The following is a 72,089-nucleotide window of genomic DNA, read 5'->3' as shown; positions in this document are numbered from 1 at the left end:
GATCAACAACGGTCAACTCTGGTAGTCAACGGCAATCAAATTGGTTAAATGGGTCAACATTCGACTAAATCATTCAATATCCGCCCAAATCGTGGCTAGATCTAATGTTTTCCGACCAAAATGAGTGACCATAGTTGTTCAAGAAGATAAAAGAAGAGATGGAAAATATAAAATGGGGGAAGAAGACACAGAGTATTGACCATAGTCTAATTATTTGAAGTTTTTGGTTGAAAAGTTTGTATTTTTTGAATGATATTTGGTTTTATAAATGACATTTGATTTTTCTTTTACTATTAGTTTTCACTATATATAAATATTTTATAATTATTTACTTAGTGCGCTTTTTTTTTCCCGGGCGTGCGCTTTTTTGACATCGCCTTCGCTTTTGACAACTATGCAACTAATATAGAAAATGGACAAATAAAGTGTTAGTGGGTCAACCCAATCTGGATCATATCAACCCACCGCCCATTACCCAACCCGCCTAACTCCTCCATATGGCCATATTTCCACCTCTGATCAGTTAAGATCACGTGTCTTACTGATTGTTTATTGATGAAGAACAGAATAAGAAAAAGAAACTTTGTTTACATTTTACATTAATTATGAAAACATAACATAGATCAAAGACAACTCCAGCTTACTTATGCCATGGGAGTGTCCTAGAGGCCATTTAATATGAGAAAGAGCAAATAAGAAAGAAAAAAAAAAGTACTTACATCATTGACTCACGTTGACATCCACTTGAACCAGAAGTACCCAAAGTAAAATCGTTATAAGAAACATCCCTGTATAGGTATAAATATGCATAAAAACAACCCATTACTAAAATAAGATACACAGTTTGGTTCACTTTTTGATCATTTAGGATGTTATGTAGAGAAAATGAAAGTTACAGGTGAAGGATTTCTACTGATGAATGGCTTGATAAGGTTGTGGTTTATCTCAGGGTAAGTCAGATAAAAAGTATTGGATAAAAGGGGAATGGAAACACCTCCAAGGTGGCCTGGTGATTAACATCCTAAACCTCTTTTGAAGAGATCTCAGGTTTAAATCCCACTAGATACAATTTTGGAGGTGGGGGGAAGGTTCGGCAACAATCCCGGGATACCCTAGTTAGATCAAGTACATCTGGGTCAAAAAATAGACCCGTCTTCCCCGGGTAACCTGATTAGGGAAAACCTCATCTGTTTAGATATAAGGAGAACGGATCAAAGGGTTGCAAGTCAAACAAACTTTATTTTTTATGCTTAGAAGTTAAAACGTCCAGAAAGATTAAGATTTTTATTATGATAATACTGTTTTTTCAAATTATATCTAATGCCATAAATGCTTAAATTTGATGTAAATCATGTAGTGAATGATATATCTAGGGAAAACTATTCTTACACTGTCTTGGTGCTAGAGAGGACCCATCCAGGCACAGGTCCAGTAAGATTATTCTCTGTCAAATAACTAAAAAAAAGTGGTCACCCTTAGATAATTAATCATAGTTATTTATTACTTACCATGTACCTTTGAATCCAATAAATATTAAAAAAAAAAAAAAAGAGTATTATCAAAGATAGTTCACCTACATGTAATCCGTTTTTCCTAGTTGGGAAAAAGATGATGGTATCTCACCAGTCAAGTTGTTGAAGCTGAGGTCTCTACATCAACAAGGGATATCAAGAGTAAGTTCCGAGACAAGGCAATGTTAAAATAACAGTTATAGCATATTTGATCTAACTCATCAGATAATAAGCAGAAGCATAATTTGTTCATCTATACATTAGATACTACTGATAATTGCTACTTCAAGTCACGATAATCAGATACTCAGATTCAAACCGCAAATCTAAATGCCACCTAAAGTTATCAAATTCTATATATACAGAAACTAACCCTAGGGGATAGCCTAGAAGAGAAAACATGGAACATATATGGTATTACTTACAGAGTTTTCAGATTTCGCATATTCCCCACATATCCAGGAATTTTCCCATGAATCATACAATTCCTTAGTAACCTGCATATTTCCGTATTGTAATTAAAATCATCGCTTGAGTACTAATAGGTAGGAATCACCATACACACATTATTTACTCACAATTTATTCAACTCTTCCATCTTCTGCAGTGGCGGAAAACTAGAACCAGTACCTTTCAAGTCACTGATTCTCCTGTAACACAAAAATAGTTTCTCATATTATGTACTATACTGTAGAAAGGTTCTTCGAGGTCCATTAGTAAAGAAAAACTGAGTAGAATTTTAATATTAAAAAGGAATTAACCACTTCTTATACTCAGCTACATATATGGAACTTACAGAAAAAAAATAATGATAATAAGAGGAAAAGGCATAAGGAATTGCATACAGATCATTTAGTTTTGTTAACACAGAGATGTTAGAGGGGATCGGTCCTTCAAGAGAACAACCTTGTATATGCCTGCATCATATAAACGAAACAGTGACATAATTTGCATTAGTTTGAGGTGGCTACGGGGGTAATGAGTCAAAAAGGGTTATATGTACATGTCAAATGAGCCAGGGTTGGGCTGACATGTCATATGGGTGCTTACACACACATAAGATATTGTATGCGTTAAATATAGACTTTGGGAGATTAACCCATTGACCCTTTTGGGATAAAACACAAGCCAAATCAACTCATTTATGAGTAAATGGGTCACAGATGCCACCAAGTGGCACTGGCAGAAATTTCCGACTACATGCATAAAAGACTCTTACAATTTCCCTATCTGTGTCCATTGGCTAATGAAGTTTGGTATCTTTCCAGTGAAATTATTGTCGCTTATCCTCCTAGAAATGTAACAAAATCAGAAAGTTATTATAAAAGAATGTTATCAACCTTTATGTATTACAATCCTAGTTAGAAAGATTTATAGATATACTCACAAATCAGTCAAGTTAGTAAGTTTTGCAAGTGCAACAGGAAGCGGTCCAGTAAAGGTATTTGAAGCTATAACACTGGAAAAAAACAAAGTTGTACATGAATACATATAGCTTTTCATCAAGTCCAAGTATATAGGGTGAAAAGATGAACATTTAGTACAGCTTCTGTAAACTTTTCATGTTTCCGATGTCTTGGGGTATCAATCCTGAAAAACGGTTTCCTTCTATGCTCCTACAACACATTTAAGCAACAATCAACATGAAGTAAGGGTATGTCATGTTTTTGTTATAACTTATTTTTCATTATTTCTTTGTTGGCTCGTGTAAAGTAACAAAAAACAATACTAAGTTTACTATAAATTTCTCTCTTCTTTACTCCCTCTCTCTAGATTAGTTAAGTCCATGATTTTGTAAAATTGACATTTCAATCACTTTTGATATAAAGAGAGGGTAATTAAGCTTACAAATCTATGAGGGTGGTCATTCTGGTGAGAGCTCTTGGAAACTGACCAGATAATCTGTTTCCCATGAGAGAGCTGCATACATACATATTTAAGAAGTTAAAAAATGGAGACATAAGTTATCAGAACAAAATTTCATAACAAATTATCATGGTTTAATAATCATCTTGCAGGCAAAAAAATTGGCAATTAGAGTGATATATGGTTGAATAGATACAGGTTCGTCAAACGCATAGTGGCCCATTGGGAAGGTACAGTTCCATCGAGGTAGTTACGACTGAGATCCCTGCATGAATAAAATAAATTATAATGTTCCATAAACATTTAACTTGTATTGATCAATGTCTTATTTTGCAGAGATATTTTGCTTACAAAACTTTTAGGTATCGAAGCTTGGAGAACTCTGATGGAAGATCAGACGAGATGTTCTGCGATTTGATGTATCTGCATATCAAAAATTCATACTGTATTTAAAATACTTAAGTCTGTAGTTCATTTAGCATAGAAATTAACTCTTAGTTAGAGTTAAATTATGTTTCTGATGGTTCATTGATAGACTTCTAGTTAGCATAGAAATTAACTCCTAGATGTGATCTGCTGCATAATACTCTAAGCAGAAAAGAAACATCAAAGGCAGTCAGCGTTCATAAACTACTCTTCTACCCTAAATGTTCATTATAATGTTCGATTGATTAACTGGTAACATTTTCAAGTTATTTTGTTAAAACTGGAGAAATTGTGAGTTGCAAAACCAAAGACGATGGAACAACTTTGGAAGTAAGGAAATTGTAACACTATAGTTTAATTTAAAATTTTAAATCCTCTGGTATAAACATTTCATCACCATTTGTTGTGGGTTAACTTTTGTGGATTTAGTCACTATGGAACAAGATGATAGACGGAAAAAATAATACACTACCATATGGTTATTAATATGAGAAATAATAGTATTTATAAGTGATAATTACCAACAGGCTTCTAACCTGGTAGTAGAGTATTAGTTAGAGTTTGAAATGTGAGGTTGGGAGTTCAAATCCCGTTGTAGTCATAATATTTAGTTTTCTTGGTTCAACTTGCACCGAAAATTTACAAAAAAAAAAAAATATATATATATATAGTACTTCGGCAACCAAAACATTCAATGTTGGCAATATGATTTTTCTCAAGTATTAAGTGGTCTTTAACAGATTGGTATCAAGATATCAGCTGCTCCACATAACCTATTAATCATGGGTTCACGTCGCAGACTCTAGTTCAGTAGTTTATGGTTAAACATTTGGATCGTTTAAAAGAAAAGTATAATAATATTAATTAACATTCTCTCTTTTGACTTGGGATAGACTTTATTAAAAGTAGTTGACTAACTATCAACCAAGTAACTATAAAACAAAATGTTTCCTTCGTTTATGTTTTATTTCGAACCCTTGTACCCTAGCTTCTTGCTAGTTTCCAATTAATTTTGAATGTTCAAAAAAAAAAAAAAACTATAAAAGAAAAATGTAAAAACTTGCAAACTACATTCAATGTTATTAATTAATCATAATAACTCTTGGCAGGTAAAGAAAAGTGTTTTAAAGGTAAAAGAAAAAAAAATGTATTAAAAGGTTGTATTCTTAAAATAATTAGAAGTATTTGCAAAATATAAATAGTTTAAAAGTATGCAAAAGTGATGCAATATTCTAGTAGAAAAACAAAAAGGGGGGCCAAGTGAGCGGTGATACAGCTTGATTCCAGATTGGCAGTCAACATGCAGCCGTTGACTACATTCCAAGTCAATGTTAGTGTCTTTACTATGTATAAATAATTCACTTGCAAAGTTGCAATCAATCACAATAATTTTTTCTTTTCTTTTTCTAATAATACAAAAAAATCATCCAGGACTTCTATGGATGCATATTCATTAAAATGTTAAAATATTGAAAAAATATACGTGACAAATAATCATCCAAAATACTCAGATTTCGTAACTTTCGCAAAACATTAACAAGCGGCGACACTTACTAGTCCACACCCATCACGTTCTCACCCGTCACCCCAACTAACTAAATTATGTGAAAAACAATGTTTAAACAAACTCAGCGTCTCAGTAAAGAAACGTGACCATATTAACAAAGTCCTTTCCCACGTAACCAAATGAGACACGTGTCACCCCAAAGTAAGGATTGAACCTGGGTCTTCACCGCAAATTCTCATTGCCCCCCACCGCTAGACTATGCCCTTGGGTTCACAACAGTGATTATATGTACACTTAACATCAAATGAGAAACTAAACATATTGATTCACAAATTATATTGTGAAACAGTTTTCTATATAACGTAAATACTAATTAGTAAATCAACTTTCTAGTAGACTAAAATAGTGTTCGGCCTAGCTTATTTTCTAACAAACTTCATAAACTTAATAAAGAATCAAAAAGCCAATAAGCTCAATTTCACAAGCTTATGAGCTTATCAACCCGAGCTTGTGAGCTTAAATACGCTAAAAGCTCAACTTTATCGGCCTTCTGAAAGTTCAGTAGGCCGATAAGCCCCAAAAGCTAACCAACACCAACACATTTTCGCATTTAATCCTCCTTCTATACATATGTATATATATATGAATAAATGAATGTATATATGAGCGCAAGTAGAACGAATAAACGTACATATGAACGACACGACAAGTGGCATTTCCTTGAAAACTGCAATCGCAATCGATGGAAACATTATATCCTTTTTTATACTCACCACGGCCCCATAATCCTTCACCTGTACACGGATTCTTTTCCAAATCCCATTCTTTCTTCCCTGCTAACCCTAATTTTTCCCCTATTTCCTTCAATATCTTTACTGTATCAAATCAATCAATCAATCAACATTCTATACTATAAATTATCACTACAATACTCATTATAATATATATAATAATAATAGTTAATACAAGATGAAAACTGACCTTCTGCCTTGTCTAGCTCTGCTGATTGTGTGAATGTTATGTAATAAGTTAGTGAAGTTAGGAGGAAAATGAAGAATAGTTTTTTCATGGTGAAATTTTAGCTATGCAAGCTCAATTAGAGCAAATACATGTAATGTTTATCATATATAGAGATGTATATGTATATATGTATGTAGATATATATATAGAGAGAGAGAGAGTAAGGAGTTGTAGTGATAGAGAAAGGTGTAGTAGTAGTAGTAGCAGTCAAAGAGGTGAAAATGAAAGACAGAGAGAGAATAAATTAGGAGGGGATATAGAAGATGAGAGTTTGGGTTGGCTTCATTAAAAACTAAATTAATTACTCTTAACAACTTTAATCATTACTTATCCAAACAAAGCTTTTCAAGTAAACGTTTGTAATTTGTTTTGTCACATGTTAATCTTTATATATAGAAATATGAATGAAAAACTAGGATAACAAGCTGTCCGTATATAACTTTTTTCTAATAAAGGTTGTTGAAAAGCCACATTACTTGCATAACTTTGGGTTTATAGAAAAGTAATATTTGCTCAAACCATAATTTTTTTTACTTTTCAAGAATATTGAGTCAATATTGTTGAGGTGGTTACTAGTATTACTATCGCATGTTGATCATTTGTGTGCGTGTTAAGTATCACACATTCCCACTTATAAATGTGACCTTACCAAAAAATTAGGTTAATGTTCTTTTTTACATCATCCCTTGTTTATGAACTCATGTTACTCACTTTTAGTTATACGCACAACACGAGTTATATATGGTAACGACAAAGCATGTAAAAGAATTCATATTATTTAAAGAGTTAATGAAGATAATTTAGTAAATAAAAGATATATGTTATAAATATTTTAAGAGATTTCAAAAATAGAATACCTATACCTAATTTGTATTATAAGGGAATATACATTTGATCATGTCGACAACTAAAGCTCAACACGGGTAGTGAGATGATCATCACTAGAGTATCATTGACGAACCACTAGAGTATCATCGTGTCAACAGGGTATCATCCATCATATATTTTGTATGTAATATTCATTTTTTTGAAACAGTATCCTTTTAGAGCATATGATCATCATTTAGGGTGTTAATTTACCTATTAACATAGATTAACATATCACCTGCTTCCATCTATAGTCCAAAATCATAATTTCATTTTTGTCTGAAGTAATTGGACACTTGCTTGGCCATCATACAACCTTCACTTTCATATCCGTTTGTATTAAGTATTTGAACTAAAAGTTTTTTTAATATCTTTTAATATTATGACTAAAACTTTTTTTTTTCTTTGTTAAAAAGATTATGAATATTAGGAAAAGCAAGTAGAATAAAAAAGCCTTTTAAGAAGAAAATTTCAACAAAGACTAACATAGTACATTATTTTTAGACAATCAATATAGCAAACCAATAATAATACTCACTTTGTTAAATTTTGACCCGTAATAAATACACGGGCTTACATATTATCAATTATAAGATTAAGTATAAGTAATACATAAAATCTTGTAAATTTCAATGTAATAATATTTTTAAAAGACAAACTGCTCGATTCAAATATAAATAATCTTTAAAAAATATAGATGAACTAAATGATAATAAAATCAGTATGAATGTCTATAGTGTAAAATAATTAAAATTGTGTTTATTGTATGTAATCATCTTTAAATTAAGTGTATTGTATTTAAGAAGGCATACGTGGCAACTAACCAACCATATATAGTTGTCACTTATTAGTTATTAATTGGTCGGATACATTTTCTTACATATAATACACATAATTTAAAGATAATTATGTACAATGAACACAACTTTAGTTATTTCACACTATAGATATTTATCCAAAGTTTATTACATTTCAGGATACTAATTCATATAAAAAATATATACTATATAATCTTGAGCTAGTTGATTTTCAAGATGAAAAAACAAAAATGTTCGTTTTTTCATAAACGATTCATAACTTGATAGTTTTTCGTTTTACTTTAAAGAATTTTAATAATCTCATGTAAATAAAGTCATTCACATGTAAAACATAATAAATAAATAAATAATTTGTATATCGCTAATAAAGTGTTTCATTATTTGATATCCGTATCTATTTATGTGTTTCATCACCAAATGGATAAATATAGATGAAAGACTTAGGCTTTAACGTATTGAACATAAATCTTGGTGTAATTTGGGTATTTTGCTGGCAAGGAGTTTCATTTTTTTGATATACATATTTATTTATTCATTTTATCCAATAGATATGAACATAGATAAAGTTATTAACTCAGTAAGCTTAAACGGACATGACATGAACATAAATATGGCTCCACCCGGTTAATAGCCGTTGCAATCCATTGTCATGTATAGGTATAGATATAATCTTATAAAGAAATTCGAATATGGCTTATACATGATTTACCGTAGTTATATATATATTGTGTCATAAAGAAATTTGAATATGTCTCATACATGATTTGTGAATATGAAAGAAATTGTATTTAAAGTAAACGGATGATCGAAACTAAGTTATAATATTTAGTAATGATAAATATAATATATGTTTATTGTTTAGTTAAAGTTTTGGATTTACCTTAAATTTTTAAAATCATATCAAAATCGAAACTTGTAAGCATAGAGGATGACGAAAAATAGCCTTGTGATTTCGGATCATAAACTCAAGACAATTTTATTAATGAGAAAACGATTAATCAAATAAGATTAAAATGTGTTTTGTGTTTATAAGCTAAGAGTTAGAGTTTAATTATAAGTCCAATAAGAAAATTGAATTTATATACAATTAAAATAGCTAATTTATTAGAATAAATAAATTAAAAGGACACGTATCAATCAAGGATTACGTCACGTGTCGTTTCAAAAATATCTCAAATCTGTTTTAGTTTGTGATTTCAGATCATGAACTCAAGACAATTTTATTATTGAGAAAACGATTAATCAAATAAGATTATAATGTGGTTTGTGTTTATAAATTAAGAGTTAGAGTTTAATTCTAAATCTAATAAAAAAATTGAATTTATCTACAATTAAAATAGTTAATTTAATAGAATCTTAATCTTAATCTTAATCTTAATATATACTATAAGACAGTTGAACTAATTACTTATTAACCAATCAAATCGCTCAATTTCATCAAATTGACTATCGCTTATGTCATCATTTAGATTAGCTATAAATTAAAAACTCTGATAATCATTATCCAAATATATTATTATATTAGTATTTATATTAATTTGTATAAAAAATCTCATTAATCTACACTTTTTTGTTTTCCATCAATAATTTACACTTGTTAGCCCTCAATACTTAATTTATATTTATTTTTAGCATCAACTCGAGGAGATTTTTTAAAAACGTTACAAAGTATATATTTAATTTTTTAAAGTTTCAATTGTCACTCAAATCAATAATCCTAATTGTTATCAAAGAGTATGAAAACAATCCTAATCGTTATCTAATTATCATAGGACATGTGAGTGAAAGTAAACCTATTCATGTTATAACACCGCATCATGATCAAATACATATATTTGAATGTCAAATACAGGATCACAAATATGTTTATATTTTAATTCCTAATTATGTTTAATAATAATATCAAATTATGAGTATGTGCCTTGTGGAATGATTACGACAAACAATTCCATCAATATGTCTCAGCTAATAATAACAGTGACGAACATGTGATTATTGTACTACAACTTGCAAAGTATAACACTTCGAAGTGTATACGTTCAAAATTATAAGCTTTTATGAATTAAATGTATGAATATCTAATATTGATAATATCGTAAACCCTGTGTCCAGTGTTGGACATGGGTTTAAAATCTAGTATATACTATAATACAGTTGAACTAATAACTTATTAACCAATCAAATCGTTCGATTTTATCAAATTGACTCTCGCTTATGTCATCATTTAGATAAACTATAAATTAAAAATCCTAACAATCATTATCCAAATATATTAATTTGTAGAAAAAGTCTCATTAATTTACACTTTTTTGTTTTCCATAAATAATTTACACTTTTTAACCTTAAATACTTAATTTATATTTATTTTTAGCCATCAACTTGATAGGGTTTTTCTTAATTTTTTTAAAAATGTTACAAAAAGTATTGTAACACCCATCGTTTAAAAATAAGGATTTCCAAAAACTTTTGCCTAACGGCGTTAAAAGAAGCGAAATTAAACTTTAAAAGTCCAAACCAGCAAAATCTGTTTGGTTTATTCATTAAATGGTGTTACTAGCCATATCATCAAAATAAGTCTAAATGGAAATCCATCGGTTGCCCAACATTAAACAACCGAACACATTATCAATACAAGTCATTATTATCTAAACATAAAGCAAATGTCTAGAGCGAGCAGCCACTATGGGTAAACTATAACCAGCTTCAAGATCATCTACCCATGCCTCACATCTTTTCACATCTACCTGCTCACTATTGTTGGACCTGAGGGCACAACACATTTTAAAAGAGCAAGTGTTAGCTAACGAATTAGCTAAGTAAGATAACACATAAGTTATGAAACATTTGTCCATTTAAAACATTATATAAAAGTCATATTAAGTCGTTAAGGCACAAATCCTCAAACATATCATCACACTTACATATCATATCATCAACATCATTTATATTAGGATGGGTCATCCTAAATGTGCCTAGTCATCTTTTGCATCATCACATATCACATTTGAACATCTTTATAATCGTGACAAAAGTCACACGTCTCATATAACATATGCATCTCGTTAAGTGTGACATAAGTTGCACCCGACTAGATGAACCACCATTCAGTAGTGCATCAATGTCGTTAAGGAATGGCAAGCCAATCCAGGAGTAATCCGTATGTTCAATGACAATGGGGCTGGTAAGACCTCCCGTATTACTCTTCACGTTGTACCATGTTGCAAGGAGCCACCCAAGCAACCACATCAACGCACTTAACCGGGATAGGGCAAGTACGGGTTAAGCTTAACACTTTCACATCAAATTTACGAGCTCAATGTCACATCACATATAGTTTAGGTGTTTACACAACCTAAACAATCATCACATATACATCATTACGTTTGGGCTCTTAAACGTGCACGTGTCATGGCAACTTAATAAGTCTAGTGAACTAGATGGACAAGCCATGTAATCATGCACATTTCACATATCATCATCATACATCACATTTCATAGCGTTTCATTTCATATCATCACATCGCATACATTGTTACATCACGTACATCGTCACATATCAATGCATATCGTATATCATTACAACATTGCATAACATTTATCATCTTAGATCGTACATCATTTCATATCATATCATCTATTAAGCATACATAACATCTCATAGCAATACGTATCATTGGGGTAGCATTTCAGGCTTTTATATGCATCTACATAGCCCATATTACCTCCCGTATAATCCCGAATACCCATAAGCAAACAAGATACCATTTGGGATGTTATTATATGAAAACCATCTTTTGTTGAACCCTCATTATGTCAAAGTAGTGTATCTTACCTCAATGGAGTGCACAAGAAATGATAACGTAAGTTACCGAGCTTTGCAAGTATTCCGACTACCTATAATCATTAAACGACATAATGAGCTAATAAATACCCACTCACTTATGGTCATGACTCATGTCTAAATACCTATAAACATGACTCATGACAATGCTTGATGCATCGGACATTCGATTAATACTTTAAAGCTTACATAACTCGACGAAACTCGGGATACACTCACTAAATTAACCTTTCCGGAAACTTGACATTACAATCATCTTTCAAAAACATTTCCATTAGAAAGTAGACTCTCTCACGATTCCGTGGATATCTTATTTGTCAAAAACGGAGTTACAGTTCAAAAGTTATGGCCATTTGAAAATTCTGTCGCTATTGCGTCGCAACTACCAAGTTGCGTCGCAACTAAAGGTCACTGTTTTCTAGTTGCGCCGCAGCTTAGTGGCTGCGCCGCAGCTAGTCCCGGTTCTGCACAAAACTCATTGTTTAACCTCCAAAACTTAACCAAACATACCCCAAACGACCCCAAACCTCATGAACGACTTTTGTACCTCAAAATTCACCATTTTAAGACGATAATGATGCAATGAAATCATTGATTAATCCTTACTTGATTTGCATCACATAATAAAACGTTTTAGGTCAATGAATCAACGTTTAAGACATCAATTGATCATCTAATGACCTAAATCAGTTATGGATCTGATTATATGATTGAAATAATATAAAATCAATGTTACTATACCTGGGATACCTGGAGATTACAAAGAGAATTCAAAAACTTGATCAAAATATTCTCGAATCAACCAAACAAAGATGAAATCGAACAAGGAATTGATTATGGCAATGGGGAATGGTTAGGGCTCAAAGAGAAAAGGATATTAGAAGCTAAAGACCTGCTCTTTGACCCTAATCCCATTTTTGACTTTCACCCTATGTCAAAACTCGTCCCTAAGCTTCCAAACGTCACATTATTAGCCCTAAACACCTATATGAACTATATACAACTCAATAAACACTTTGAACACCTCTAAAGGCATATAACTACATCTTGAACACATTACTACGTCAATCAATAAGACATTCAAGTCTCACACGCATAACACAATAACTACATATAAGCTCTAAATTTAACATGGACGTAACGGACACGTTACGTTGACTTAACGACTCAAGTCAATCGTTAAATAAAAAGTTTGGGATGTTACAAGTATTTATATTTAATTTTTTAAAGTTATAATTGTCACTCAAATCAAAAGTCCTAATTGTTATCAAACAATATGAAAACAATCCTAATTATTATCTAATTATCATAGGACAGTGATTGAAAATAAACATATTCATGTTATGGGTTGTATCATGATCAAACACATATACTTGAATGTCAAGTACAAGATCACAAGTATGTTTATATTTTAATTTTTAATAATCCTTCATAATAATATCACATTATGAGTACATTTGGTTTAAAAAATTATATAATAAATAAATTATTGTAGCATGTGCCTTGTGAAATGACTACGACAAACAATCTCATCAATATATATCAACTAATAATGACAGTGATGAACATGTGGTTATTGTACTACAACTTGCAAAGTATAACACTTATAAACCGTATATCTTCAAAATTATAAGTTTTATGAATCAAATGTATGAAGATCTAATATTAATAATATCGTAAACTCCGTGTCCAGTGTCGGACACGGGTCTAAAATCTAGTAAATAAATTAAAATGACACGTATTGATTAAGGATTACGCCACATATCGTTTCAAGAATATCTCAGTCCTTTTTTTAATTTATGGGTAGATTGAAGTACATGTGTTCACACTTCACACTATGATGTCGTTGACATTAATAAGTCATTAGACCATCCACACTCCCAACTTACATCAACCCAACCTTTAATTAAAAAATTAACTTCTCTCTCTTCTACAGTTTCACCTAAACAACTCAATCTAACTCAACCTTTTACCCACATTCACAACTCAACTTATATTATTTTTTAACTAAATTAATATGATTTATGGTATAAAATATGGATTTAAGAATTTATAGATTAGAAGTGAGATGGTGATATAAATATAAATTATGTCTATACACTATTTATAGACTAAAATTGACTCTTTTTAAAAAAAAACAAACTAGATAACATCAAACTTTTTTTAAAATAAGATTTTTTATCCAAGAATATTTTGAACCAATGTAACAATAACAAGTGTCATAAAGTTATACTTTAATATAAGGTTTCGTATCCGAAAATATATATATTTTCAAGATTCCTCTGTTTTTAACAAAGTTTATGTCAAAATATTCGTAAAGAAAAAATAGAAAATACCATGTTTTTATATTGTTATAAAGTACTATAAAATGAAAGATATAAAAGAAAAACCAACAAGGTTTATAAATAAATCTTAACTAATCGTAGAGTGACAAGTAGCAAAAAGTAAGGTGACTTTTTAAGTCATGCCACCACCTAGGTTGCTATTTTAAATGACTTTTTCATTTTTTTAAAAAAGATTTAAGTGATTCACCTCCTGAAAAGGTTGGGGATGTGGGTGGTCTAAAAATGTTAATGCATTGTATAACTGCATAGTTTTATTAAATATTATCGAATTAGAATAGAATGTAATTGAACTAGTCAAAGAAAAGGCAGACACGTTTTTCAAGTATAATTGGAATGGCTACAAAAAAGAAATGGACCGTACGCGCTTTCTGCATGCCACGTCGGATCCAACCCTACCTATATATTGTCCCATAGTTAGTTGATGGTTCTATGTGGTGAATTGAAATATAGAACCTAGACTAGATGATAATAACACATGAACATTCCTTACTACGCACCTCAAACAGGTTCATCCACCATAAAAATATCAACTAAAACATTCCATATATTGAGTAGATGATTGATATATAACTAGACGCATGCTTGCGATGTGATAGTGATGACGTTGGTGTCAATGGGTTGCGACAGGTGGCTGTGCAAGTCAGTAACGGATCCAGGATATTCTATTATAAGGGGACATGTACCAAGGGGGTTGGATTAGAGGCGGATCCAGAAAACGAACTTATCGGGGGCCAAAAAAATTCCGTTAATTACAGATTTGACGTATTACGCAAAAAACTAATAACGATAATACGATATTACATATTTGAGTAAAACATCATAACAAAAACAACTTTTGGTGAACCCAAACTTAATTCATGAGACCATATGATTTAGTTTTTGAAATACTAGCAATTTTAGATCATTTTAGTAGTTTTTAACTTTTCAAAAAGATGTTAATAGCTAAGCAAACGTGGTACATGCATCAGAATATCACATGACTCCTTAAAGTGTTATATTAAAATGTTTTTACAGTGTAAAGAGTTATCAAATTAGGCTCAAAAGTCAAAACATAGGACATTTCAAAATCTAGAATGGGGCATGTAACAATAAACTATCCAAAGCTCATGTTTATCTGATATAAAAAAACACTTTTTTTCATAATAAATTTGAGAATATAGGGGGCATTACCCCCGGTACTTTAAAGCTACATCCGCCCCTGAGTTGGATAGTGGGTTGAACAGACCTACTTTTAATATGTCAAAAATATTCCTAGTTTCTTTATAAAATTTAATTTGTTGGTTATATACTTAGATCTCAATCGAAGCTTGATTATGTTTTGTGCTATAGGCTTCACATATTATTCAAGGCTTCACATATGGACCTTAACTATTAAGTGCTCTATAAATGCTTTTTGTTAAATTAAAATATAATAAAACAGATTGACTCTTTGGCAACCACGATATCGTCTACTACAATCCTTCAATTTGGTTTGCTTAAGTTAAAGTTATAAACTTTGATATCAAATCTGCCTAAAAAGTAATACATGAAACATAGCTGAAAACCAAATTAATCGTAAGGTAATATGTAGACATAACCAAAAACCAAATCGTAAGTTTGACTGTTGAAAACTATAGTGTGTGTGGAGTTGCATCACTCTATATATTTATCTTCTCAGTTAATTTTTGCATGTGTCTTGTTTTTATTGTTCTAAACAATTTTTAAGTAAAAATGTAATTCTTGAATTATCTAAAAAGACAAAGAGCTTGTGGTTGATCGTATCGGATCTTTCATTCGTTTAGAGCAATAGATGATAACTAAGCCATATCACACCTTAAACCGCATTGAAAGAAGAAATTTGAAACCTAAATATTCCGATCAAGGTTATAGAGCATTTTAAAGCAGATAACATGAACATGAATTGAGTATCATTTGATCTTAGAGACGTTTAAGAGGTCATTCTAATTAAGCTTTTACACAATCGGTAGTATGGAATTAGTTCGTAAGTGAACTATTTTTGCCATTTCATTAGTTTCATTGACCACCTCCTAAGCCCCATTGAATGCTTCTTGTTGAGAAGATCAACATATTAAAGTGTACAATGAAAGTTCTTTCCCGAAAATGTTTTCAATTTAGTAAAAAAATAATATATGTACTTTAATTACATGATAACTATGACTACAAGTCTACAACGAATATGAACCTCTAAATCACAAGAAGTTGTTGATACCGTAGGACCCAAAAAGTTGATATGTCACTTTATGGTGATTTGTTTTAAAAATCTACAATATTTCTATATTAATTTATGATCTCTGTCTATGAAAAAACTTAATATTAAGTACTTTAAGTGTCTGATTTTAATCTCTTTCACATCGTTGCAACAACAAGAACTGTTACTTGTATAAGGCTATAAGCAGTCCTAGAGATGTTGTACCGAAGATGAGTATCTTTGGTTATGGTGGTGTAAATAGAGGGCGTCGACGCCCTGGAATGAGTAACGTTAATAAAACATCGACAAGTGGTATTATGTTTTCAATGTCAACTGTTCTTTTATTTCTTTCTGCATTTAATTTTGTCAAATGTCATCTGAACTATACTCTTGCATAGAACGTCTCGATTTGCATTATTAAAAAACTGTTGGAACATTAAAGTTAGTTTTGCAATGTTTTCTGGTGGGCCTGACCCATTTTGACTTTCTAACATGTTATTCCATAGGCCATATCATATTATTAGTATATTGCGACTGCAGTCAAGTCCGTAGCATAAGAACAACACCACACCGCACCACGGATTCTAAAAATATGGACTCTGCACCGGTTGATGCAGATTCTGAAAATTAACATATTTATGTGATTTGTACACGGTCGCTATACATGTGAATAACACAAGATATAACTTCAGATTTATACTACAATATACAAGTGTGTATATATCTATAAATAAATTACCCATGAAGGGGCATCACCAGGCTGGGACTCGAAGTTTAGTAATGGTAATGCGTAAAAGTCCATCCCTGCATAAGTAACATTCTATCAAAATCAAGTATAAAGATATACAGTAGATAGTCTTGCCCCAGAAAGCTAACTAACAAAAAGTTGTCAATTTCACCCTTTTTACACATTTCTCGCATTCCCTATTGGTGAAGGGTTGTACCGAAAAAATCATTGCATTTAAAATTGCCTAACAATCCCAGGGTGAAACCGTCCCTTTGGGGATGGTGTAATATTGCATATCTAATATAATCAAATGATTAGTTGGAGGGTAACTCTCAACTCATTAGGGTATTAGACCCCATTTCCTTCTAGGTTGTTGTTTTAGAAAAATTATATTATAGATATTTTGTTTTACTTGTTAGAAATAAAACATAAACCTGCTCGAGCATATTTTAAATGGTTTGAACTTGACCTCTACTTTGAGTATAAAATGAAATAACCAACAATACGAGTAGAAGAAAGACAAACAAATACCGACACACATGATGAACTGAAGGTGTTGACTTACAAGAATTCAGCTGAAACAGAATCTGGGTTCACGTTAAAGGGTAGGGGCCAACTGATCTCAAAGGGTCCTTCTCGAATCTCCCTTTTGTAATATGAAGAGCTCGTTTGATCACCTAATGAGCTGGCTGTAGTCCTCCCCTTGGTTGTTCCAACAGTCAAACTATTAACAAATTTGCCACCGATGATTAGATATTTATGAGATGTAATACATACATAGGAGTAAAGTTGTAGCAACGACCATATTCGGTTGTGGTATATTCCTGCCATAGCAATTATATGGGCTAGAGGAGGCCAGACGGGTGGGTCAAGCAGGTTAGGTGCTGGGTGAAAACATATTCGGCCATTTTTTAGCATGGGTCAAAATATGTCAGGTTTGGTTGACAAAGAGATTTAGAAGGTTGCATCAGTAGACTACTTAATTGAAGGTCAAAACATGTCAGGTGTTTTCTACTTATTTGACCCGTATAATCCATTTGAGGTTTTGGCAATTTGGTCAGTGCCCTTTAAATTTTCTGATTTTACCCATTGAGATAAACACTACCCAAATCAACTCACTTATACACAAACGGGTCAAATGTTACACCTCTACTAAATGCTTATATAGTGACATGATTTATAGATATCATCTTACGTGGTATTATCAACTTCAACTCTTATGTCATTGATACTAAATCCTGGCAGCTCTATCAGTAGAATATACTTTCCTGCGGATTCTGCAACATCCATCCTCGGGGTTAGCTTTTTCTCCATCCCTGTATCATAAAAAGGGTCAGTATAAACATTAAAAAGGGCGCTAAGTAAACCACTGAAATACTGATGTGTCAAAGCTTTCAAGTCATCTGACACGTTTATACCGCGATGTTTAGTAGCATATGTGCAGTTCTTGGGGATGAACTTCATTGGCGCATCTTTGTCTACAGTTGTTCTGGAATACTTAGGTGGAAGTGCAGTAGGTAACTTGCACTCATCAACGGCATAGTGAACATTTCGAATTTTTGGAAAATTGGAGTTAACGCTGGCTGGTTGAGAAAACAAGGGTGACATAAGTTCAGAAGACTCCTGTTTACCAGAACCGGTGGATTTGAAAGGCACACTTGACTGGTCACAATCCTGACAAATAAAGTTTACGATATGAATAACCAGATCAAATCTCTTGATCTTTCTAGTTAGAAATTGATATGGATTTCATTTCTAGATGTCGATTTTCAACAAAAGCGTAGGGGTAATAAAGCAGGACAAATTAACAACCTGTTGTGTTGAAGCCTGTCTCATGAAACTACCTTGGGACCTCAAATCTTGTCTGGCAAAATGCATACTATTGTCACATCTCTTCTTGATAGAGGATAAACCACCACCACTGCAGTTCTGAGTATATAATATAAGATATTCAGCATAAGAAGGATCAGGAAGTGGGTAATCTAATCCACAGTTTCACTGAAAGATATGGGCTAGGAGGTATGCACGAATTGCGCACATAAGTAAAGGGTGTTAAACCCATGTTTTCCAAAATTTCCAAATTAGACATAACTTCTAAATTTTCCGGTGGTTAATATATATACAAACACGAATTTATCAACCATCACCATGGTGACTAAGTGATCAAGTGTCCTAGTGTTCTCTTAAAAAGGTCTCAGGTTCGAACCTAACTGGGGATACATCTAAAGCAAACACTTGCCTTCCTCGCGTAACCTAAACAGGGGAAACCTAATCCATTTATCCATTACAAACATGAATTCATTACTATCTTACAATCAAGTTCTCGAATTCATCGCTACATTAAAAGAAAAACAACACCACTTCATATTATCCCAACACAAATAATAGCAACATACATCTTAATTAGTATTCATCTTAATTAGTAAACAACTGCCCTTGCCTTTGGAGGCAGAAGTCAAGGGTTCGATCCTTATGCCCAGCAAGGCTGGAGGTCTTTTTCTACCTTCTTGGGAGTTACTTTACTTTTTCTTTTTTTACTACTCATAGCTTAACTACCATTTTAATAATCTTGATAGGTTTTACTACTCATAGTACTACTATATACATAAATATATAAAATCCATGAAAGGCAGATATGCATAGTAGTATATATATATATACAATGAATAGTTAGTAGAGAGTTACTAGAGGGAAGATATGAGTTGCAAGTGGTGATATATTATCTGCTGCTGCTGAAGACAAGTGACAACTGATCATCTCAAATCTCCTTCTCACTGTTTCACTCTCCATATTCTTTAGTTCGTTTTAGCTAGCTTTACTGACTGATCCTGCTTGTTTCACTGAAAGATATTTGATGGTTATTTTTTAAAAGAAGTTTCTTTATGATAACAAATAGAATACTCCACAAATAATTTGGTTGTTGATATTTTTATTTTTATGGGTGATATACAAGAACGTGTCCTTCATTGCACTCTCAACTTTACCAGATATATATATATATATAAAAATAAAATGAGGTGAAAAGAGCCAATGTTTTGTCGCCTGGTACTGTACATGTTTGTTTTGTATTCGTTTTAGATTTTATATAAAAAAAATGTTGTATATAACTGTTAAGTAAATACGAGTAGTTGTTTGATAACTTTATGTCGACATATATATCATTCAAATAAAGTATAAACTTCATTTGGTAGATATATGATTTAAATTAGTTATGATTAATAATATAACTTTCAACGTTTTGGGGTCACAAACAAAACAAATCTCACATATGGAGCAAAGTATATATAGTAGATAGTTCAATGATGCTTTTCTTACAAACCTTGAAATTTGTGGGAGTATATATATAGTTGATAGTATATGTGTGAAAATTAATGTTAACAACATATAACATTTTTTCATAGTGGATTGATATTTTAGAGAAACCAAAAATGCTAGATTCACATAAGATAAAGATTTTCTAAAGTTGAAAGTAACTTTATAGGTGAAGTTGATAATCTTGACTCTTGGATTAAGATTAAGGGTTAAGATTTAAACTTAACTTTACCTATAAAGTTACTTTCAACTTTAAAGGATCTCAATTCATCTGCATTCACTTCGTGAACCTCTTGGTCCTTTTTACTCTTAAAGCACCTAGTCCTTCTCAAAGCCTAATTCGTTCGCCTATTAATAGTCGAAAAAGTCTAATACTTTCGCCCCTCATCTAAGAATAATTGATGTTACACAAATCTCAACCTCTTGCACTAAAGAATGTGGCATACTAAAGTCACATTTCGAAAAGCAAGTTACCCCATCTAATCTAATATTCCATCAAAAAATAACATCATGCCTTAGAAAAGCATGTCAAAAACTTGACTTTGTGACTATCATGACAATCATAACCATTAACTTTATGCTTCATCAATATCACTCAGTAGTGGTTCAAGGGTAAAACAAATGAAGCAGGGGCTTTAAGCCCCGAATACCCGAAGACCTTATATTTTTCTAGTTATGCATACGATTATGTAAAAACGAGAATTAGATAACTTAAATTTTATCAACTGGGTGACAGTTGTTTTAACAGATACAAGTTTTTCAAAGCTTAAGTTATGCGAAAATATTTATATGGTTAAACATCACATAAAAGATTAAATGAAATAACAAATTTATCAATTAGGAATGGTTTATCATTTCAAACTAGTGCTTAAAATTTGTTAAAATCTTTGCATTTAATCAAATTGAAAAAAAATAACTTTATTTAGAATATCAATATATAGTTTACTTACTCGAAAATGCCCGTTAATAAGACCTTGCTTTAAGCTTCCAATTTGATTGAGCCGCCACTGATATCACTTGGTAATAAAGTTACACGCCAACCAATCTACTTGTAATCAAACTTGCCAACCAATCTACTTGTAATCAAACCTGTTGTATTTTGAAATAGATACATCAAGTTCCATACCTGTTAAACACAACCGAAAATTATAGATGAATTACTTGAAGTAGATGACTTGTCGATCCAAATAAATACAAATTAACTAAAATATCTATTTGGATATAAGCTAATTAACTCGGATATCAATTTAGGTTATAATTGTGAAAGTCAAATACCTCCTTATCCTAAATTGTACAATTACTAAAATTACAAGACAGTTATTAGGTAATGATGAGTCAACTGAGTTTTACTTTAGAAGTTAGTAGTTTAAGTTTAACCCTTTGACACGTGAAAATAGAGTCGCATTTTAGTTCTATGTGCTTTGGAACCTTTATAGAATTTTTCTTGAAGTCCTACTTGGGAAAGTAAGTTCCGAATTTCGATTTGGACATTTATTTATTTTGTTTTAAGTGGAAAATGATTCGAGCTATTGAAAAAACTTAAATTGAGAAAAAAAAAAGTAAATAACAAATCACATAATTCCTTCACATTGACTAAACTAAACCACCAATCATTTTTCAAAAATTAAAGAGACTTCAAAGATTAGTGAAATCAATCCTTAAGTCTAAATGATATATTGTAGATACAACAAAGAGTCATCAGTAGTTCTTACATATTGTTGTTGATGAACAGATTACCAAAGACTTTGAAGAATGTAAGGAAACGTCATTCTTCTAAGAATCCTGCTGACTAAAGGCAAAGTGTTTTTATCTTTAGGATAAGACAAAAAGAAAACGAAGGTATGAGACGCAGTTGTCAGAACAAATCAGACTTTGACAAGTAATCTCCACCTATCCCGAAGTGAATCTTTGTCTATAAAAGAAACAACCAACGATTAAAGAAAGATGTTTGTCTAGTTGTTCCACGCAGAATAATAATTTTGTAACTTTGTGTATTGTTCCTAGGAACTCTGACTTTCATAAGTTCTTTATGTTTGATAAATTTGGTATTTATCAAACATAATTTGTATACAGCGAAGAGTAACTTATGATTAAAGTTACTCTTTTGATCCTTTAATTCTGCATTACTCTTTTTAATTATTTGATTATATATATATATATATATATATTATAAAACAAATTTACTTTTCCACTTAACTTTTCAACATTAAACATTCAACAATGTACACAATATCAATGTAATCTACACTATGCTCGCCGCCACCATCACCACCACCACCAAACGCCGTTACCACCAATCACCACCGTCATCGCTGCCACCCGTCACCACCGCCGTTGTCATTACACCGCTACCTGTCACCACCACCACCTCCACTACCCATCAACACCGCCACCTTCGCCATCACCCGTCGCTACTAAATCACTGCATCACGCGAGTACTTTGCCTCGTTTATTTATAAAGAGTTTCTTTGAAAATTAACTTTGTTGATGAAGTGTTATAATTGTCCACTAAATGATCCAAACCAACAATATATATGACTCAATCCGGTTCAATTTTTCATATGATACCGAACCAAAATCGATCCGTTCGCTTTTATGGAAGAAAAAAAACAGTCGATTTGATTCGATTTTTTGTTTTGGCGGTTGAGTATACTCAAATTTTTTTGATTTTACGGTTTGATTTTTGCTATTTTTATTAGTTTAGTTATGATAGATGTATTGATTTTTGTTTCACTCAGCAATTTAGTATCACTAGTAATTAATTAATAATTATTTATACAGACACATGGCGGCGGTGGCGGCTTCTTAAAAAGTCCACCCTGTATATCCTCCCTCCCTCCCTCCCACCTTTCCTGACTTTTTGTTTTCTAATCAAATCCCATCTCCATTTTTGACAACCCCTTTTTCTTCATCTTCTTGAAAATCAATATTTCTTTTCAGATCAAATTCCAACTTTGTAAAAGTCAACGCCTTTATCTTCTTCTTTTTTTCAAACCCCGATTCTAGTCAAAGGTAAATTCTTTTATATAATTTTTGTAATTAGTTTTATGTGATCTATACTTTACAGCTCCTTTATCTTACATTTTTGTAATTAATAAGTAATTTTGATTCCCAGTTGCTATTTTCTTTATATCTAAATCCCCGTGTTTGAAAAAAAAATGTTGAAATTCATGAAAAAGATTTGAAATTTGTGTTTGATTACATGGTTTTTGGATTATTACATTAAAAAGTTTTGTAATTTATGATTATTTTGTGTTTATTGATTTGGGTCATTTTTTCATATGAGAAATTAGAAGATAGTTTCTTGAGACAATTCACAATTGGCATAAATAGTAGGCAGTTTATGAGTGTAAGTCTTTGCCTTTCAAGTTATTAAAGATAGTTTATTGAGACAATTGACATAAATAATAGATGGTTTGTGAGTGAAGTCTTTGCCTTTTAAGTATATAGAAGATAGTTTCTTGAGAAAATTGGGGTAAATAATAGGAGGTGTACGAGTGCAGCTCTTTTCCTTTTAAGTTATTGAAGATAGTTTCTTGAGACAATTGGTGTAGATAAGAGACGTCTACAATAGCAAGTCTTTGCCTTTTAAGATATAGAAGATGGTTTCTTGAGACAATTGGGAAATCCAACTGGGTTGGATCAATGTTTGGAGCCCTTGCTTCTGGAGACAGAGGTCAAGGGTTCGATCCTCATGCCCAACAAGACTGGAGGTCATTTTCTACCTTTGGTAGAACCTGGGAGCAGCCTCTCTACCTTTGGTAGGGGTAAGGCTGTCTACATTTCAACCTCCCCTACACCGTCGAAAACGGTATTTGGGACCCAAAACCCATGACGGCATTGGGAGTTACTACTACTACTACTTTCTTGAGACAATTAATGTAAATAATAGGTGGTTTATGAGTGCAATTCCTTTCTTTTTGAAAGATATAGTACCAATATTTTGTGTTTTTATTGTAACTTATGGTAATAATGTTGAATTTCATGAGAACTTGTAGAAATTTGTTGTTGGGGGATTAAAAATCTCTGGTGAAGACCATTTTAAATCTCTATAAGTCGCAATATGGTCATGTTTCCCAGTATGGGTATACACTATCCTTAGTGGGTTGTCTAGTCAGTCTGGAGCATAAGCTCGTCACTGCCTTCCACTTATTGGCCTTGGTAGGGGGTGTGGATCAGTTAGCCTTTTCAGTTATCATCGCCAGTTATCAATGCTATATGAGTTATATAATAAATTTAATTGTTAATAACTTTGAATACTTTTGTAATTTATGATAATTTGCTATAATTTGTCTGTATTTTATAACTTGTTTGCATTTTCCAGGTTGTATTCTTCCTGATGTTTTTAGTGTGTGTGAATTTGAGATATAAAAGGGTGAAAGTGGTTGTTTGAAGTTTTTTGATATTGTGATGATGGATGGTTCTCAAGGAGGTTCAAGTTCATCACCGCCTTTTCTTACCAAAACATATGAAATGGTAGATGACCCTTTGACCGATCACATTGTTTCTTGGAGTCATACGGGAAATAGTTTTGTTGTCTGGAATCCACCGGAATTCGCTAGTGAATTGCTTCCAAAGTACTTCAAGCACAACAATTTCTCCAGTTTTGTTCGACAGCTCAATACATATGTAAGCATTCTCTTGAAAAATTTGTGTATGTATCATATAGTGTTTTCTACTTGGTGGTGTTCGATGCATGTTTTCAAGTTATTATTATAAATAATAGTGTTTTCATGTAATAGTTAGTTTTCCTACTACAACTCCTTGAACGTTTGCAACATAGGGTCACAATAATAAGTTTAAACACATATCCAAAACACCCACTAAATCGTTCCATGCCTTGTTTACATTAGTTTTGTATATCGGATAATATTCTATGCCAAATGGAACGCGGATAGACATTAGAACAAGTCATGAATTGGCTAGTTATAGAGAAGCCCTGGATAAAGAATGTTTGATGTACACAAAGATGACTTCTTTATGCAAATATCTATCCAAACTTTGTTTACCTTACTTTTTTTTTCCTGATATAATTGTTCGCTACCAAAATTGGACAGAAACGAATGGCTAAGTTTCCTATACTAGTTTGCTACCCGTAATTTAAATTAGTATTACTATAATTTTAGTAAAAAGCATAGTTGTCAAAAGCGAAGGCGACCTCAAAGCGCAAAGACCCCAAATAGAGCGAAGGCGAGAGGCGCAAAAAAAGCGCACGCCCGGAAAAACAAAATCGCACTAGGTAAATAAATATGAAATATTTATATATAGTGAAAAGTAATAGTAAAAAAAATCAGATGTCAGTTATAAAATCAAATATCATTCAAAAAATATATACTTTTCAACCAAAAACTTCAAATTATTAGACAATTATAAACATATATAAAAAAAACATAATTTTTCCTTCCCCTCATTTTATATTTTCACTATCTTCTTTTATCTTCTTAAAAGACTATGGTCACTCATTTTGGCCGGAAAACATTAGATCTAGCCCGATTTGGCCAGATCTTGAATGATTTGGTCGAATCTTGACCCATTTGACCATTTTGGCCATCGTTGACCACCACAGTTTACCGTCGTTGACCCCCTTTTTCATAGTCGACTTGGGCCTAGGGTTTCATGCGCTGGAGGTGCGCCTCGCCCACCTTTTACGCCTAGGCGCAAGAGGCGCTCGCCTTTAACAACACTGGTAAAAAGTAAGTTGCATTAGTTATACTTTTATTAGTTTGTGTCTTTGGCTAGTGGACAATAATTTTAGACACAGCGAAAATATGTTAGGGGGTTATCTTTTTTTACATGTGTATAGGAGTGAGATAGCTGAACTTGTTTGCAATTTATGTGACATTAATTGATAAAGGATACAGTTAGCACAACAGGCATGCAGCTATACTGTAACATATGTGGTACCAAACTCTTATTCTGGTCTGCCTGAATAGAGGTGTAAAAGGTTTTTAAATGGATCGACCGCACATACTACGTACCCATCTCTGGATAACACGTTGGATGTCTACATATGTATCTCGATTTATAGGATCTTCTGAATGTGACATTGTGGCAGCACATGTAGCCATATATGAGGATCTAAATGCATTTGGATATTTTCGTTATTTTATTTTGGCCAAAGATTCTGCTGAATTAACTTGTTTTTGGCGTAGCACATATCCAGTTGCGTAATTATTAATTCCAATTGATAGAGTTAGACCTGGTTAATCCTGGTACCCTGTTTGTTACACTTACTAAACAATCAACTGGTAAAAAAGTTATTACGTAGCCACTTAGGCTAAAATAAGCTGGGATGTATAAAGTTCTCTGAGGACTTGATATCATGGAACATACATTCTTTTATGTGTAGTTGATGAAATGTAAGAAAAGATAGTTATCACATAATCCAGTATTCCAGTGAATAGGTTTGAGTTAATGAGTCCAATGCTAAAAGCTTAAAAATAACTTGACCTTCATGTCATTCACAATGTGAAAATACGTGGGTGCTCTATTACTGATGAACAGAATATGGTAATACACTTAAATTGGTCAAATATGTCAGTTGGGGGTTATGCAAGTCAGTAAGTGTGTTTCTCTTTGCTATTTGGCCAAATTAATTCATTAGACATTTCCTAAAGAAGTAAAATGGTCATTACAAGTTTATAACAGTCATTTATAAAGATTAAGGCTTATGACATGCAAAGAGCACTTCCAAGTCTTGACTCTTGACTGTATAGTGTATATTACCCTTTTTTCGTATTTACTAAAAACTCGACCTTTTTATTTCGTTGGATTAGTCTAAAAATATTAGATGCAAGTATAATGGTCAGTACACGAAGAAAAAAAGGTTCTACAATAAGGGAAGTGTGCATTCCACTATAAGAAAAATAATTCCAGTGGTTCACATGTGCACCCTGGATTTCAACATTTGATTTCTGTGTGTTAATTTTATTAATTGCTTCTTAAAGCTTGATGTTTCTTTGATCTCTATCTATAATGTGTGTTGGATGCTTGGATTCAGTTAGTGGCTTCTTTTTATTGAATTGGTCAAAATAAACACACCCGGATAACTGCAAGTCCCGACCACATGACCACTTTCGTAAGATGGTTCATGTCTGTTTTGTTTATTTTATCCTCTTTACTTTTATTTCACTTTGGTGCTATATACTGAAAATGATTTATACAGGGTTTTAGAAAGATAGACCCCGACCAATGGGAGTTTGCAAACGATGAATTTATAAAAGGACAAAGACACCTTCTAAAGAATATTCACAGGCGGAAACCGATCCATAGCCATTCAATGCCGCCTCAAGGAAGCTCTTCAACTCCACTATCTGCTTCAGAAAAACAGGAATATGAAGATGAAATCAATAAATTAAAACGTGAAACAGGTTCTCTTCGTCTTCAACTTCAGACCCACAAACTGGAAAATCAAGTAAACGAACAAAATTTAAACGAACGCCTAAAGAACATACAATCAAAACAGAGGAAAATGGTGTTATTCCTTGCTGAAATATTAGAAAAATCCAGCATTTCATCATCGAGGCTGCAACACTTGGAATCGAACAGCAGAAAGAGAAGGTTGTTTATATCCACTTACTTGCACGATGAAGCAAATGCAGATGAAAACGAGAATCTAGACACCCATGCCTTGATAACCAAATTGGATTCATCTTTGAAATTCTGGGTGGATTTCATGAACGATGTTAAAACTTCAGGCGAAGAAACATATGATTCTGGTTCAAGATTGGATCATCCATCCCCAGATTTGAATCACGCAGACAGCCCTACCATATCGTTGGTTTACATGAATCAAGATTCTCGGGTAAAATCATCAGGAATCGATGTGAATGCAGAACCTGTTACAGCCACTGATGGTGATAGCACACCACCGGCGCCACCAGTGCAAACAGGAGCAAACGATGTTTTCTGGGAACAGTTTTTGACAGAAACACCAGGAGGTGGTGATAACACACAGGAAGTTCAGTCTGAGAGACGAGATGTAATTAGGCCTTTGTGGAATACTAATACCAGTATAAATAAAATCACGGAACAGATGGGGAATCTGAGTCCTACTGGTAAGCTGGATGTTCGATGACTTTAACATTTCAAGGAGGATTTCTGGTTTAAACGCAAGATTATGGTGCAGCTTGCTTATGCTACACGACATCTCTTGTGATATTCGTCAAACGTTGGTTAGTTAGTAGTTTGTATTATATTTACGGGGGGATTTGGTTTACAGTTTTGTCTTGTTTACGAATTACAATAGTGTTAACAGTTAATTTCATTATCTGATAGAAGTGTTTTAGCATTACAATATTACTTCAAATGAACATGGAATTCTGTAAAGGTGCCTTTTGACATATTGGTTGGTCTTTGTAACTTTTTGGTTATGTTTTTTATGTCGATCTCTTTGTAAAATTGTTTGAGAAGTGTGGTTCATTCATACATACGTCAAAGATTGTTTGTCTCAAAGGGTACAAATTACATAGCCATGGAAATGTATAGTGTTTCTTATGGGCACAAAAAAATAAATATACTGTATATATTTGGTATGGAAAAATATAGATAAGAAGCATGGTAGAAGTCTAGCTGAGTAGCTGGAAGGGTGACATGTTATTGAATATGAAAAATTACAATGCCAAGGTGTCACAGCATAAATGTGTTTATGACTTTATGTAAATAAATCCCATGTATTTCGGACTTGAGAGGCTTATTTATAGAATTCATTAAGGTGCGAAATGAACATAACACTCTCACCCTCATTTCCAGGAACAGATGTTAAAGGTTCGATCCTCAATTTATACAAAGACGGAGGTCCTAGACTCTTATTTAGGTAAAACCTGAAAGAAACCTCTTTAACTAGACAGAGGTACAACGGCAGATCCAGAGTACTATAACGTAGATCCTACCTTAGAATTAAATTTTGTATATGGAATCAGATTTACTAGGAACTACCTTGGACATCCTTGGATGACCGTCAGAACGTATGAGACGTTTCACTGATATAGGAAGAAGATAAGAAAGATTAATTTCTTTAATGGTGGATTGATGGGTTTTACTTTTGTGGTCAGTTTGTCACTAAGAGCACCCCCAATGGTCTTACCCAATACTAACCAGTACAGTGCCACATCAGCGCCACATCAGCAAAATCTCTTTCCAATACATTTTTATTCAATTCACACCTAATACCCAATACATCCAATACTAACCAATACACTCCAACATATTTATTTTCAAACTTTTAATAAATAAAACAACAAATATAATTTAGAAAATAAACACAAATATTATATTTTACACTTTTAGTCCCCCAACGTTCGAATTCAAAAAATTTACACTTTTAGTCCCTCAAACGACTAAATAATTCAAAACATTTACACTTTTAGTCCCTATGTCACTCTATATTAATACCATTTTATTAATAAAAACGAGTACAATACATAAAATAAAAAGCATTACAAACTTATCATGTCTTAGAGCAATTTAACAACGGAAATTATTCATTGATTTCGCCCATATGATCATATGGTTCAAGGTTATGATCGCAGAAGCAAGTTGTTCCATAGCAATTTTAATCTTATCGATCTTCTGCTGCAAATAAGTAAAGTACTGACACTCAAGTTCAGTACAATGCTCGGTTTGTATATAGGTTATTTGTTGTTGACACCATTCCTTCTTCGCTTTTAGTTTGAGACCAACTTCAAGCAGTTCCTCTTTGAACCTTTGGTGGTCGATGATATCAGCCATGATACGCTCATGCACTTGATCGACGATCATTGATGGTTTTCGGTTAGGGGCATTTGATGAGGAAGCCATATTAAGAGTTTGTGTGTTGATCAGAATTGTTTGATCAATGCCAGTATATATAGAAACAAAAAGACGCTCCTCTAACGTTCAAAATTCAAAATTCAAAATATTTACGCTTATAGTCCCTTAAACGGCCAAATAATTCAAAAACATTTATACTTTTAGTCCCTGAATGGCTAGCCTGGATTGTCACTCTATAAATACCAACCCATAGTACAATTCAGTTTCATTACCATTCCAACTTTCATTCTTCTACAAATACAATTCACTCTTTTTAACCAAATGGCGTCTTCATCATCATCATCTAAAAAGAATGTTCACCGACCTCGTCTGACTGAAGATGAGATGAAAAAAAGAATCATGAATGATGTCAAAGAGGACACACTACTTCAAACTGAAATCTCTAGGGTCATGGGTTCCTTGCGGGAGAAAAGACGACGATGCGATCAAATGATTGAGGCAATACAAGCACCAGGCCGCAAGGTCTCGAACAACGAAGAACATTATTCTTCGTTTCTGCAACAAGAGATCAAGCAGGTCAAGAGCGTGGTTGATGATATTTTTAAGGCCAGTCACACGTTGACCGACCAATGCACCTGGGCCGAATCGTAACACGACAATTGCGGAGAAGACAAAACGACGTGGGAAGTCAGGTGCCCACAACATGACAAATGGTGGGCAAATGAAACCGCTTATCGTGGTTTAGGAAAAATGTCAATTAAAGATGATGACGAGTAATCGTATCGTAATGTATTTCGTGTTTTAATTGTGTTTTTTTTAATATGTATTGTGTTTGTTTTAATAAAGTAATGTGTTTGTTTAAGGTTATTTGAAATAAAAAAATATTAAATTCAAACAAATTTTTTTTTTTTACCAAACTAGCCGTTGATGAATAAAAAAAAAACAAATTCCTTCAGCCGCTCCGTATTTACCACCACAGAAGGCTCAATACGAGCTCGAATACGAACCCAATACGGCTCACACCTAATGGTGTTCACCGTATTGGGAAGTCAATACGGAACCAATACTAAAACATTGGGGTGCTCTAAGAAGAATATAAACAGTATCTTTAGCTTATATTTTTTAATTGTTATTTCAGTTTTTCATAAAATCCCCTGTAAAATTTAAATGTTTTCAAAGCAGCCTCCAGCTATTTGACTATGGACATATTTCGATATATGTTACTTTAGGAAGTCAGCCGTATCATTGCTAAAACTTCAATATAGTAATATTACATAATTAATTAAGGAAACTATACAAGAATACCTGGTATTATTTTTAGAACTTGTTTTATTGTAACTTGAAAATTAAATATTATAAAATTTTAATTATGATTTACTTAATTGAATATAAATTTTTATTTTAAATTTTGAACATAACATTATACTCCAAAAAAATGATTTTATATTATTCAGTTAAATTATGTCTGGTTCCTTCGTAGCAAGTATGATTTAATGTTAGTGTTGGCCCGACCCGACCTGACCAACTAACACACTCACTTTTTTTATTTTAATAAGCTAAGAAGGACCTACCTTGAGTGAAATTCTAGATTCGCCACTGTAGAGGTATGGTCTACCTACATTTTAATTTTTTTTATATACCGTCAATATATTTGGGAGATAGCCTAAAATCAGTGGACAATTTTTTCTTTTTATCTATTGAAACATTCAAATATAGTTCATGCATTACAATGTAACTTAAGTAAAGTAATTAAACATTTGTGATGTTTGTAAAAATAACAAGTTATTCATGTAACTAATCTAAATTGTAATTACGACACACATATTTTATGTCTACGTGTAAAATATATGGATCTAAAGAGTAAAGACTAATAGAGTAATAGTAATAATAATCAGAGCCTCTTTGCCACCTTGTTTAGATTATACACATTAGGCAATGATAAATCTACAACACTTTTTAACCACTTACAACAATTGTACGTATTATACTGTACAGAATATAACTATATAAAACATATATTGTTGTAGATGGTTAAATCTTGGTGTAGATTTATCATTTTCCATATACATTAGTGGGATGGGATGGGATGGGATTTTCCTTTGATCATTTTCAAGCATTAACGAGATTAATTTCAATTTTATTTTTTAATGATAGATAAGTCTCATTTATTCATATTAAAGACTTGGGAATTGGGATGTGATGAGTAACTTTAATGGTGACTTTTTAAACGACGAGATGCTTATTGTCATAGTACAAAAATTTCATGGCCAATGTAGATAATATGATTTAAAAAAACTTCTTTTATTGCAAATTGATTTTTAAAAAATGACATTTAACATTATGGGAGATGACATTTATACAATTTGTTTTTATTAATCTACCAAAGTTATCCATGAATTACTTCTACTGTATGTTATAAAGTTTGTACAGTTTGGTAAATTTATCAAAATGTTTGGTACGGATATCAATTCCCTAACATCATGTTGTATTGCAAAATGAATCAGAATAGTTCTCATGAATTTGATTCACAGTTGCATTTAAAATACATGTTATTGTCAACGAGCATAATACCCGCACGTTGCGGCGGAATTTTGTTTTAAGGAGTGACAATTTGTTATAAGGGTAGATACGGTAATTCAGTGTTGTAGTGTACGGATGACCATTTTGAGAACCATATATATAGTGAAAGAGATTTTTTAGAAGAAAAAAAAGTATGCTTAATTTTTTAAGACATACCATAAATAAACTTCGAAATGTTTTATAAGAGAGTATAGATAGATTTGTCATGCACATAGTTAAGACAATGTGTGTTAGCCATCGTGATATTCACGAGTAATTCACACTTTTAAATAAATAAATAAATAAATTGTATCATATGGTAATTTAATCAGGTTTAAACAACAAAAAACGTTTATTAAGTTTGCCTTCATCGGAGGTACATGAAAACAAAAGGTATAGCTAGTTGATAAAGAAAAAGAAAGTAAACAACATATAATTATTTTCTATTAATAGAGCTCGTTAAACAAAAGGTATAACTCTTTTTCAAGATATCTTTATCTTCAAAAAAGGTCGTATATTAATACAATATACGACACTTATACAATATTTGTTTTACAAGTTTCACAGGACGATTAAGGTTGTTTTATCACTCGAATCGAATCATGTTTATTCCAACAACGTTACTTAAAACTTATTGATAAAGGTTAAGAATAAACAAAAATATGATGAATAAAACTTTTAAGTCGATAATTATTTTACATGAATTAGAAAAGACAAAAAAGAAGTTAATGAAGGATTATAGCATAATTTTGTTGTAATAAAGACGAATAAAAAATTTAAAGTATGTAATCTATTTGGGTAAGTCTTTTCATTTTGTGGGGAGATTATTGGGTGTTTTTAAAAGTTATTAGTTTCATCTCAAAAATTCTTGTAATAATAGGACACTAAAATGTTTTTAAATAAGAAAATATTTGATAGTTTAGATTTTGTAGAAAGACATATCCAAATACTTTAGAAAATATAACAAACAATCTAAAATTTTTAGTTGGGGAATAAAATTTAATGTTAAAAGGTAAATTTTACTTATATATCTATAACTCTTATAAAAAAGTAGTTAACCAAGCTTTTGCCCTCTTGCAATCTAAAACTATATTGAAAAAATGCTACATAGGATTTTATCCTATGTGTCAACTCCATATTTTTTCAAAAATAAACTATATATTTAGAAAAACATGAACTTATATATATTAATTAATTAATAAATAAATATATTTTAGAAATCTAAGATCTTGTCCTTATATAAAATGATATCTTCTCTTTAACTAAAAAATCACGTCTATACCAAATGATATTTCATTATCTTTTTTATTTAACATTACATAAAGTTCTTTTCTTTTTTTTCTTATGATGATTATATGGAAGTTTTCAAAACTATATGAATATACAAAAATAAAACAAATAAATAAAACAAAGTAAGTGTAAAAAATAGATTTAATTAGTTAAAAGATAACATCGAAACTCATAAATCTTAACATTATATTAACTACACCTTGAATATATGTTCCAAATTTAAACTTTTTGTTTTAATAAACAATATCCTCTTTTAAGTATAAAAACTAACTTGGTGTATACTTTCTTCTTTGCCAATAGCCGGTAAGTACAAATAAGATGGGTTTTATGGTAAACGTAAAACTAATTAATACACTTTAACAAAAACCCTTAGGGTTTCGTTAAGCAAAACCAAAAAAAAATAAAATTGAGTCATATAAATTCAAGTAATTATAAATCACCCGGAGTTCGAGACCTACCCCACCCTTAAACCAAATTTTACATCCTAATTTTCTTTTTCTTTCTTTTTTGGAACGACACATTCTACCTCTTCTGGATTAGTCAATTAAATTAAACAAAAATTAAAACCACCATAGTGTTGATAATCCATTTCTAAAAATCGCAACAACACCTTCAAATGAATATAACTGTTTTACTTTTTGGATGTTAAGAAGAACATTCAACACACAAGGCATAGTCAAATTATCCTCTTTGAATTATATATCCAGCCAATTGTAATTTTTCATGTGACTTTTAACTTTTTTGGAGAGAAATGTAGTGGAATTGTCACTCTACATTAAGGATGAAATTGTATGTCTTTGAGTTCTGTTGTAACAAGACGACTACATGATACATGTTCTAGATGTAGATTATTTAGTGACAACAAAAGGCAAATTATTAGAATTACTAGAAGAAAAACATATTACTAAATTCTTAATGATAATTTAAAATATAGCTTAATAGCTTAAGTCCTTCTATCTCTTTAAGTTCATATTTTGTCAAGCTTTTGGTTGAATCTATTTCTGTTCAACCATATGTTTATATGTTACTAAACTATTTATATAGTTCACATCACGTAATTCTAATGAAATATGTTCGCTATCGTTTCTTCATATATAAAGTGTATTATATAGTTTTTTATATAGCCCGCGCATCGCGCGGGTCAAAAACCTAGTATATATATATATATTTATCAATTTATAAACTTGCGCTCTTTTATATGTTAAAACATATATTACATTTTCTTTTTCAAAAAGTATTTGTGTAAAAATGGTAAATTTCGTTTTTAGTTGAGACAAACCTAACTAATTAAATATTTACTCTATATCTAATCTCATACCTAAGATTAATTTATATTTATTTTAACATAATTGATTAACATACTATTAACCGCTTCTAAGAGAATCAATTAGATGATTTCATCCTTTGCGCTTCTCTTTACACTTTATAACACGTCGTTCAACGGGTTGAAAGAATAAATCATTTAACTTATCTTTACCCTTTTTTATACACTTGGTCCATTATATAACTTTAACTCATTTAGTTTTTGTTTTAAATTTGTTGTATCTCGTAATAAATCTGTTATATATCACGTATATAAATGAGTATAAGTTGTAAATGGTTGTATGATCAATGTATCATTGTTTAAATATGTTATGTCAAACCAATTAATATATGGACTCAATGCATACTTGCATAGTGCATTTTTATGAAACGAAGTGAGTCTAACTTATAGAATACCCCGTAATAAAAAAATACAAATAAAAAAATGATTGTTCGGTTGAAGGTAAATGAGTTGAGACATTTTAAGCCGTTACATCATATAATAAGTAGGTAGCATCACATTTTAATGACCAAGGGGTAGTTGTGGCATTGATATGGAATGATGATATATCTAGTATATATACCAATGTTGTTGTTTCCTTTTTTTTACCCGTCTTCCACCATCCTCTTCTTCTCCTTTCCACTACTATTAAAACTTTTTTCTAACCTAGCTAATATTGCTCGCTCTGTCTTTCTCATTATGTTTCGTAGTCTTTGTAGATTTCAGTTAATTGGTTTTTTAATCTCCCTTTTATTTTCTTATAATAATAGGTTTTGTTTCTATCGTATTGAATTTATGATTATTATGATATAAAACTAAATTTAAAGATTCATTTAATTTCTATATTAACATTTAGGTCTATCATTAATCAATTTTTTTAGTATAAAGTATTATCCATGTTTTTTATTAAGTTGCACATTCAATTTACTTCATATTAGCGCATGCATAGCTTTTAAAAAAAAACTCATTTGAATGAACTTTTCATTATTGATACATTTCACTTTATGAATAGATGACTTCCAGTATATGAAAGATAAGTATTATCCATGTTTTTTATTAAGTTGTACATTCAATGCGACTCATATTAAAATTTCATTTAAAATTTGAATGAACTTTTCATTGATACATTTCACCTTATCAATAGATGACAATCTGGCCCAAAATGTGGAAGCCTTCTATGAATAAAGTGAATGTGTCCATGAAAAGTTTATTTAAACACCCAAAACGTATTCGAGAAAAATGTTAATGATAAAAACGGATTGAACTTCTACCATTCAATGCATGGTTTTATTGTTGGAGACAAAATTTTGGAATTAACAACAATTAACATGCCGAATATGGCACGAATTTACGAACTAACGACATTGTACTCTCTGGGTTTTTTCTTCTCACCCGAAAGAAAAATATAAATACCTCTCATCAAGGGGTGGACTGGAATTTCAACAACGGTGTTCAACTCATCAAGAAGGGGAATGAGTCCAACCCCATACAGATTAAAAGAGGTGGCAGGAACCTTCCTCAAGGTCGTACAATGGATACGTATTCGATGAATCTTTTTTTAAGTAAAATCACACATACGTTATATACGGTTGGATACATGTCACTTATAGCATATTCTTTACGATTTATCGGTACCTACTTAATAGATGTAATTAGCTTCCTTTAGAATATTTAATGTGCAAATGATGTGTTAATGTTAATGCCGAATTAATGGATGGCTGAATGATGCATCCTCTTCTTTGTTCTCTACAGATAGAAATCGAAAAAAACAAATGATATATGCTCAGTATACTTGCATGATGTGTTAATGTTAATGCCGAATTAATGGATGGATGAATGATGCATCCTCTTTTTATCTTCTCTACATATACAAATCGAAAAAAAAGAGATGATATATGCTCAGTATATTTGCATTGCATGATGTGTTAATGATCTATCAACTCTTCCGTTGTTCATATCAAAGGTTGCTTAATTGGCTAATCTGTTTGTTAATTAATTAATGTAGTATATATTTGCTTGATGTGTTAATGTTAATGCCGAATTAATGGATGAATGAATGATGCATCCTCTTTTTTCTTCTCTACAGATAGAAATCAAAAAAAAAAAATTATATGTACTGAGTATATTTGCATGGGATGAACTTAATGATGTATCAACTCTTTCGTTGTTCATATCAAAGGTTGCTTAATTGGCTAATCTGATTGTTAATTAATTAATTAATAATTAATGTACAATTCATCCTTTAATGAGATAATTGGTTAACCTTCTTTTGTAACCGTTGCAATCCACTTCTCAAGAATCGGGCTAATTACAAAAGTACTATATAAATATACCATTTGGGCTGCGTTGGTGTGTGCTCTGCATAAAAGGTTTTCTTGAGTTGTTGTTAAGTGGTTCTTGCTTATAAATTTTCGTTTCATCTTTGTTGTTGGCTTCACATGGCAAGTCTTAAGCTTCGAGTCGAACTTACTGGGCAATCTGGTGTGCTTCTCAGCGAGCTTCGGAAAGGGTCTGAAGGGCCTGTGACGGTCATCGTATGTCGAAAATGGGATGTCATAAATAATAATCGAGCGTACATGAGTACCGATTTTATCGTCGCTGATGAACATGTATGTTAATGGTGTGTTTACTGTGTGATCGCTGTTATATTTGCTCAGATTTGTCTTTTTTGTGTATCTTATTGTGCAGGCAAATTTGATGCAATGTACCGCAAAGCATAATAGGTCGTTCAAATTTGTTGAGCGGATAGAGGAGGGCTGTCTATACACACTGGCTGGGTTTAACGTTGTGCTTAACAGGAACGACTTTCGCATCTTGGAAGATGGTGTATACATGATTGATTTGGATGGGAATACGACTGTCAGAAAGACGACTACTGGTGACGTGACAAGATTCGTGCCGTATGCGTTTCAGTTGTGCCCGTTTGAAAAGCTTGTGCCAACAAATAACATATATTTGGTTGGTATGGTTCTTATCTTTGACTATTTTATTATGGTAATGATTTTGGTGATTGATTTATTTAAGTTTTGTGCATGTATAGCGGCTCTTAATAAGGTAATTTCGACTTTCGCGGTGTGCGTGCTCCTGATAGTATATATCATATGTATGCCCAAAAGGACTTTGAATATGAACTTGTTGTATCTATTGAAATCGTTGATGGTTTCTGCCTTTGATTTCCCTGTTCTTAAGAGGCAACTGTTTATGCCTATTTCCATCGGTTGTACATATAAAAAGAAGTTTGTGGCTGTGTTTGATGTTACCGTAATTTATGTGTTTGCGATTGTGACCCCCGCATGTCGTGCTAACCGTTCTGTTGTACATCAATATGCAGATGTCATGGGTTATGTCCTGTACGCTGGTGGGCCTATAACAAAGTCTACGGGTGCGCAAACTGTCGAGTTTCTTCTGACCAACGAAGAGTATGTCAACTTACCATTTTTGCCCGTTTATCTCCATTTTGACTTCTGTCCCGTTCTGGCCCGCTCAGCTCTATGTTGAATTTGCTCAGCATGTACAAGAGACTGATGTTCGTGTATGCCTATTTGCAGTGGCCTTCAAGTGCCTATCACGTTATGGGGTCTGACCGGAGAGACTTTTCTCAAAAAGAAAGGAACAAAACCGGGCGCGTATGTATGCATGCTCACTGTCATGAATCCAAAAAAATATGGTGGTGAGTTTCTAACATGTGTTATAGGTGCTTACATATTCGTTGTTTGTTGGTCTAACGATGGCGGTCCAATCTGCAGACGAGCTGGGGTTATCAAGCACCTCATCGACTCAAATTCTTGATGATGAAAAGTTGCCACCTTTACAAATGTTCACGGCCGCCCTTAGGTTGTGCTTATGATCCTTTAATACATATTTTCGTATAAATTGTTTGTTTCCAGCATGACAAATTTCACTTTTGGCTTGCAGTTCCGAGGATCTCAACGCAAAGCGTACGACCCCTGTTGAAAGTGTCCCAAGTGTTGCCACTCTTGCTTCACTTTTGAAATGGGGTCGTGATAATATGGGTGGGAAGGAAAAGGGAACTGGGGTAATGAGATGTGAACACTTATTGTTGCTCTTTATTAGTGAAAACTCATACATATTACGGATTGGCTCACTTTTGTCTTTATATACGCAGAGTGTGGTCTTCAAAAATGTACTGGAAATTGTGAATGTCCGCACTAGGACAGGCTGGTATATGATAACTTGCTCAAGCGGCCATTGTAGAAAAGGACTTACCAGGACTTTGGAGGGATTCTGGTGTACCGGATGTAAATTCAGTGTGTTATATCCTCATATCAGGTATGTATTATTTCCACATGAGTTTCAAAAAACAGATTATGTTGCTTACTGTGGTCATTGTTTGACAGGTACAGACTTCATCTAGAGGTAAGGGATGAAACATCGTCAGTTGTTGTGACCCTGTTTGATGAACCGACAAAGCAACTGGTCCAAAGGACTGCAAAGTCGTTGATGGAAGAAGAGCGACAGGTTGCGTGCTGTGTTTTTGATGCAAGTTATATTGTGATTATATATTTCTATCTCCCAATTTGAGTGTTCTTCTTTTCAGAATGAGTCAATTGACGATGTGCTCCTACCTGTTTTACGTAACCTTCTTGGCACGAAGCATGTTTTTGAGATCAAGGGGCACACATGTTTCCATGTGGGTGAATATGAAGGCTTTAATTATACCGCGTTTACATTGGCTTCTGTCAATAACCCTCCTGTAGTTGGTGTTGGTAATCAGCATACTGGTGGTAACCCAGGAAAGGGGGCATCATCCAGTGTGGTTACCTCACCTGTCCCGATACAGACTCCATCTAAGAAGAAGGAGCCACTGAGGCGTAGATTACGTAAACTGTTAGTAACTTCATCTCTATTTGTACACATACAATTTGGTGTTGCATAATTCTTCTGGTTCATACCTTATAGGTGTTTTGTTAAGGGTCCTTCCAAGTGATGCGCTTGCTACTGATGACGAGGATTGTTCAGATCCCACCGCATATCCCGAACCTGTTAGGGGAAAAGGAAAGTATGTGAGGCCTGCTCCTTTGTCTGGTTTTCGTTTTCTTTTACGTATTGATTTGTTGTGAACTTCACTACTTGTTGGTTATTCATTTCCATTTTCAAACGCACACGCAGAATGGCTGTTGATCCTTTGGCAAGTTTGGTCACTGATCATGGTAAGAATGAACATAAGGGTTTGGTTGTTGACGGTTTCCACCCTGATAAACAGGATGACCACATATCAAAAAAAAAATCAAGGTATACCACCCATCACATTATTGGATTTTGATATCGAGTTATGCCCATTTCTTCTTGTTCTAATAAATTATGATAGATTATGATAATCCTACTGTAACATAGTAATCTAACTCCTTGAGTACAAGTAGTCATAAATGTTGTTTAAGAACATAAGAACCGGTTTTTTGGGATTTTCTAATTCTAATCATTCTTATATGTGTGGTTTAGAGTCATTTAATTAAATGATCTAAGACAAATGAGTTTAAACTAGCATTTTACTCGCGTAATGTGGCGGTGGCAGTGGTAACGGCGATGTGGTGGTGTTGTGACGGGTGGTGGCGGTGTGGTTATTATTGTAAATATAATTATTGTAAAAGGGTTAGTGTAGTTATTTTAAGAGTTGGTGAGTCTATGTTGTAAATTATTTCATTAGTAGTATTATAGGTATTTTAATTAAGGGTAGATGTATAAATGAATGAATAAAAGAGAGGATTAATTAATTCATTAAGGATAAAATGTTCATTCGCATGAGGATATTTTTATGATAGAGGATATCGAAAAATGTTAAGAGATAAAGAGCGTGATATAGTTTTTATAAAGCAGTAGAGATTATGTAGTCATGAGTTCTTGCCTATATTCTAAGTTGTCGCTAGTGGATATTTTACATGCCATGTGCATAATGGTACATATTGACTTTTAGTAGTCGTATGCCAGTTAGTGGTGGAACCAGAATCAAACGTCATCCGTAGCACAAATTTTTTTGTTAGCCTCGTATCGTCACAAAGTAACAATAACGTTCAGACTGTTACAAATTTTAGTACTTTATGAAGGATTTTTGTCCTTTTTGGTGGGTTTTAAGAGTTTTTGGTACTTTTGGAGTATGTGTCAAGTTTATTAGCATAAATACATCTTTATAAGTTACTAGCGAATTTATCCGGGTTCAACCCGGACATTTTAATTAAATTTATAAAACTATAAAATATGCATGTAATTTTTGTTATTAATTATAAATCGATATGAAGATGATGAATTGAAAAACATAATAATTATAAAAAAATTTAATAACATAATAATTATAAGAGTTAATTACAAAAATCGTCCCTGTCGTGGACCTCCACTTGCAGCTTTCGTCCCTAAGTTTAATCAATTACAGTTTTAGTCCAAAAAACTTTGTCCCGTCAACACTTTTGGTCCTAGGTAGTAACGTCAGTCTAATATGTCATCACATGCCAATCACATGATGGGTATTTTTGTCTTTTAATGTAACAAGGACCAAAAGTGTGGTCTTTGTTTTACAACAGGACTAAAAGTGTAACTAAGTATAAACTTTTTTATTTTATTAATTTATATCCATTATCAAAAATCCTTATCCCATCTATCTATTAAAAATACAAATTGAATAGTCATCATCATCTATATCTATATCTTCAGATCTATGAACAGATGAAATAGGATAACAAAAACAAGAAATGAAAAAGAAAAAAAATGCATACATTGATTCTTCATACAGCGCACACACACACCTATTACATACACACGCACACACACACTGCAATACTCACACATATACATCAATTCACACACATGGGCAATAGTATAAAACAAAAAAGGAGATATATAAAAAAAATCATAGAAGAAAGGAAAAACATTTGGGTCAACCAAAGTCATCTGGGTCACAAACTTGTTTGTTCTCACGAATAAGAATAAGAAGACTCGGTTGTTGATCGACGTTGACTTACAGATCTGAACAGAGAAGGCGAGATCTGAGGTGAAACGAGAATGAGAACATGATATCGAGATTCATACTCAAGATTCCTCCATTGATCATGGTTGATTCATGTCTAATTTATATTAATCTGATTTTGTGACCCAGATGACTTTGGTTGACCTAGATGACCAAGAATTCTTAAGAAGAAAAATGAAAAAAAAAAAGAATTGAATGTTACTATCAGGTAATGGTAGTGGATGATGGTGGTGGATGGTTGTTGTTGATGATGAATTTGGAGGGAAAAAAAAAGGTAAATAAGCTTTTTTTTGGACTAAAAGTGTAATAACTGGAAGAAGGGAAATGACGAAAATGCCCTTCATGTGGCTGACACGTGATAGGGTTTTTAAACAGATGTTACCACCCAGGACCAAAAGTGTTGATGGGGCAAAGTTTTTTGGACTAAAATGTAATTTATTAAACTTAAGGACGGAAGCTGCAAATGGAGGTCCACGACAGGGACGATTTATGTAATTAACTCTAATTATAAAAAAAAATTTCTTTGTTTATAATAAAAGATTAGGAACTTTAAATAAGTATTTAGTGAGCTATTTTTAATTAAAAATATTGTAAATTATTTATGACATCATAATTAAAATAAAGACCTTTTAAAAAAAATGTAGACCTGCCACATCACAATTTTTCTAAAAATACTTTTAAAAGACAATTGTCTTTTATTTAGTATAGAGATATTGATAGAAAAATCTTTTGAAAGTTTAAAATTAGTTACATTAATCGGTATCCCATATTTATTTGACTCATAGCACCATTAAAAAATACATCATTTTTTCAGAATAGTTATATTACAAAAATTCAACGAATATGTAGCCCGGGCTACCCCTTGTATATGTGTAGTTCCGCCAATGATGTTAGTATGATGCGACGATTATGGTGATGACAGTAATGATGTGACGATTATTTATATATTTTCCATTTTAACTTTGTTGCATTACATTTCAACTCACATTTTTTTTTATCTTAATCATCAATAATAAACATTCTAACAAATCTAGCAGATAAAGCACGACGAAAAGTCACCAACTTTATAAATTTGCTAAGTTGCACATTATTGGTTACAAGTATATTTATTTTTTATTTATTATTATCATAAAAAGTTAATTTAATTTAATTTAATTATTATTAGATTTTTTATGAAAAGATTAAAACAAACTTTGAGAATTAGTCATATGGTAACTAATTGTACCGTTGTCGCTCATTAGTTCAATAACTTTTATAAATGTAGTTTTTAATTACGGTCAGTAATAATATAACTCTTTCAAGAGTTAATTAACAAAAAATATTCAAAAAATATTATATTGGATAATAAAGATAAAAACTTACCAATTCTACTGATAATGTGATTTTCAAACTATTAATAAATTTGTAATTTTCATTTACAAGATATAACTTTTTGACAAACCATCGATGTTCGACAAAAGAAAAGACGAACTGTAATCATTTTATACTACTCTTGTTGGAAAATTAGGAATAAGTGCACCTTTGCCAACAGAGCTCCTTAAATCTGGTTTGCTTTCAAAGAGATCAAAGCAACAAGCTTTCTATGTTTGTCTAATACAATGAACTCACCAAGTACATCGAATATTGATTAGACACATTAGACCTCTTTCAATTTGTAACTCTCATTCCTTGTAAAAGTCTAGTCTTTTTTTCATACTATTGTAATCTAGTAGCTCCTTGTACCTTGTTAGCGTTTTATGAAATAAATTGACTATTCGAGAAAAAAAAAAGTTTTGTATTCTTTTTTTCTTTTTTCATTTATACCTTTGTTTTATAATAAAGTTATGACTTCGAAAACATATGCAGCACTTTCTTTATATATGAAGTTTCATTTGTATATTTTATCTTTATCCACATGTATTACAATTAGTATGGTGGTAGCGCAACGCAACGAAAGTGATGGTAATGGGGTGGTGATGGGTGACGGTATCGACTGATGGTGGTGACGACGAGTAGTGTAGGTTATTGATATAAATGTAATTAATATAATGGTTAGTATAGTTATTTTAAAAGTTGAGGTTATGATAGTGTATTTATATCATTTAGGGTTGGGGTGTATTGTATTTAGGGTGTGTTATTTTTTGGATGATATTTTTTTTTAATTATTTTTTAATAGAGATTTATTTTTATTAACTAGCACGGTACCCACGCAAATGTGACGGTGTTCGTGGCGGCGACGATGTGGTGATGGGACGACTGTTAGCGGTAGAGGCGACATCAAGTGGTATTAAAAATAGATGTAAAAGTAATTGATGTAAAGGATTTATGGAGATATTTTAAAAGATAAATGACCGATAATGTAATATAATTATTAAGAGTATTTTATACTTTTTTTATCATGTAATTTTTAACATAAGACTATTTTTTTATAATATAGATAGATATAGATATAGATATAGATAAAGAGTATAGATAATGACATTGTGCATCCACGAGTTTAATCAAGTAATACTGTATTAGAGATGTATAAGTTAAAAAAATTTATATATCCACGAATACACCATGATTTTTAAGAAGACAATCATGGTTAACTTGAAATTTACTAAAAGTAAAGTACCATCTTCATACATACATCCACTTTATGTATAGAAAGCCGACAACCACTTGTGTAACCGGAAAAGACGTTGACAACAAATCTAATAATAATAATCCAACTAACACACACCGACACACCCACCCACCTCTTTCTTTCCCCCAAGATCTTCACTCTTTACCAATTTTCACAAATTCCAAGTTACACACAATCTGACACAGGTATGTTTTTCATTCCACCTATAGAATCTTTACTACATATACATATTCTTGATTTTCATTATATTTCATTTCTTTCTGTTTATACCTTTTTAGTGAAATAAGATGATACCCAACTTATTTAGATTGAACATTTTGATTTCAATCCACAGGTAATGTTCACAAGACTTGAATCAAGAAAATGTGCTGACTTGGGTTTTAATCAAGTTAGCATCTTTTGAGTTGGGTTCACTTTATTTTGTTATTTAAGTTCATGGGGTTGAGTCTTTATTAGTCTTTGACCTTAGTTTGACCAACATTCAAAAAAGCTTAGATTTTGGATTAGTAGCTTTTGAAGAAATTGTGTTTGAAAAGAATGATTTGGGTGTTATAGATTAAGTTTTGGTTTGAAGTGTAAAGATGAATGGTGTTAGTATTAGTAGTAGTACAGAAATGGCTTCTACTCTTAGTCCTAGAAGAGTGAATGCAAATGATAAACGTGTTTCTTTTGATATCGAAAATAATTCTGATGGAACGTTGAAGTATGACGACACGGACTATGGTGCAAGATCCAAGAGCCCTGTTGTTGTTGCTGACATACTCAAGACATTGTTTTTTATACTTGTGTGGTATACATTTAGTACATTCTTGACTATGTAAGTCCACTTTTGATATTCGGCTTTACAAGATTAATGAAATATATGTTAAGTCGTAGTTTTGTAATGTGTATTTTTAAATGGTGATTAGATATAATAAGACTTTGTTAGGAGATGATATGGGAAGATTTCCTGCTCCTTTGTTAATGAATACAATCCATTTTTCGATGCAAGCTGTTTTTGCAAATGCCGTCACGCACTTTTGGCCTGAAAGATTTCAACCAACTGTATCTATGTCATGGAAGGACTACTTTATGAGAGGTAAAAACATTAGAAAATTTTTCCGTAAATTCTTATTCTTATGTTTCAAAACAGTTTGTATCGAGTTCTTGTTTATGGTTATACCTATCTTTGATGTTGTAGATGTAATATTCTTGTGCATTTGACAGATCCACTTTCACTTTCACAGTTGTACCTACGGCTCTTGGAACAGCATTGGATATTAACTTGAGCAATGCGTCTCTCGTTTTTATCTCTGTTACATTTGCTACCATGGTTGGTCATCTTTTTCTCTTCACGTAAATTTGAAATTGCGCGCACAATTTATGGAATACCTACTTTGTTTTGCAGTGCAAATCTGCTGCTCCTATATTTCTGCTGATATTTGCGTTTGCATTCAGGTAACATTATTCATAAGAATTGAAAGGGTACTATTTATCATTGGGTAAAAGGTTACCCCGATGATTTTATTATAAACAATCCATAAGTACAAGTAATGTAACTGATTGTTACATTAGTTAATGTGAGGGTACTATTTATCATAGAAATGAATAATGTATCCTTTTTAGCATAAGCTGTTCTGCTGTCCTAAAGTATTTGTGGATGCCCTATATTTTTTTGGCATGTCCTGATTACTCTCAACTTCATCTGTGATGGTAAATATTTATCTATTGTGTAGATTGGAGTCACCAAGCTTCAAACTTCTAGGGATTATGTTGATAATATCCGCTGGGGTTTTATTAACAGGTAGAATGTTCTTTCCATGCACATAGCTGTACTGTGATTACTTAACCCAATATAGCCGATTCATGATCATAAGCTACATACTGCTTTTAGTTTGAAATAATATGGTTCTTTTTTTCACTTTGACTTTGAGTTCACAGTGGCAAGAGAGACTGAGTTTGACTTGTGGGGTTTCATTTTTGTTATGCTTGCGGCTGTTATGTCTGGTTTCCGTTGGAGTATGACCCAGATCCTACTTCAGGTACAGCTCGTCTCTGATTAGGGTGGGTTGCATTCGTATTTCGGTTGAACTGGAACACTTTTATCCAAAAAGGTTACCTATCAATATAACCAGAATGATTGTTATTATACCAAAATGACCCCGTTACAGATCCAAATCAACCCATATATAAGTGTAATACCTTCCTTGAGTGTTTCTCATTTTATCTTTTCTTGCATGGACAACAAATTGGTCTACTTTGATTCCCATCCAACCTAAAGAAAGAGGTCTACGGTAAGCACTCTTCTATTCTTTTAACTTCCAGTTTTGATAATTGCAGAATATACGTGTTCACATTGTATGACTAAACAATACAACTGGTTTTATTTATTATAGATTTAATTATTTTTGTACAGGTCTGAAAAATCCCCTGACCTTAATGAGCTATGTAACTCCTGTAATGGCTTTGTTAACGGCTCTACTATCTCTCTTTATGGATCCCTGGGATGAATTCAAGTCTAGCAGTTATTTTAATAGCTCAGGGCATATCATCAGGAGTTGCTTCCTGATGCTATTTGGGGGAACTCTTGCCTTTTTTATGGTAACATTTCCCGTCGTTAAGACAATTATTGTATAAGTGTTGTATATTGTATTATTGAATAATGGGGATTTTACAAGGGATTATATAGATATTATATTTACACTCTAACCCCTTGTTTAGGGTAACATAATATAAACAATATTTTTTCCTGCTTTATAAACACCTTCAATGTTTCAAAGAACTCCGTGATATATTGTAGGTATTAACGGAGTACATCCTTGTCTCAGTAACCAGTGCGGTAACAGTGACCATAGCTGGAGTTGTAAAGGAAGCTGTCACCATACTGGTACGATGCAATCTTTAACGTTTGGAGACTGCACTTTTCTTACTAAAATAGAAATGTCAATCTGGATTAAGGTACTTTTTTTAAACGGAAAGAAATTTGCATTCCCTTTTACTCTTGGTTCTTAAACTGATGACCTCTGATTCAAGGACTCGGTCAATATCACTATCAGTTGAACCACGGTCTATTGCTCAGCACACAGCAGCTTCTAATATTGTAATTTGAAGTTGGTGTTTTTGACCTGGTTACTTATGAACGAGTTCATTTTGGTTATGCTTTGTCACAATTGATGTAAATATACCTTATACAAGTATAAGGTAACTAGTCAACAAATTAAATATAGTTACAAGTATCTAAAATATTTCGAGATACGACTTCCCAGGCATGGCTGGTGTAAAGGGTGGCCAATGTGGCCGACGGGCCGAGGCCCGATTTTGTAGGGGCCCCGATTTTTTCAAGTTTTATTGTTATGTATATACGTGTGTAATTATTTAAGTCTATTGTAAACTCTAACCATCATAGTAAAACATATAATTTAACCCATTAAAAAACCCACATATATACCTTTTATTGGATTAAACAAAGAGTTATCATCACTTATCGGGAACTTGGAACTGATCAAGCGGCGCCTACCGTCTTTTTCAATCTTTCATTGTTCCACTTTTCATTTATTTGGCATGGCAAGTAGTTTATTATTTATTGTAAATAATATATATATGTATGTATAGAAATAATATATTATTATTAAATGATATATAAAATATTATTATTCTTTAAAAAACAATAACATAGCATAGCAGTTTGTTGCTTGTCATTTCTTTAGGTCTTTTTATGTTGCTTTAAACCTATCGAAATGTTATTTATGTTTTTAGGTTTTAGATTTTATTTATTGATATAACATTTATTTTCGTTTTTAGAGATTAGTTTATATAATATATAAATTGTTGCGTTTAGCTTATGGACCCTTATTTTTACGCTCGGCCTAGATCCATAAATCTTCAGAGACTACCCTGTTCCCAAGTTACTATACTAAGATTATCATTGTAACTGTTATCTCTTTCATAAATATATTTTATGCAATATTCATATATAAAAAGAAGTAAAAATACGTACGGGTCAGCACAACCATGCTCATTTTTGAGCCATACTAATTATTCCCTTTCAAAAACCATCCTATTTTGCCACTATAATGTATGGACAAGAAGCAAATCGGATATTGTATTTTGACTTACTTGTATATCCAGAATATAAAAAAAACGGTAGATTGATAGGAACCGCTTGATCCCATGTACTGAATTTGTACCCACATAACCCCCACCAGGGATAGTGTCAAGGTAAGTCAACCACTTAAATTCAATTTTGCCTCTGGCAAGATTCGAACGCAGGCTGCTCCTAGAAAGTGGTAGCTGGTGGCCAATATCCAGAATGTATATCCATATATTAACTTGATTATGATAGCTATTTAACTATTTTCATAACCAGCTGATATTAATATTATTCATTTCACATATATTATTATTTTGTTAATGATTAGGTAGCAGTGTTATACTTCCATGATGAATTTACATGGCTGAAAGGAGCTGGTCTTGTCACAATCATGTTTGGTGTGGGTTTATTCAACTGGTACAAGTATGTGCTCACAAAAACCAGAATTACTTCTATCACGTTAGAACTACTAATAATGTGTCCTTATGATCGTATTTGAGTGTTTGTCATGCATAAATGTTTGTATATTGTGATATATCAGGTACCAGAAGTTACATAAAGCAAAACTAGGTGTAGATGAGTTGCCGGAATCCCAAACCGCGGTCCCTGCAAAATATGTTATTCTTGAGGAGGAGATGGATGATGAGGAAACTAGTCTTTGATCACTGGCTCGTTGCACTTATCGCACGATCCAACATAAGTAAGTTTCTAGCCTTGATGAACTGCTAATTATGAAGCATTTCTTGATGATGATACTACTGAAACTTTGTAGAACAGAAGTCTATTTCCTTTTGTAGATATGAATTCAGTAAGTGTTACATCATTTGCTCCCTTACGTCCAAAAAAGTTCCGTTAGTATCTAAATAGCAATTGTCTCATAAAAAAGTGGCATTTTCCTATTTGAGTTGTTCCTAGAAAATGAAAATGTCTTTCTTTCCTTTTGTTTCATCATTCCGGTTTTTGTCCAGATTTACCATGTTTTTTGGTTATTTAAGGGGCACTTATGCTATTGACCAAGCCAAATTTTCAAAGTCAATCCTTGTAGATTTTGCCTTTTTGCCCCTTAGGATGGAAGGGGTATTTTAAAGTCAAACAACTTGGTGATTTTCAACTGTTCGACTTCTCTATATCAAATTCATTCATAATGTGAAATCTTGTATTAATCACAACATATCTGTTTTTTAAAATTCATCACATCGAAATGTGTCGTAGTCCATTTTAATTTGGGTCCAGAAGTTCCCTCTGTTTTGTCTTTACTAAAAGTTCTTAAGAGACGACAATTTCTTCTGGTTTTGTAAACATTACAACTACTAGAAAGAGAAAATCATAATGTATCCATATTTTGTTCCTTGTTATATGTATGTAAGGTTAAGTAAATCATATTGGTGGTCTTTCTTAGGTTGTTGGATATAAATAGAGGGGCACGCTGCTGACCAGGTTATGGAAATACTTACTTTCATGATAATTATTCGCCAAAGATGGATTACGACAATTAGCCCAAATGATCAATATGGAGCAATTAAGATGGAGCAGAATCAAGCTGTCTAATTGCTACAAATAAACAAGAATACGAACTCATACATTATCTAGCCAAGTGTATATCATTCTAAGCCCCACTAATGTTTTTCATTTGTTCTTTTTCCCACTGGAAAACTTACATAGTATGATTATCAGAAATTTTTTGCGATATTTTTGTGTCCAATTCATTTTTGTTGTTGGTCATGCACCAACATTTTACAATTCACAAGTTTCTCCTCTTGTTGTAAAAGACCTTATGTCAAGTACTAATAAACCTATGATTCTTTCTTTAAATATCGCTAACAAAAGGTACTTAAATATGCCAGTACAATGTATGCTTAAACTCGTCTCTTAATTTTTACCACAGCTGTTTCACAGCCACATACAAGTCTTGACAAATTTCAACCAATTTTATCTACATACAAGTCGATTAAAGTTGTGATTTATCTCAAGCCAAATATATATCTAGAATCGAATGTATTTTATTAAATTTGCCAATGCTTCGAAGTAACAAACACGTTTTATTCAATCAATGAAGGTTGCTTTTAAAAGCTACCAGTATAGAACTTTTTATCTGCTTCCAAGAATTGAGCTTTTCTAAGTTCTCTAACATTACAACACAATAAGCACTATCCGCTACAAACGACCAATACTCAACCAGGTGAAGGGCGTTAACCTTTTATTTCCTATGAATTCTTTCACAGAGAATACCTGAAACTAATTGCAACCAAAACCTTGGTAGATGTCTGAACTTTAACCGGCTCTTGTAACTTCGTGAATAGCCTTTGCCAGGTATTCTACATTGCCACTTGTGACCCCTGCCATGCTGTACCACACATTTACTACGAGTAAGTCTCAACCAAAAAGAAAAATAAATGCGAATGAGTTCCATATTTCCCCAGGGTTTTAGCATTACCTAATACGGCCATTGCGGGTCATATAAATATGAAACTCTTTTGTCAACCGATCAACTTGTTCAGGAGTCATCCCACTATAACAGAACATGCCAATCTGTTTTTACAATATAAAACAATATTATAGTCACCATCACAAATTATGATTAAAGGGTAGATTAGTAAAATTACCTGATTAGTAATATGCTCCCATGATAGGGGAGAGCCTAACTTTTCAATATTTTCCCTAAGAGAGCTCCTCATTCCGATTATACGTTCAGCCATACCCTGGTAAAGTCAAAAACAGAGATGGTTTAATGGTCAGATTTTTATTTTATTAATTCAAAAAGGTAAAAATTTTGGATTTTCATTTTATGGTGTAGGTTGCTTGACTTTTTTGCCAAAGGAATACTGTTAACCATAGTTTTCTTCTGGTAATTTGGTGTTTGCTTGGCAGTAAAACTTGCATAAGTAATTAGGCAAGAGGCTAACAGGATTATGACGACTACAACTGAGAGCCAAGTCAAAACTATGATTATCAGGCCAGGTTGACACACAACAATGTCTGTCCAAATTTTTTAATTTCCTATATAATAATTAGTGCATGGATATGATAATGAAACACATTATTTGAGGTGATTAATGCATGAAAAATGCACTTTAGGCAACTTACAAAATGTTTTCTTCATAGCTAATTTTTTTTCTTTACCAAGCATACCCCTAATAGATCAGCATTATAGACCCATTCATAAGTAAATGGGTCCACATTGCCACCTCTAAATTAAGAACAGGAGATCTTGACTTGTAACTGTATAAGAGACTAAAAATGATTATGTAGAATTTACTTCCGATTTGAGACTTGATTGATCATGAGGACTTTGACATTTGCTTCTTATAGATGCTAGAAATATTGAGTACCTTGACTTCCTTAAGCCACAATTGCTTTAGATCTGGTTCACTAAGGATAGTTGAAACGATAAGTGCACCATGAACAGGTGGATTACTATACATAGGTCTTGCAAGTTGCTGCAATTGACTTTTCACAGCCACGGCTTGTTTTTCATCTTCACATACCAAACTGCAAAGGAAGGTTTGCATCAAGCAGAGGGAATACAAATGCAATTCTAAGAAAAATCTGTAATGGTCCAGTGATATCAGAAGTTACTTTACATTGTTATCCCTATGTGGTACTATACTTGATGCTTTTGTGAAGAATATTACTCCAGCAAACGATAATCTAGAACTAAAACATGAAAGCATATAAAGATATGGGCCCACACATACAAATAAGTAATAGAGAATCACCTAAGGCATCCGACTCTCTGGCCATAAAGACCCATATTCTTAGCATATGATTGAGAGCATCCGATTAAATGACCATCTTCAAGGAAAATCCTAATAGATTTTGCATCCCTCTCTGGATCACCACTTGCAAAGCCTTGATAAGCCATGTCAAAGAAAGCAAAATGACCTTTCACCTGAAGATAGTAACATTAGAGGCTGATAACAAAAAGAGATAATATACAAGAATCAAATAAGGTGAAGTGCTCTAACCTTAAACTGGTAAGATATTTCTTTCCATTGTTCTACTGTAGGATCGACTCCGGTAGGATTATGAGCACAGGCATGCAGCAAAAAGAATGAGCCATTTGGTGCATTCTGCGGAATAAGCAAGAAAAACAGTAGAAAAAAACCATTAAGCTCTGTTTCGAGATACAAAATTCTACAAGTTCAAGTATTATTGATACCTTAACATCATCCATTAACGAGGCGAAATCAAGACCTTTTGATTCTGGATGATAATAATGAAATGTCCTTTGTGGTACATTAGCATCTCTCCAAATGTTATGGTGACTGGATTTCACATCACAAGTCAACAAAAAATATATCAAAACCAAAAGCATAGTGGTCAACCGTCAAACTTCTGCTAAATACTTCTTAATGCACTTACTTCGACCAGGTAGGGACTGGAATATAGATTTGAGAATCAGGGGAAAACCGTTTCTGGAAATCTGCAAAAATTCTGCATGCACCAGTGCCAGAAAGAGCTTGTATTGCCGCAATTCGTTTATCTTTAATCAAATCAGAATCATCCCCATAGGCTAACTTCAGTGTTTCATCAACCATTTTGTTGCTTCCTCCCATTGGAAGATACTCCCTGAAGGCACGTAAAATTAAACAGCAGAACATAATAATTGCTAACATTCAACTTTTTGGTGGATTATATCATATCATGAAGTTCAATGTTTGTTGAAAAATGGGACAATATTTACAGAAAGATCGAATCTTTATAAGTTTTATCGAGCATAAGCTCCATCATCACATTCTAAAATCAAATGCATCCCGAGTTAAATGAATCAGGCAAGGTTACAAACATAGGTAAAACTTGGATTAGTAGATTCATGGGACTGACTCCATGATAATGAAATATGGGTCTTAATCCTAATAGTCTCCCCAACGGATACCCATTCAGAATTCTAACGATCGTTTACAATCACTAAGAAGAAAAAGTACCAAACATATGAGCAGTACCTAAAAAACTACAGATCGCTAAAAAAGACAGATAAAAAAGAAGGCTTGTAATCTTATCTTGAAAAAAACCATGTGAAAAATAAATATTGGTCAGGGGGATTCAAAAAGATAACGAGGCATCAGATCACCAAGACATTGATGGATCAAGAAGAAATTAGTCACGTGACCATGAACACTGGATCATCGTAATCATGTACCAAAGTTAGCCTTGTTTCTAAGCAGAATTTGTTAATTTTACAGTTACCATTTACCAACAAGCATTTTCTTTTGTGTAAGTCAGGAAACATAATAATATTATCTTCGCTAAATCTTTGAACAAATTTAAACTGTATGTTTGCAATTTTTGTTGCTTGTGTTGTGTGTAAAGTAAAAAAGGAGCAAAGAAAGAGTAGCTCATATGACTCACATGTTCAAGTTTCCGGCAATTCGCCTCTCAGCGTCTCTAACACAATCCAAAACCACCGGTTTCCCGTTATCATCACGATAAGCTCCCTATTAACACAGCATCAACACATTAGTTAATCATCATAACCAAAACAACATCCTAATTGATCTAACCAAGTAAAGGATGTGTTTGAATTAGCTTAATTTTCCAGGCTATTAACCTCATAAGCCCCAAAAAAATGAGCATATTGAGGCTATCTAGTAGCAATTTTAAAAAATTAAATAACACGTGATAAACCCGTAAAAAAAAAAAAGAGAAGCTAAGGGTGCGTTTAGTTCGAGAAAACACCTCCCGTTTTCCATTTCCATTTTCTAAGGAAACATGGAAAACAGGAAACTCGTTCAAATCATGGTTTTCCAAAACTGTTTTCCAAGAAAACAGAAAACCTTGTTTTCCCCTTTTCTATGAAAAATTAGAAAACACTTTTTTTTTTTTTATTGTTTTCCACTTTTCATTTTCCATTTTCTAAATTTTGCAAACCTCAAATTGTTTTCCATTTTCCAAACTTTGAACGCGTTTTCAAAATTTTCATTTTGGAAAACTCCTTTCATTTTCTAGAAAATTAGAAATGGAAAACTAAAAAACATTTTCCACAACTAAACGCGCTAAATCTAAACTTTCCCTTTAGCTAATTAAACTGTATATACACGAACTAAAAAATCTAGTATAGCTCAATCGATATATGTATATATATATATATATATATAGATAGATAAATATTAATACAATATTGAAAATAAAAAGAAACAAAGAGACATCAGACATACAACGCCAACATTAACTTTCTGGGGACTAGGATCAGCAAGAAAAGCTTCGGTGACACCGAGAATCGGATCTTTAGGTGCTGGCTCTACATGTTTCCACCATGATGATGACATGGATCTTGTTGTTATTGATGACGGCCACCACCCACCACCACCATGTTGCCTCATCTTTCTGCTGCCTAATGCTGCCCTGAGCGCCATCAGTGGTCACAGGATGATAAAATGGAACGGAAAATGAAAAACGGTGGGTTGGTTGAGTAATAAATTTAGAATAATAATAACGAAAATGTGGGTGGGGGCATCAAAATCCAGATACGTAATGTTATCTGTGCCGCGCGACATTGGGATGCGTAGATATAGAGGTCAGCTCTCACTGCTGACTTTTTCTTTTCTTTTTTTTTTTCCCTTTTTCTTTATTAAACTTACTTTTATTTGTTATTTGTTTTTTTAGTTCATCAGTTGCACACTTGCACGTATGTTGTTCTGCCCTTATTTTATTTATCTTTTTATATAATTATTTTTAAATTGTTACAACTTTTATTGACATAAATTATATTTAACTAGTAAATTTCACGGCCCGTGTTGCGAGGCCTCAATCGTCTTATTGAAATGGTTACGTTATTTTAATGTATTTGCGATAAACCTTCAACCGCTTAATAAAACATTATTTTGTCATAAATATGTTTGTTAAAAAGTGTTCAAGAAACAAAAAAGTAACCTGTAAAAAAAACCCCGAATGAATGAAATGTGACAAAATCTTAGACATATCAGTTGAGAATTCAAGTGGTACGCCATTTGACAAAATCTAAATAGTGATACGGAATGTGGTCACAAAAAGGTTCAATGATCTAAAAAGAAAAAAGTGTGATATAGCAAAATGCGAATAGTGATACAGAATGTAGCCACAAAAAGATTTAGATGAACCAAAAGAAAAAAACCTGAAAAAACCCAAGAAGTAACCCATAGTATAAAAACTCGAATGTAATACAATACAATGTAGCAAAATCCAAATAATGATACGGGTTGTAACGTGAGCGAATAATAACTCGCCACGTAAGTGGTCACGAAAAGGTTCAATGATCTAAAAGGAAAAAAGTGTGATATAGAAAAATGCGAATAGTGGTACAGGATGTGTCCACAAAAAAATTGGATGAACCAAAAGAAAAAAGCCAATTAATACCCGTAGTATAAACACTCAAACGTAATACAATATAGCAAAACCCGAATAATGATACAAGTTGTAACGTGAGCGAATAGTAACTCGCAACGTAGGCGGTTACTATTCACATACTTTTGTTTTAATGAAGTATATATATATATAATATCAATACATTTTTCTATAAAAGTTGTCCAAAATTTATTAGTCTTTCTTACCACAGTATTCATTATTTCAATAATACGATTAATGACCACAACCATTACCATCACGAATTGTTCGGTCTGTCACTACTCTGTTGCACTGGTTTCAAATTGCTTTTTTTTTTTTTAAACTAATATACTAGTAACTAGTAAGACTAATATTTAGATGAGTACCTGAACAGTTTAAACTTTAAAGCTTTAAGCCTTTTAAGTCAACAAATTAAAGAAACATAAGTTGCTAATAAGCCCAACAAGCCCAAGATATAAGCCTTTTAAGTAAACAAAAGAAACATAACTTGATAATAAGCCCAATAAGCCGGGCCAATGGGTTGCTACATTGAGGTTCTATTGATGCTGGACTTATCTAACAATTTGAGAAATACCTGAAACCTCCCACACTAGGGACTAAGGAGTAAGTAGGGATGAGATAAGATCATGATCCAAGTACCGAAAAATGATACAGAATTGCATTCGAGATAAGGATTGGTATTTTATTTTTTTTTTATAGTTTTCAGAATTGAAACCGGGACGGTATTAAAAATTCCCGGGAAACTACGAGATTTTCCGATAATGTTATGGTCTCGTGCCAATACCGTCTTATATAGGACCGAGACTGGTATCATAGTGTTGGGACCGATCTCATGTCCATCCTTACCTGCCACACTAAAGTTAAATAAACACTCGGTTAAGTTATTAAATCAGACAAAAATAAAGTTACATTTTAGGTGTAAAAAAGTGGAGTTTTTTTTTATTTAATTAAGGATCCATTTTGTGAGGAGGTTGTCTAGCATGGACATGCGATTAGGATGATATATACTAGACTTCTCATTATTCGTGAATAAGTTACCCCTAGTGTTTTTATAGCGCCAACTGAATATTGTCGCTAAACATTATTTCTGATAGTACACTCTTTCTCGTAGTGATATGGCTTAACAAACCTCTTTATCTAATGCTAGGAGACCTATACCAATAAAAGAACATTTTAAAACACTTAGATTGATCTTCAAGTTAAACCTGGAGTGACTTCTATCACCTAACGATTACTAATTATTCAAACCCACATAAATGAAAATTAAATAAATATGGTCACTTCAAATATGTTTAAGATACTCAATTGATTCTATAACTCACCATAGCAAAGTAAGCTGCTCTATATGAGTCGTTATTAACAACCGAGAAGACTCACACACCTGAACCCAATTATAAAAAAAATAAACATGTATTCTTTTCATTAGACCAATCGGTAGCAAGATATACTTTGAGTTTGAGATAAAAAAAAATACATATATACACACGTGCTAATTACATAATGCTAAAAATAAGTACTCGTTGGTTTTATAAAGTTAAATTGAGGGACCACTTTGGGATATAAGGTTGACGACTGATAAGATACTATAGTCACAAATATATGCATGTAACAAAATGCATTTTGAGTAGTCAAGGTAATATTGTTCACTAAATGCAAAACATTCCCATCAATGACATACCAATGAACCATATAAAGTTCGATGCATAGATAAATTCAGTCCTAGGGACCATTTTCGTTACCAAAAGTTGAGACCAATTTGCAACATTGATAACCAAAATAACTGTATCCCAAAACAGACCAACAAGTCTTTAAATTCGACTACTCTTTCCACATTTGCCCTGTTGTTTTTAGAGTATCATTAAAAGAATCACATATATCGACATACCACTTTTTGTTTTCACTTTTTGAAAAAGGAAAATGTTAAACGCAGTCCTCGGGACTGCATTAAACATGCATAAAAAGTTTGTACATTTCATATTAAAAATTCACTCTTGAATTTTATATTAAATATACAACTATTTAATAAACCTTAACTACAACCCTAAGTGTTTCATTTAACAAAACCCTTTGAAAAATATAAACATATATAAATAGTTTTTTTTTTACGTTAAACATATATAATCCTTTAATGTGATGATGTTAGCACTATAAGAAAAATGTCGATTGGTGACCATTTTGTTTAGTAACAACTAAAATTTGGTCACTAATAACCTTATTTAGTTACCATTAAGAAAAAGTGGTCACTAAATTTAATGTGATGATGTCAGCACTACAAGAAAAATAATATTTTTTGGTCTCAAAACAAATTAGTGACGAACCTTTAGTGACGAAAAGTGACCACTCAAAATTTGGTCACTAAATAAAATTAGTGACGGACCTTTAGTGACGAAAAGTGATCATTCAAATTTGGTCACTAATTTTTCATAATGACTAAATTTTCGTCAATTTCCGTCTCTAATTTTGTTTAGAGACCAAACTTTTGTCATTATGAAAAATTAGTGACCAAATTTTGAGTGGTCACTTTTCGTCATGAAAGATCTGTCACTAATTTTGTTTAGAGACAAAAAAATGTTATTTTTTGCCCACTAATTTTGTTTAGTGATCTATCAAATTTAGTGACCACGTTTTCTTAATGGTAACTAAATAAGGTTATTAGTTACTAAATTTTAGTTGTCACTAATCGACATTTGTGATGTAGTTTAGTGGTGGCCGGGACACCTGGAGCATAAAAGAGGTTCGTAGGGGTTCAAATCTCACGCATGTTCTTTTAATCATAGTATTACGTGGTTTATTGCTCTCACGTAAGCAATGTGACCGGTCCATGAGGGACTGACGGTATATTGGTTACTCATCTCTAGTATTGAACAACTTTATATTACCCGTTAATTAAATGTTTGTGTTCTTTCACATAACGTCATTAGGCCCATAAGATCAACACGCGCGCGCCTTTTACATATATTAACGAAACGCGAAGATTTAGAAAACGAGTAGTGCTACAAACCCGATTAATCCAAACTTTTAGTGTAATTCACAATAAACAAAAGACCGGCCGGTCCCAAAGAATTGAACATTTTATGGCAGTCTTTTGAAATTATTGGATGTGTGATGAGTTAATGTACATGTTTCAAAAACAGTAGTACGACTAAAGCATTGACCACGTTTGCGCTATAGTACTATGTAAATGTATGTACCCATGTATGATAGGCTGCTAGCTAGCTACTGGCTAGCTTTGAGTGCAATTAAAACGGCAAATGTTTCTATTATAGCAACCCATTTTTAATGCCTTTAAACTACACTTCTGTCACTTTATGGTTTATACATATATTATTCTTCTTTAATTCTTATAGACCATGGTCAACAAGTTATTATCAACATCACAATCTCATCATAAACTTAATTCAGTACTTCATTAATTAAGTAACTTCCAAAACTTCCAATAATAATATAATCCATGTAAAAACATGGTTTGATTAGATCGAACATCATAATGTATAGCTTCTAATAAAGTCCAACTAAAACAACTAATATATATATATATAGAAGAGAACTTAACAAAATATAAAAGAAATGCACGGAACTTGCATAAATTAGACTCTTGGCTTAAGGTGACCCTCATTGGCTAGTTTGAAAACCTCAGCTTGTGCCGCGGCCATCTCGTTTGAGGAGAGTGCAGCCACGAAACTGTCTCTAACATGACTCGATGTGAAAGGGAAGTTCTTGCTGACCATTGAGTTTAGCAAAGCAGCGGTTCCTTCACGATAAAGCGCACCAATACCATCGGTTCTCTCGTTTGATAGTGCTCTTTGGAAGCCCATGGTCGACCCGAATCCGGGAATGGTGCCTAGGCCTCCCATGCCTCGGCTGACTGTGGTACGCCACCATCGGAATAGATCCGAGATCAAGTGTGGGTGTGTCTTCCAAAAACTACATTAATAAATACATACATAATTAATTATAGTAATGTACAAAGGGGACATAATTGTGGTCCTTTTTATACATATTTGAAAAGGAGAAATTTGTACAAACAAATGTTTATGTAAAAATATATGAAACGATTTAAAAAATAATAATGTTACGTACGTACATATATTCATCAGTTTCACAACGTTGTAAGATATATCTCTTTCCTTAAAACTATATATGTTTGTAAATGACTAAATGTATATTTTTCATTTGAAACAAAATATAATAAATATATAGATAAACAGAAGTGAGTTTATATTAGATAATGCATGCGTTTATGCATTGGCCTATTATAAGTTTATAACTAATTAATGTGTGGCTATTATATATGCTAATTAAAATAGTATTGTAGTAGTCACTCACTTGCAAGTGCCACCAATGAAGGGTATATTAGGGAATGATGGTGTGTTACTGGGATCATTAGACGGAGTTTTCGGCTTTGGAGGTGTGGATGACGGCGGGTCAATGTCGGGAGTGGTGGAGGGTGGGCTGGAAGATGGTGGATTGGTGGAAGGAGTAGTAGGGTTGGTGTAGGGAGTGGTGGATGGTGGGTTGGTAGAGGGAGTAGTGGTAGACGGTGGATTGTTGGACGGAGTGGTGGAAGGAGCGGTGGATGGTGGGGTGGTAGATGGTGGATTGTTGGAGGGAGTAGTGGATGGTGGGTTGGTGTAAGGAGTGGCGGGTGGTGGGTTGTTGGATGGAGTGGTGGACGGTGGGTTGTTGGACGGAGTGGTGGAAGGAGCGGTGGATGGTGGGGTGGTAGATGGTGGATTGTTGGAAGGAGTAGTGGATGGTGGGTTTGTGTAAGGAGTGGTGGGTGGTGGGTTGTTGGATGGAGTGGTGGACGGTGGGTTGTTGGACGGAGTGGTGGAAGGGGAGGTGGATGGTGGGGTGGTGGTGGAAGGTGGGGGATAATAGTGATATCCGGTACGTGGTGTTGGTGATGGATTGTGATGCTCGACTGGAGATGGTGCAACTACCGGTGGAATGGGATTGGAATTTGGTGGATTTCCGCAATTGCAACCACTTTTTGGTGGCGGTACCGAAGGGGTGTGATATTCGGTGGGGGATGGTGGTTTGACCACAGGTTGTTCTGTAGGTGTAGGTATCGGTGTAGGTGTGGTAGGAGTACCACTACCACCGCCGCTATTTGGTGGATTATGATGATCTCCATTAGAAGGTGGAGTGGTAGGGGGGTTGTTATAACCGGTAGCCGGTGGTGGTATTTCGCAGTTAGTAACAGGTGGTTGTTTTGTATGGTGATGATGATGGTGATGATGGTGATGGTGAGTTGGAGTATGTTGAACCGGTGGTATGCCGCCCCCAGATGGAGGTGGATTATTCGCCTCGACCGGTGGTGGACTTCCATACGAAACTGCAAACAAACCATCATACCATAAATCAAAATATCAAAATTGTAATGCTCTATAAGATTTCGTTATATTTTGTTTATAACATTAAGGCTTTCAACAATATATTATAATGAAACTACACATTAATTAATTCCAAATCATTAAGAGAATTAACTATTATCTAAAAATAGTATACAACTCAAACATATTACTCCCAACCCTTCGATATAGATAAAATAACCAATTAAAATGAAAAATACTACTTAAAGTTATAAATTTTTAACCTGGGGGTGGATTATTATTTGCATGAGCTGGCGGTGGGCTTGAAACTACAAACAAACGTTACAAATAAATCATAAATCAATAAATCATCATATAAAATAAAAACGTACGTACGCCACATTCCATATATTTTCATTTAATATATACAAATTTAAGAGTATTCTACGATATGAATGTTCAAAAATTATTTTTACCAGTCGTGGAATCAAATATATATAGTGTTCCAACAATATATGTTTCATAAACTTACACTTATCACACAAACATTTGAGTTATTTAATTGAAAAACTAATTAATACATGTAGTTTTTGTACCTGAGGGTGGATTAATTGCTTGAACAGGAGGTGGAGTAGGATAAGAAACTACAAAAAAAGGAAAAAAAAAACATAATAACATAAATCATCAAAATTGTACACATAAACAAATATGTAATATTTTATCAATCAAGAAATACAAAAAATAACATAAAAAGAAAAAAAACACACACACATATATATACTGTTTAAAGTTTTACCTACGGGTGGAGGACTATTTGGTTGAACCGGAGATGGATTTTGGTAGGAAACTGTGAACAATTAAATCAACAAAAAATTAAGAATGAAAAGCAAGAAAATAAAAGTGCTCTATCAAATCATTGTAAAATACATAAAAATTTACAAAATATAATGTTTTTATATAAATTTTACCAACTGGTGGAGGAGATGAGCCAACGTTTGGATATGGAGTGTAAAAGAAATAGACATTTTTGTTATCTTGAAAATTTGAAGAAGATGAAGCACTAGACAAAGAAACAACAAATACCCATACAAGAAAACAAGTTTTTAAGTTTTTGACTATCACCATTTTTGCTTATTAACAAGTGTGCTGGAAGAGTTATAATTAGAATTGTATATATAGGCAAAAAGAGATGTAGAGTGATGGGTAGTATAGTAAATTAAAGTAAAAAGAGGAAGTATGTTTATGTACAATGTAGTAGTACTAGTATATGTGGTAGTTGATTTTTTAAGTTATGCATTTATGATTTTATGATTTCATTAAGTGCAATTTTATTCTCAACTTAATTTCCCATGTTTCCTAAAGGTAACCATTGATTTGGCTGTCTCCAAAAAAAAAAAAAAAAACGTAAATGTTGATATTATATCATTTTTTCCACATACATGACAATTATATTTATATTCCTGCATGAAACTTATATTACTTACATTTTAAATGTGATGTGATATGATTACCGATCAGTTTTACCCTTATCAAAAGATTTTTCAAGCTTAGATTGGTTCGCATTAGTTTAAAAACCTTTTTGCATTCAAAAGAAGATAATATTAAAAATTAGTAGGTTATTTATAACAATCTTATACTCTAATAAACAAAACTATGTTAATTTTTTCAACTATTATTAGAATAAAAAGTAGCTTATGCAAGAGATGAAGAGAATATGATTGTATTAATATGAAACATAATAATGTTATGCTTGTTAATTAACCAGCCAATGATATTCATCTTTGGTAGTATTAAATATTTGCCAGCTAAAAACATGCATCAAGCAATGTTTGTTAATTGTTACTCCATTATTATTATTATTATTATTATATTATTATTATTATTATTATTATTATTATTATTATTATTATTATTATTATTATTATTATTATTATTATTAATCTTTACTCCTTAATAAAGCAAATCCTCCCCTATTAAATATTTCTGTCTTTGAAATACCTTATTTGCCCTTAGACTTTTTTGTTTTTTTCTTTACGTAACTACCCAAAATCTCTAATAAAGCAGACCGTCTTCCTCACGACTGCTGGCGCATTGCGCGGGTACCATGCTCGTAATAATAAATGAAAAGTATGCTTACTATGCAAAGATAATTAAATATAAAGTGTAACGAACCATTTTTTTTAGCGATTCCAAAAATACAGAGAAATAACTGTGGTGGCACTTAGCTGGTAAAAAGTTTATGATACAATATTACATATAAAGTACATTATTATGACAATACTATATGAAGTCCAGCTATATCTTTATTTGATTATTAAAGTTCTATGCTAGAAAAGGAAGGGTTGTATTCATTTAAGCCTTAATATTAAGTTGAGTTTATTGATCATTTGTTTATCTGCAATTAAATTGGTTGACTTTTGAGGAACATATATGAATGTCAATTCATCTTGAATTTCAAATAGTTTTTCATAAATAAAAAGAAAAGAAAAGAAAAACAACACAGATGCTTTATAAGTATGTTTAGTACAATACAAACTTGAGATGAAAAATAATATTTAGAAGAGTAATTCAAATAATAGTTCTGAGTATTTTTAATATTTATTGTACTGTATGGTCAATTATTTTGTCCTTTTTAGGGGTGTTTGTGTTTGCGTTTCCAGAATAGATTGTGCGTTTAAAAATTGCGTTTTGAAAAAGCATGTCCCTACCTGCTTTTTCAAAACTGCGTTTTCTTTCTAATTAAACGCAGATAATCACTTATTTTGCCAAACACATTTTTCGATTATTTGTGTCATACAAACGCAATAATCAAATAATCAGCTCAAAACTCAATCACAAACACCCCTCAATAGGGAAGTGATTCTTAATTGTACCACAAATATTGATAAATCTACCACATATATGTTTTAATAGTTTGTACGGTATATTTTAACCACAAATATGTTTTAATGGTTTGCACGGTATATTTTAACAGTTGTATGGTGTGGTAAATTTATCAGTATTTGTGGTACGAAAATCATTTCTCTTTTTAATACCAAGAGATTATTTTCATTTGCTAATTATAGATAAAGACCACAAATATTAATTGTGTTGGCACTAATTAATTGAATGAGAAGATTTTATCAAGTTCAAATCTTGACCTTTGAATAAAAATCAAAGGTCAAGATTTAAAGTTCATTTTTAAATCTTTCAATCCAATGGTCAAGATGTTTTCAACTTAAAGTGTTATATTTCTATTATTCAACTTGAGGGAATCTCTTCCTTTAATTAAACTCCTACAAACTTGATATTTTTTAGTTTGACTTAAAATGATTTTACTACAAAATTAAATACTCTCTTCGTCCCACTAGAAGTGTTATGTTTTGAATCTTCAAAGCGTTTATTATTCAACTTGAATCTTAAATATTTTTGTTTGTATTATATAATATTTGATGAAAACTATATGAATGATTGGGTTTTGGATAAATTTTCATTGGGTATAATTTTCATAAAGTATTATATAACAACATATATATATATATAAAATCAAAGTTAAAAATCACAAGACTTTGAATATTCAAAATGTGACATATATACATTAAAAATCACAAGACTTTGCATATTCAAAATGTGACACTTCTAGTAGGAAGAAGAAGTGGTACACAATAATATAGTAATGCAAATAAAACTTGAACATCAATAACAATATGACATAACATAGTACGGGAATAATAAATCGTTTGTCACTCATGCATAAGCGTGGCGTGACTTTGGCAAAATTTAACTATTTTAGGTTATAACGAGATATGTCACTCAAGTGTTGTCTAGAAGACATTACGTTTGTCAACAATTTATAAAGACAAAAGTTTATTAAAATTTGTTAAAATAGATTTACTAATAGAAGTAATAAAACTTATTTAACAATACTTGTATTGATATTGATAAAAAAAATATTACTTTTGATTAATTAACTCTTCATAAGAAAATTACTAGTGTGTTATGAACATAATATGAAAAAATAATAATTAAAAAAAAGTGAATCAAATTTTATTAATTATAATAACGATATTTCAATAACGATGAGATAATGTACTACAATAGGTATATGTTAACGGAATGAGGGTTAAAAAATCACAAAATTTCTCAAAAGAACGTGCAATATATATTGATTTGATATAAAATAAATAAAATGGTAAAAAGGTAATAAGTTATTAGTATTCGTTTTCACAATGTAGTATTCATTTTCACACATAAAAAAGTTAATTTTCAATATATAAAAATTATTTTTTTTTGTGTGTGTGAAAGCAAAAGGGTTTAACTTTTAGCTTAATATTTGTTTAAAGGTAAATTGGTAAGAACCATCTGAATCTCATGTACTGTATTGGTACCCATAGTGTACATCGCATAAAAATCATGCATGTTAAGTCATCATTCTCACATATGGATCACAAGATACAAATTATCCACTTGTTTTTGTCAACTTTCAACGTATAACTCGTAACCTTCTTTTATGGGTGCATATGGTCACATTGATAAATTGATAAGATACCGGTAAAGTTTCACCCCGTTAATAATACTTGCTTAAATTTAATCGATTTAGTATATGATTGTTATTCAAATGTTGTTATCTGCGTTCAATTCATATGACTAATTACATGGTCTAACTACTTTTAGTATTAAAGTTTAAAATATTGTGGTGAAACACGATCCTTGTAAATAGAACAACAAAAGTCATATAATCAAAACGTAACAATATTCTAATTCTGTTTCATAATAAAATAAGGTGACAATGTGAATATATGATTGTAATTTTTATATGCATGCATTAACTTTACCTAGGAGTGAGATTGGGTCGGTTTTGGCCTAAAACCGAAATCCAAACCGAATCATTCGGTTTTCAAAACCAAAAACCATTATTCAGTTCGGTTTGTCGGTTTTTTGGTTCGGTTTTCGGTTTTGTTTGTTTTTTTTTTTTCATTTAGCTGTGTTAAAGATTAATGTTAAAATTATTGTATAGTACCCGAAAGAAAGATAGAGTGGAGTCACTGGAGTACGTGTTAGGAGATTAGTTATAAAGTTGAAGTTGGTGGTTATTGTTTAGCGATTTCAAATAGCTAGCTAGGAAAGTCATACATCCATATTCTCAAAATCATTGGGGCTATCGAATGAGGTTGGGAATATATCAATTGAAAATGAGATTGGTGCTAAGCTGTTACTTTGTTACATTTATTAGAAAAATTAGTGTTGTTAGTTTATTGTTTTGCTTAATCGTAATCAAAGATGTTTTCTTGTCTCTCGTTTGTTTTCTGAACAAATCGAAATATTAGAGTAAAACAAATAAAACAATAGGTTTATCTTCATTCAAAATCAGCGTTCATCCTGAAAATAGTCGTGCATCAATATATATATATATACCGGTGCTCCGTGAATCTTTGTGCATCAACTTTATCATGATCCAAGAGTCAAGATCTTGTTCTATTTGTTTTACTTTAATATTTGTTTTACAATAACCAACCCCTATAAAACATTAATGATGGGAGATGATATGTTTATCACATTAATCGGATTCATGTATTATGTTATGTATCAATGACTTGTTTATTGTGAGGTCTTAAGACCCGTGTGTTGCACGTACGGGATGGATTATATTTGTTTTCGCATAATGGTTGTATTTAAAAAGTAAGCGTGTGGTTTAAAAATGTGTGGTTTAAAAATGATCAATAGTAGAACGATGTTGAGCTGTGTGTAAAAAAGTTACACAACATTGACTTGATGTTATATACGATGAGTTTAATTAACTTATTTTTCCACATGTTATCATCTAATAGTTTTATAAGATGATTTTTAGGTTAATTAATAGGGTGATGAATCATTTTTATTTATATAATATTTGTTACTTCTATAATATGTACAATATGTTGTTACTAATACTTAATGAAGTTAATTAGCATTTATTCTTTATTTTGAAAAAGTATGTAATACGTTAGTTGGTGTATTTTTGTTATAGATTGTTTTTGAGAGTAATCTTTAAATGTACTTATATATGGTAGCGGTTAGTCTTTTTCACATTTCATTTTTTCAACTTTCTAATCATCCTCAATAGTAAGGCCAATGGAATTTTAAAACTTCACATTAAATCACACTTACATGGATAATCAATTACTAACTCTTCCAATAATGCACATACCTACTACTAAATCACATAACAAATCAAGAATTTATTACTCATGCTACATACATTCGTAAGCCATGCAATTAGAGCTATAACAACAATTATGAAGAGATATTATTTTAGTTTTAGAGTTGATTCATGACTCAACTTTTATATATTAGTTGTCTTTCTTACTATGGTTGAACCATGAAGCTCGATCATGAACTCAGCATCTTTCATGATCCTGTATTTTTGAGGATTTGGCAGCACACTAAAGTCCTTCAGCATGTACATAGATGGCTTAAACCGGTAAGCAATCGCACCATTGACAAAACAATGAAGGACATTCCCCTAAAAATTGGGAAAATATATCTTTTACAAACAACTATATAGAAAACAATCATGCTTACAAACTTTTTCATCATAGATGATGAAGTCGGTACTCATGTACTTGTTCTTCACGCTAATCACATCCCAACGCCTACAAATCATGACAACAATCAGGCCAGAAGATTCTTTGTGAAGCTGATCCAAATAAATAGCATATCTTTCCTTGGGTTGTTTTGCAACAATATCATTATTCTTCCCAATTTGAACATGTATTTTTTTTTTTTGCTTTGGAGAGACTTACGAAAACTAAATGCTTTTAGGATGGAAGAATGCAAAGTGGGAAGTGAACGATGGATTCCTCATATATATAGACCCAATTCAATAAACTCTCATTAAACATCTATCTATTTATCGCAAACCTCACGTCTATTTACAAACACATATACATCACTTAGTCTCTTTCACATTTGATGACCGATAATTATATAGACTTTAATCGCACTAGTTTTGGTCATTTTATAGTTATTTGAGTAAACTTATGATACTTAATGGCATGTATATGTGATTCCAGGTTCATTGCTCATGGCATGAAGGAAAACGTCAAGAAATGGTGATAAAACACTTAAAGAAAGATAAATGATGGTTCTGTCACACCCCACCTAGGCGGAATCGTAGGATATGACGAAAAGACATAACATAGCACATGAAATTTATAATAGAGTTTTACTAAATGAAATCCAAAGAAATGTAATTCCCACAAGCGAGATAAGTCTAGGCAACACACCTCAAATAGCAAAAGATGTAACAAATAACAAATAGAGTTCAATGATTAAATGCAACTAGGAGTCCATGAAGGATCTCTTTTTTTTAGTCTTCCTAAATTCCTTATGCTCAGTCTCCTTAAGCATTGTTATTACCTGAAAATGAATGCTCGAAAATGTCAACATAACGTTGGTGAGTTCGTAGGTTTAAAGGAATACAAATGAATTTGTTGTGCATGATATAAGTGGTTTGGACAATAGTGTAAATATAAACATGTAGTAGCATGTATGCATACCAAATACTGATCAATGTCATCATAGTTATCCAACAACATAAACTCACCACTACTTGCCAACAACTCAATCACATCACTTGCCAACAACTCAATCACACATTGTTATACCAACAAACTACCAACTGGAGTATAAAGTTGGTTAATAGTTATCACTGTTATCCGTAAAAAGTCTTCAATAGATATCGACAAACATCTTTTGCCGTAAATAGTTTTCAATAGATATCGACAGACATCCATTGCATCATAGAAATCAACACAAGCAAGCTAGCATACACATTTTACACGTATTTGTCCAATAAAACAAACTAGTTTTGGCACAACTAGTAAAGAAATGAAAAATGTTTTGAACATCATTTTCCCCCAAAGAAATAAAATAAAAAGGGGCCACGAAACTCACCTCAAGTCCTCAATATGCAAGTAGTTGTGCAAAGTCCAAAATGATCACTAGAATCTACACAACATATATATAAGAACAAGTTACACTTATGGACATGGTCAATAACCGTCCATTGTAACCCGTATTTGATGATATACATATATGGCTACTTTCAAGATATTCACAACTGATTTGTCATATATTATTAAGTTACAAGTCACATAACTTAATATAGAGTATTTGTTTTAATGATTCATGATTAAATTTTACAAGCTCATATTCACTGAAATTTTTTAGTAACTTTATGAATTTTTTTTTCTTGATCAAATGAACAATTGAAGCTTTCAAATCTTAACTACTGTAACCTTAGAGTGTTATATACTTACATAAATTTTCGCTTAATTTATTTGGTACGTTAACTATTTTTAAAAATTCCATAATTACAAACTAGTCAGAAATTTCACTGTTTGCGCAAAGAAAAGTTTTATAAAAGTTAAGGACCTTCGAAGTTTCAAAAAAATCCAAATTTTTTACTGTACACTCTTAACATCTAAAAAATGTTTCTGGAAAAAACTAAACTTCCAGTTCATAAAATCGACCAAGATTTGACTATTTGAAGTCGACTCAAATCTGTTCGGAAAACTCAAATTTGCACAGTTTTATTATAAAATTCGTTTGACAACCTTAAACTTCATATTTTGACACGAAACCAATTCCACCATAAAGTAAACTTCCTGAACTTAATTTTGGACACAAAAAACGTGACTTAACCATCTTCCATGGCCAAGATACGAGCTTTCAAAATTAACAAACTGAATCTGTCCAGATTCTAAAATAATTTCACTTACTATTTTAAATACTACTACAACTAAATATTTATATAAACTTTCAAATCTTTCCAACACCTATTTAAATCTGTTATTATGATATCCATGTCTTCATAATTAGATTTCTTATATTATATTAATTATTACGCTACAATTAATACGTAAATTTTTAAGATTAATGTGATCTATACTTCAAGCTCTTGATTTAACCTTAAAAAGACTTTTATTAGTTCTTGTAAAATTTGCTGTAATATATACTCATCAAATATGCTACTTATAATAAAAGATCAACAATATAAAGATATATATATATATATATATATGAAAAGAAAAGATAAGTAATTTTACCCCAAAATTGATGATCACTCCTTAATGTAACTTTATAAAATAAAATATAATTCTTTAAGAATTTTATACATAGACTTTTTTATATAATAATATACTTTGAAAACACATTGTGAGTTATAATAACTTACCAAAAAAATCCAGAAATCCTTGAGTTGAATCAATTGTGTGATAAAAAATATATATATTTGTTTGGTGGTGGTGTTTTGTTTGACGGCAGGAAAGGCAACAAAGAGTAAATGTTGTTTTGGGTTTTCCTTTGATAAATTATGATGCATATATATTTTATGTGTAGAGATAAGTATTTGATTTTGTTTATAATTACATTTAATAAATTATTATGAATAAGGTTTCTATTAGAATTGAGATTCCTTGCCAACCGTAAATTGTTATGTTAGAAATTAGAAGATTGAGTTGGTATTAATTTGATCTTATTAAAATGCTAAATTATCTAGTTTATCATTATTATCTATACTATTATATAAAAGAAATAGCACACTCTCTCATCAAATGTTGAAATGTAACCATGCGAATGTACAAGAATGTCCTTCCTTTATTTCAATTAAAATGCATTCCTATTTAAACTATTTTCACAATTTCACTTCAATTGAATATCCACTTATATTGTTAATACGTGTATTTTTTGTTACTGTTGGTTGATATTGAAGCTACGATATCATCGTGGTATCTCGCTTAATTAATTGTTCACTGATACTGTTTTTGATAATTACGACATCGAACACATTGTCAATGATATCCGCTGCAACGTGCAAGTACCATGCTAGTTATTATAAATATAGATGAGTTGAAATGGGATTTTAAATCCTTTTTGTTTCTCGTTGACTTGCTAGTCAGGAGGGTCATCTTCCATATTTTGATGTATATTATGCATATACAATGATCTTATTAAACTCTAGATACAATTTTTATGTTATACTTTAATATGTTCATTAATTCACCACACATAACTATTGTAATTCATTATGATGATTATGAATTTTAACTCACTATCAAGTAGTGTATAAAGATTTATCAATGTCTAGAAATTAATACGACATATGTCTAGATATCAATGGAAATAGTTATAACCATCCAAGTTTAAAAAAATAGAGTGACTAAATCCTAAACTATTGGAATTTAGGTAATATAAGTCACATATTGGAATGATCACAACGTCTCTATGCTTGTTATACTATATAAGCACATTGACTAATCAAGAAATTAGGAATTCAAGTTAGAGACTATTATAAACTATCGGTTTTGGTGACGGGTGTCACAGTTCGATGAAGATTCGGGTCGAGATTCAAGACTTAAGATGAAGAAAAGTGTGTTGACATGAAGCCTATGACCACGTGTTAGTATTTGGGGCATAACTTATGTTTCTGACATATAAGATATCCACGGAA

At 32.1% G+C, this 72,089-nt stretch overlaps 6 protein-coding genes across 6 annotated transcripts in view; 2 read left to right on the top strand and 4 right to left on the bottom strand.

Annotated features, from left to right (window-relative positions):
- Positions 1-6,468, bottom strand: part of LOC122598150 (probable LRR receptor-like serine/threonine-protein kinase At1g07650) — a 12,110-nt gene extending 5,642 nt beyond the window's left edge. The window contains exons 1-14 of the mRNA XM_043770750.1: positions 6,292-6,468; positions 6,002-6,185; positions 3,729-3,800; positions 3,574-3,642; positions 3,360-3,431; positions 3,056-3,127; positions 2,899-2,970; positions 2,731-2,802; positions 2,357-2,428; positions 2,090-2,161; positions 1,937-2,008; positions 1,578-1,649; positions 1,390-1,455; positions 720-788 (exon numbers count right to left, since the gene is read on the bottom strand). Of these exons, the coding sequence (XP_043626685.1) occupies positions 720-788; positions 1,390-1,455; positions 1,578-1,649; positions 1,937-2,008; positions 2,090-2,161; positions 2,357-2,428; positions 2,731-2,802; positions 2,899-2,970; positions 3,056-3,127; positions 3,360-3,431; positions 3,574-3,642; positions 3,729-3,800; positions 6,002-6,185; positions 6,292-6,379 (1,124 nt within the window). The 5' untranslated portion in view covers positions 6,380-6,468. The remainder of the gene's footprint in view (positions 1-719; positions 789-1,389; positions 1,456-1,577; positions 1,650-1,936; positions 2,009-2,089; positions 2,162-2,356; positions 2,429-2,730; positions 2,803-2,898; positions 2,971-3,055; positions 3,128-3,359; positions 3,432-3,573; positions 3,643-3,728; positions 3,801-6,001; positions 6,186-6,291) is intronic.
- Positions 6,469-16,971: 10,503 nt separating this feature from the next.
- LOC122595779 (small heat shock protein C4) lies at positions 16,972-20,062 on the bottom strand. The gene is made up of 6 exons (XM_043768218.1): positions 19,802-20,062; positions 18,929-19,045; positions 18,535-18,790; positions 18,312-18,432; positions 17,682-17,840; positions 16,972-17,193 (listed from the first exon to the last, which is right to left on the bottom strand). Exons 1-6 carry the CDS (start codon positions 19,904-19,906, stop codon positions 17,142-17,144), a joined length of 810 nt encoding a protein of 269 aa, XP_043624153.1. The 5' UTR covers positions 19,907-20,062; the 3' UTR covers positions 16,972-17,141.
- A 3,214-nt stretch (positions 20,063-23,276) lies between these two features.
- On the top strand, positions 23,277-28,809 carry LOC122598210 (heat stress transcription factor A-4c-like). Its single transcript, XM_043770811.1, has 3 exons — positions 23,277-23,440; positions 24,753-25,057; positions 27,594-28,809. The coding sequence occupies exons 2-3, from the start codon at positions 24,839-24,841 to the stop codon at positions 28,503-28,505; spliced, it is 1,131 nt and encodes a 376-aa protein (XP_043626746.1). The 5' UTR covers positions 23,277-23,440; positions 24,753-24,838; the 3' UTR covers positions 28,506-28,809.
- A 16,140-nt stretch (positions 28,810-44,949) lies between these two features.
- On the top strand, positions 44,950-50,672 carry LOC122598339 (probable sugar phosphate/phosphate translocator At1g06470). Its single transcript, XM_043770931.1, has 13 exons — positions 44,950-45,099; positions 45,249-45,731; positions 45,823-45,992; positions 46,141-46,226; positions 46,302-46,351; positions 46,630-46,697; positions 46,835-46,935; positions 47,175-47,187; positions 47,310-47,494; positions 47,694-47,780; positions 49,312-49,406; positions 49,525-49,683; positions 50,383-50,672. The coding sequence occupies exons 2-12, from the start codon at positions 45,496-45,498 to the stop codon at positions 49,643-49,645; spliced, it is 1,212 nt and encodes a 403-aa protein (XP_043626866.1). The 5' UTR covers positions 44,950-45,099; positions 45,249-45,495; the 3' UTR covers positions 49,646-49,683; positions 50,383-50,672.
- Positions 50,673-50,963: 291 nt separating this feature from the next.
- Positions 50,964-55,453, bottom strand: LOC122595458 (aspartate aminotransferase, mitochondrial). The gene is made up of 10 exons (XM_043767821.1): positions 55,139-55,453; positions 54,333-54,418; positions 53,346-53,552; positions 53,143-53,248; positions 52,949-53,053; positions 52,700-52,872; positions 52,313-52,472; positions 51,587-51,682; positions 51,418-51,512; positions 50,964-51,327 (listed from the first exon to the last, which is right to left on the bottom strand). Exons 1-10 carry the CDS (start codon positions 55,334-55,336, stop codon positions 51,255-51,257), a joined length of 1,299 nt encoding a protein of 432 aa, XP_043623756.1. The 5' UTR covers positions 55,337-55,453; the 3' UTR covers positions 50,964-51,254.
- A 4,238-nt stretch (positions 55,454-59,691) lies between these two features.
- Positions 59,692-62,743, bottom strand: LOC122597292 (vegetative cell wall protein gp1-like). Its single transcript, XM_043769905.1, has 6 exons — positions 62,587-62,743; positions 62,415-62,465; positions 62,215-62,262; positions 61,903-61,947; positions 60,630-61,641; positions 59,692-60,227 (listed from the first exon to the last, which is right to left on the bottom strand). Exons 1-6 carry the CDS (start codon positions 62,741-62,743, stop codon positions 59,891-59,893), a joined length of 1,650 nt encoding a protein of 549 aa, XP_043625840.1. The 3' UTR covers positions 59,692-59,890.
- Positions 62,744-72,089: the final 9,346 nt, after the last annotated feature.

This window comes from Erigeron canadensis, chromosome 4 (assembly GCF_010389155.1).
Source record: "Erigeron canadensis isolate Cc75 chromosome 4, C_canadensis_v1, whole genome shotgun sequence".
Taxonomy (NCBI): domain Eukaryota; kingdom Viridiplantae; phylum Streptophyta; class Magnoliopsida; order Asterales; family Asteraceae; genus Erigeron; species Erigeron canadensis.
The sequence above is the reverse complement of the archived record's forward strand: the minus strand, read 5'-3'. Positions and strand labels throughout refer to the sequence as shown.

Excerpts from the sequence above, each read along its gene's own strand:
- LOC122595458 (XM_043767821.1), bottom strand. The coding sequence starts at position 55,336 with ATGGCGCTCAGGGCAGCATTAGGCAGCAGAAAGATGAGGCAACATGGT. Across the intron at positions 54,419-55,138 it reads AGAAAGTTAATGTTGGCGTT|GGAGCTTATCGTGATGATAA; the intron begins GTATGTCTGATG and ends CTGTGTTAATAG. Across the intron at positions 52,473-52,699 it reads CAGAGAGTCGGATGCCTTAG|TTTGGTATGTGAAGATGAAA; the intron begins GTGATTCTCTAT and ends CTTCCTTTGCAG.
- LOC122598339 (XM_043770931.1), top strand. The coding sequence starts at position 45,496 with ATGAATGGTGTTAGTATTAGTAGTAGTACAGAAATGGCTTCTACTCTT. Across the intron at positions 45,732-45,822 it reads TTTAGTACATTCTTGACTAT|ATATAATAAGACTTTGTTAG; the intron begins GTAAGTCCACTT and ends AATGGTGATTAG. Across the intron at positions 47,495-47,693 it reads GAACTCTTGCCTTTTTTATG|GTATTAACGGAGTACATCCT; the intron begins GTAACATTTCCC and ends GATATATTGTAG.
- LOC122595779 (XM_043768218.1), bottom strand. The coding sequence starts at position 19,906 with ATGGAGAGTGAAACAGTGAGAAGGAGATTTGAGATGATCAGTTGTCAC. Across the intron at positions 18,791-18,928 it reads GACAGGCTTCAACACAACAG|GATTGTGACCAGTCAAGTGT; the intron begins GTTGTTAATTTG and ends TTTATTTGTCAG. Across the intron at positions 17,194-17,681 it reads TCTGTTTCAGCTGAATTCTT|GGATGGACTTTTACGCATTA; the intron begins GTAAGTCAACAC and ends TTACTTATGCAG.
- LOC122597292 (XM_043769905.1), bottom strand. The coding sequence starts at position 62,743 with ATGGTGATAGTCAAAAACTTAAAAACTTGTTTTCTTGTATGGGTATTT. Across the intron at positions 61,948-62,214 it reads AGCAATTAATCCACCCTCAG|TTTCAAGCCCACCGCCAGCT; the intron begins GTACAAAAACTA and ends GTTTGTTTGTAG. Across the intron at positions 60,228-60,629 it reads TTCATTGGTGGCACTTGCAA|TTTTTGGAAGACACACCCAC; the intron begins GTGAGTGACTAC and ends TTATTAATGTAG.
- LOC122598210 (XM_043770811.1), top strand. The coding sequence starts at position 24,839 with ATGATGGATGGTTCTCAAGGAGGTTCAAGTTCATCACCGCCTTTTCTT. Across the intron at positions 25,058-27,593 it reads TTCGACAGCTCAATACATAT|GGTTTTAGAAAGATAGACCC; the intron begins GTAAGCATTCTC and ends TGATTTATACAG.